Source organism: Pinus tabuliformis, chromosome 5_2 (assembly GCF_031772625.1).
Source record: "Pinus tabuliformis cultivar Carrire ecotype Pingquan chromosome 5_2, CPIR1, whole genome shotgun sequence".
NCBI lineage: Eukaryota > Viridiplantae > Streptophyta > Pinopsida > Pinales > Pinaceae > Pinus > Pinus tabuliformis.
The window spans coordinates 594,157,356-594,229,444 of record NC_142306.1 but is presented as its reverse complement, the minus strand read 5'-3'; the positions used below and the strand labels follow the sequence as shown (position 1 = coordinate 594,229,444).

The 72,089-nt window shown below is 39.4% G+C and overlaps 1 protein-coding gene and 1 pseudogene across 1 annotated transcript; both read left to right on the top strand.

Moving 5' to 3' along the window:
* Positions 1-21,623: 21,623 nt before the first annotated feature.
* On the top strand, positions 21,624-58,649 carry LOC149160393 (L-type lectin-domain containing receptor kinase IV.2-like). The gene is made up of 2 exons (XM_089434608.1): positions 21,624-21,693; positions 58,093-58,649. The coding sequence occupies exons 1-2, from the start codon at positions 21,624-21,626 to the stop codon at positions 58,647-58,649; spliced, it is 627 nt and encodes a 208-aa protein (XP_089290734.1).
* A 318-nt stretch (positions 58,650-58,967) lies between these two features.
* Positions 58,968-59,681, top strand: LOC149160392 (L-type lectin-domain containing receptor kinase IV.2 pseudogene; annotated as a pseudogene).
* The last annotated feature ends 12,408 nt before the right edge of the window (positions 59,682-72,089 follow it).

Genomic DNA, 72,089 nt, shown 5'->3' with positions numbered 1-72,089 from the left:
GAAGTATCTCTATTAGCCAAAACATCTATGCAATGTTGGTAAGTACATCAAATCCTGCACTGCTTTCTCTATTTCCAAACCTACAATCAAGAAGCAAGGCTTGTATACCCCTTTTCCTACTCCTAGCCAAACCTCGGAATCAATCTCCATGGATTGAATTTCAAGCCAACCTTCTACCAAGCATGTAAACAACTTTGTTTTTGTGGTCATCGAAAAATTCTCTAAGATGGTCATTTTGGCGACCTGAAAGTAGAATATCACAACAAACTCCATTGCTAAACTCTTCTTTGAATGAGTATGGGTACACTTTGGGATCCCATAATCCATTATCTCAGATTGGGACAAAAGGTTCCTAAGTGCATTCTAGTCAAGCCTCTGGTTATTGTTAGATACCAAGTTCACTAAGTCCACAACCTTCCACACCCAAACTAATAGCCAGACAAAGGCCGTCAATAGGATGATCATGAACATCCTACGATGTACAACTTGAAGCATCCACACACATGGGACAAAATTATCCCCTATGTCTAGTACAGCTACAATAGAGCTCTCCACAACTCAAGTGGCCACAACCCCTTTTAGGTGGGATTGGGATTCAAACCACTATGTCCCATTGATGTTTCCATACCACTTCTAGCTACTCAAGCATATTCAGCTCATTTCCAGTCTGAAGCTGACCTAACTAAAAACTTCATTGAGCACATTCAACACATCCTCCATCAGGTCCATGATATATTTTACAAAGAAAATTCTAAGTACAAATAACGTCATGGCCAGTATCGGGTACCACACAAATCCTAGGTGGGCGACAAAGTTTGGTTACATTTGCAGAAGGAGTTCCTTGCTTGGGCCTATCGCAAGCTTTTCCCGCTCTAATATGGGCCTTACACCATCACTAAGGTGATTGTGGAGAATTCTTTTGAGCTCAACATTCCACCATTCCTTGGCCTGCACCTAATATTCAATGTGGAACGACTGTGGCCATACTTTCCCCCATTATTGGACAAATCAGATATTGCTGAGCAGCTGAATCCAACAGAGATCAACCCAAGCTACATTGAATAGGCCACAACTGATAGTATCATGGACACACTGATCAAGAACACTCACTAGTAAAGGATCTAGCTATATCGCATTATCAAAGACATCCAAATCCTTCACTGGGGCAAGTGGCTCACCATGGACCAAGCTCAACAAAAATTTCCTCACCTCATGGAAGTTATGCATGCAATTGGAAACATTGCTTCCCATCGGGGAAGGAATGATCTAGGAGGATATCGATGGCCACCCACCTATTCCACCTAGGCCTCCATTTGGTTTCATCAATTTCCTTGATTATAGCAAATTTTACTCTTTTTAGCAATTTTTTGGTTCTTGAACTTCCAAAGTCATTTTGACCTCATAAACGACATTTTTTTAGGTCCAAAGTAGGCCCATTTCCATAGGCATGGGGCTGCCAAAATTCTTATAGTACTCAGAGATATCTTTCTAGTGAGGTATCATACACAACAAACAAAGGTCATATGACCAAGTTATGACCTCGGGAAGTTGGATGCCCAACTAAACCCAATGGGACCTACAAACTCTTGGCGTTCCATCTCCTAGGGTTAGGTTTTTGGGTTTTTATGGTTTCGCTTTGTTCTTCAAAAATAAAAATGTCCTTGACCCTCACTATAACATAGCTAAGAGGCATGTATCCGCCACATTCTTCTCAGAGATAAGCTACCATAACTTGACCCAGTTTATTTCCATTCTGTATGTAATAATATTTCAGTTCTTTGATATTAATGAAATGAATTTTTATTTCTATTGTATCTCTATGTTTATATTTATATATTTATTCTATTGCATTCCTACATAAGTCTAGATCATATTCTTGTAGTGAAAGAAGATGGCGAATAGTGGAGATAGAGAAATTTAATGGTCAGAGTTTTGAGTTGTGGGAGCTCAAGATGGAGGATCTGTTGGTGGACAGAGATCAATGAATTTTTTTAGATCCAGGCACGACACCAACAAGAATGTCAGCATAAGACTAGGCAAAGTTAGATCGAAAGGTGAAGAGCACAATACAATTGTGTCTCTTTGATTGAATATTCTTGAATGTATCAAGGGAAGCTAGGACAAAGGCTTTGTGGGAAAATTTAGGGACTTTATAACCATCTAAGTCTCTGGGAAAAAATTGTTCATGTGGGAAATTTTTTATAACTTGAGGATGAAGGATGGAGACTCAGTGACAGAGCATATTAATGCCTTTAATACTATGGTAATCGAGTTATCACCTATCGATATAAAAATTTTACACAAAGATAAGTTCATCAGTTTGTTGTGGTCTCAACCAGATTCGTGGGATAGTCTGGCTGTTGTTGAAAGAGATGAGATGGAAAAATATGGAGAGCGAGAATGGATATGTCTTGTATGTAAGAGAATGGTCCCAAAATGGAAATAGAAATAAGTCCTCAAGTGGGATATCTAAATCTAGAGGGACATATAAATATCCAGGAAAAGCTATAAAGGTATGTTAGAAATGTGGAAAAGAAGGGCACTAAAAAAAGTATTGTAAATCTAAAACTCCTAAGAAAGGAAATGGATTTGATGGTGCTCCTTATGTAGAGGCAAAAACCACCTCAGATGAAGGCGGGGATGTGAACTTGGCTTCTTCTTGAAGTACACATTTAGATCATGAGGCATGGTTGATTGACTTAGGTGCATCCTTTCAATTCACTCCCCATAGGGAGTGGTTCTACAAGTATGAGAAATATGATGGTGGTTATGTCTTCTTAGGGGATGAAAAGAAGGAAAGAATCATCAAATTGGGAAAAGTCAAGATGAAGTTGCAAGGTGGAAGGATTAGAACACTTCTTGGTGTTTTGTATATATCTGCATTGGCCAAAAATTTGATTTATGTAAGCAAGATGGATGATGTTGGTGTAAAATTAGTGTTCGATAAACATACCTACAAGATCATTCAGGGAGCACTCGCATTGATGTGGGAAGTTCAAATTGGAGCTCTGTACAAGCTTCTGGGTAGCACTATTAATGATGGGTGCAATAGTTTTGTGGTTCCTAAAAGTGGAGCAAAACATCTAGTGGTCTCTTGGGAAAATACCATGTTATGCATAAAATGCTTGAACATATTGGAGAGAAGGGTCTTCGAATACTGCATGGTAATGGTATGGTTGTAATGATGCCTCCACTCATATCCACCCACTTTCACTGGCTTACCTGGGGTAAACATGAGATGAGGGGCTACTGTGATATGACTCAACCTCCTAGATTACCTTAAGGAACTGGAGTCGACACAACTAGACCTTACTTACTTCCCTCGGGTGCCACAGGACCCCTAGGAGTCCAATCCCTAAGATAACTCACATTTTCCTTAACCTAGAGCCCTAGTCACTCCCTTTCCAAGGCCTCCATGTGACTATGGGTTCCTAGTCACTCCCATATGCCTGCATCAATGCGACTATGGCCTTTTTCTTCCAATGTTGTGCCAGTGATTGCGAGAATTAAGGTTATTTTCGAGGGTCAGGGCTTATCCTTTTCCCAGAAAGTATAAGACTTCTAGAAATCATAAAATACATGAAGACAATGCTTGTAAACCAAAAACTGGAACTACGAATTGACATGACCATCCCCAACTGGGACTCGCATTCTGTCAAACACTTGGTAGATATGAAACCTACAGGTAATGGATGCAATTCTAAACATAAGGGACTGATAACTCATCTGAGGTTTACCTATAAGGGTCTCTACATTCTCACATTAGTTTTCATAACATCAATTAGGATTTGCATCCATTATTCATTCAGTTACAAGTAAAAACATGAATAGAGTCATGATTGAGATCTCTCATATAACCATGCTTATAATGAGCATATAACCAGCATATCACAAGATACATAAAAATAAGAGAGCAATCGTTAAAGACATATAATAACCAATACATTTCCTTACCAAAATCAAGATAAACTTAACCTTTTTTAACCATAAGAAATTACCAACTGGGTTCGGGACTTCCATGTTCCACCCGACCATAGATTGGCTTAGCCAAATCAATCTTCAGCCAATCACCCCCGTGCCATATTCCAAGCATAAATGTGGTATCTCATGGGAAAACCAGTCCAAAGAAAACCAAGGAAATCCATCGATTAAACCACATCCACCCTCTCCATACCATGATCACACCTAAACCGATGCCGAGATCACAAAATCGAATCGAGCTTTGATGCCTCAAAATTTCTTCACCATCCTTGAGGAATTTTCTTGTCTCCACCCTAAGGCTTTACCATGTATCCCTCCATTACCATTCAAGGGATTCCTAGGACTTTGGGAATTTTCCTGAGACCTCTTCATCCCTGATTTTGTAACCATCCGACAATACAAATCCCAAGCCGAGAACAATCCCATCACACCATGGCTATAACAAAATGGCAAGGCTAGGCTAAAATCCATTATCAAATCCTGACAAATTCCATGCCAGTGACCAAAAAAGAACCTCATACCAACATGCACATACCATTCATGTCAAAACCAGCTAGGCAATCACACATGCAATCTGTTACGTGCAAGTATTTCCACTGAAGTTTCTTGATCCTTGCCTTCCTTTTCTTTTCTTTTCCTTCTTTGCTTTTCATTTCCTTTCCTTTCCTTGCTTTCTTACTTTCTTTCTCCTCTTGGTTCTTTCTCCTCTTTGTGGTTTCTCCTCTTTGATACAAATTCTAACACTAAAATGATAAAAGGCTACAAGCTGATGCTTTGAGGTATTTTTATTGATGAGGCCTCTAATTTCTTCATTTTCCATTATTTTTTTTTTCATTTTCCTCCTCACATGCAACTTGCAACCTTTCATCATCTTTTTCTCCTAATTTCCATTATTTTCATATATAATGTGCCAAAAATACCTTTTTGCCTTTCCAAAGCCTTAGTAATTTCCTTTTCCAATTTCTCCTTAGTCATAAAACACAACAAGTGATTCCAACTAGGATATTTTGCCCAACATTCAACTTGGAATAAGTATCCCTTAACCATGGTCTTATTTTACCTTTATTAACTTTTATTACATGAAATTTTAACCTGGGGCTATTACAGACCCCTCCCCCTTAAGGGAACACCATCCTCAGTGTTAGACCACAGCTAGACCTAGAAAAACAACTTAACAAAAAAAACATACTACCTATGCTACTTTATAACCTAGCTCATTGTAGTGGTTACAATAACATCCTACTAAAAAAAAAAAACCATCATGAAAAACATGACAACATGACAACCATACTGCTTATTGGAGCTTTATAGCATAGCTAATTGTAGTGTTTACAATGGAAACCATAAATAATATGTATAAATACTAAGACTCATTTTCCTTCACTGGAAAACAATGAAGGATACATAGCCCGCATCTAATCAACCATCTCTCATGTAGCTTCATTAGGCCCAAAGTTCTTCCATTTTACTTTAACCTTCTCGAGTGCTTTGTTCTAAAGCACAAGATGTTTTCGTTGCAATATGAATTGGGGTTCCGGATGGAATTTCCTTCTTGCTACACCTGCAATGCATACCAATCAATAACATTATTAACATCCTTTACATATATTTTAACAGATAAATCATGAAAAACATCATGTACATTCATTGTCAGCGGTAGTATAAGTATGTAGGCCACTCTTCGAATCCTCTCAAAGATATCAAAAGCCCCACAATATCGTAGTGCCAACTTGGCACATGATCAAATCCTTAAGAAGCTCTTCTTGGTATTGAAGCACAAATAAACATGCTTCCCAATCTGAAACTCCTTAATTGCCCTGTGTTGGTCTTCATAATGTTTCTCCTTGTCTTGTGCTATATTTAGATTCTTCTTTATAACTTGCATTTCCAGTTCCATGCTTTCCAAAATTTATGGTCCAATAAGTACCATGTTCACTGGATCACTCCAGTTGATGGGAGTGTTACAACTCTGCCCATACAATGCCTCAAATAGACTCATCCTTAGCGACTCCTGATAACCGTTGTTGTATGCAAACTCAACCAATGGAAGGTACTCCTCCCATATTATATGTTTATGCATGATATACATCCTCAACATATATGTTGGCTTAAGGGCGCCTAACCCAAGTTCAGAGTTATTCTTTCCAACAAACAAAACCCTAACTGCTGGCCCTTTCCGAAACAACCTATGTAGTGCAAGCTACAGTCTCACCCGAAGCAGCATTTGGGGATGCTAGAACCAGGTTTCTGCATCTAGAGACCATATCATGTGTATTATGAAGCCCTTATAGCTCAAATCATCCTTCGTGTAGATCTATACCTTTCTACTCTCCACTATTGCAACTCTATCCAATTGACCTTCAGGTCTTCGCCAAGGCACACGATCGTGCTTATCAGGATTAAAGGAGGCAGATTCATGGCTTTCGCTCAATAAATGAAAACTCTAGATTTGCCTTCGTGTAGATATACCTGTCTCAAATAATTATAATAATAGATCTATCTAATATCTTCACGAAAACAATTCATTACACTTTTTATGCATAGGCATTAAAGATCCCACAGATTCACGTAGTAGAAGACATTAATTTATGGAAAACAACTTACAGAGAGAAGATACATTAACTTAAGAATAATTAAAGAACAAGGCACAGATGCATTCAATTCAACCCAAAACTGTATTTATTAGATTCAGCGATTAAATGACAGACCCTTCTACCCTGTGCACTCAGCTTCAGGGGCCTGCTCACTCAGCTATAGACTTGTCAAGGTCTCCACACACTTAGTTGCAGGAGCCTTCCCCTTTTGCCTAAGTATAGGAAACAAACCTTTCCTATCTTAGCAACTTGCCCTTTAAATAGCTTTGCATCCCAAGTTAAGTTATCCTAGACTCACTATGACTCAAATATTTATAGCCTTTATATTATAATACCATGGCCCGCGACCTATGAGTGTGTCTCAAAAACATCCTATCACTTACCCATACAAGGGGCTAAAGCCCCTTTGACTTTTACTTAACTCCTCTCCACTTCGACATTTCCTTGAGACTTTACATTCTTTACAAAATTATAACCAAATTTTGCTTAAACTGTTAAAAATTGACCCTAGGGACCCTATCCCAACATACCCCCAACACAAATCTAGTGACTTGCCCTTGAGTCACTCAACTAGCTTCTCTACTTTGTGGCGAAGCTCACTAACTCCTACTTCAATGCTTCCAACTCTGCGATGCTCTACACTACAACTTGTTTCACCTCTTCCACTAGTTTTTAAGTAGTTGATCCCTCAACTGCAAGGCGCATGGTACTTTGAGTCTACTGAAAAGATTTCAGCTTTTCCTGAATAGTTAGAGAAATATGGCTTGCCTCATCTCTCCATGGTTAAAGTTGAGCCTTTAACACTGATTCTTTTCACTGTAATTCCTCAACTTGTGCTTGTATTATCTTCCCTTCATGTAAGCGTGTGAAGCACTGGACTGGCACCAAGGTGCGCGTAGTTGCCTTGATCTCATCATATTTCTACTAGGCCTCTTTGATTTTTGTAGTAAATCACCACAGGTTTGGATCCTCCTACGAAGTATTCCACAAATCCATGGCATTGTTAAAAAAAAAGTCACATCCTTTTATTGCATTCTCCAGAGTAGTCATGTGCTCCTTCATGGTTGCACAACACTACTCCCTGACCTATGGTGGAGTAGTCGGTTGCAGTTTCAACTAAAGTTCCAATATCTACATCTGGAAGTCAAAAGTGACTCAGCCTATTTCATCTTTCGATTCATACATTGTAGTAGTAAATTTCCTAATCTTTGTTGCAACTGCTACATCCTTCAGAATATGTAACTCTGGGACTGAATTACACACCTATGTAATTGCTTCTTTCAGGCTCTGACGTCACACTGCTAGATCTTCATTATCTTTCAAGGCTGGAGCCTTCTTAGCAAATATTTGTTCATTGTTCAACTTAACCTCATTGATCACTGCTAGTGCACACTTCTCTCTAATTCAAAGCTTGTACGAGACCCCCTGATGAAGCGCGTGGAGGATATGAATTGGAAGCATAGCTAAGTTCACATCCATGCCTTTATTCTTTCCCCATTGGGCATGGTTTTCCTTTTATTTTTCGTAGACTGTACCTTCTATTAAGGAGATGACTCCAAGGTCCAGATTACTTTCTGTCTCCAACACGCTCTCGCTCGCTTGCTGTAGGCTCACTTGAAGCCCCACTCACTTGTCCAACACTCACCTAAATTCTACCTGTCTAGATCTACAACTCACGCAGATCCTTCTAGACACTCCCTAGTGTTTGCATGTATTGTTGCTCAAACTATTGCCATAGTTGCTTTGTTGTATCATGGACCTTATCCCCAATCTCGTCCAAGTCCCCCTCAGTGAGGATCATGGAGTCGATATTTGTCTATTTATCTGACTTTTTCTTTTTTCTTGGACCTCAGGTTGTTTCCTTATTCCACTTCTTCAATGTGAAGGGAGTTTTTTTCTTGTCCCCTCCATCTCCAACCTACTCGGATAGTTCCTTTTCCTCAGTATGCTGGGAAGCTAATGCTTTGACTTCCATTGTGTCATTTTTTCTAGTGCACTCTTTCTCAGCACGCTCTTTATCAGTGCACTCGCACTCCTCTTCACAAGCTACCTTAGCAGTAGATTCTTTCTTCCTCTCCTCATCCAATGCTTGCGCCGCTTCCTATGCTACTTTTCGTTTCTACAAAGAAGAGGTTTCCCCACCCTGACTGGTACCTAGACCAACATCTGTGGGTTGTCGCCACTCTGTTGGCCAACTCCCCATAATATCCTATACATCTGTCTCTAAAACTAAGTATGGAAACTTGTGCAATATCTTCTTCAGGTCTCGCCTTGCATGGATTGAAACATTAAGAAAGTCGGTCTTGAACTCCACGAAGGCCCTTAACTACTCGAACAAGGTTGGAGACAACCTTGGCTGCTGACTTATTATTGTGCGGAGGTCCATTTCGACCAAGATCCAAAATACCTTTGATTCCATGATCCTCTCTAGATCCTTCGTTACCCATAGTGAAGCAAACTTCACTGCCTCCGGTAAGCCTTCTTCCTACAGAGGGAATTGACTATCCTCCGGTAGTTGTCATGCTACTAATACAATTAGAAATAGGAGCTAGGCATAATGAAATTCCTTGTTGTCCTCCTGTTCTTTGCGGTAGTTTGCTAAGAATTCTTTACACCGGTAATGTGACCAGTCATACTACACCCCCTTCGTGCACTGTGTAGCCAACGAAACAACTAGTGTCGGAACCTCGTCCATGCGACATTTCCTTATGATCTTCCTGGCTAAAATTCTAGCAAAAGACTTCACCGCTTGGTCTTGAATTGAGTGGATAGAATATCTGTGCAACATTTCCTCATGATCTTCTTGGATAAAATTTGAGCAGAAAACTACACTGCTTGGTCTTGAATTGAGCAAATAGAATATCCATGCAACTTCTTGATCAGCCCAAATTCAATTTTCATTCTATTTGCCAGCTCCTTTTCTTTTCTCTTTCCTCAAAATTCCTTAGCTAGGTCTGCCCCTTTATAAGGCAACTTCGTAATTCTATGGATAGGAATATTAGTTATATGGATGGCTTTGACTAGCCACAAGCACCTATCATGCACCAGTGCAAGCAACCAGAGCACATAGACAGTGTTGATAATCAATTGGTGGAAGTGTGGCATGCAAAGAATATGCAGTAATCTAGTCTGCTTGACACCTTTAACCCATTTCATGGGTTCCAGCCTTGTGACCCTAGTTTCCTCATAATAAATCTTGGTCATGTGTTCATTGTTGGCCAAGTGAGGGAATTTCTCGTGCTCGACAAGATCCCAATCTTCCATCTTTAATTTCGGGATGCGCACTAAGAGCGCACCTTCAAAAACTACTTCTTTAGGTAACAGGGGCATAGAGACCATGAATTTTCCTGAATCCGGGTCCATGGTTACTTTCGCTTTCCCTTTCTGCAGATGGATATATGTTGAGAGCCTTGTGATTGATTCGCCCTCCTCAGCATCCAATTCCTCCACTCCAGTGTGGAGCTCTTTGGCTTCCAAATCCACTGGTTCCTTGGGCTACTTTGCCTTGTCTTTCTTTTCTTTCTGTCGAACCTCCGAGTTCTTCATCGGTGATTGTCTCACCAATACAGGTTTCTTCTGCTTCTCCTTAGAAGACGATTGATTTGGCCTAGGCAACATCGGAGTCGTAGGAATAGAGGCATCAACTTCCATGGACACAACTTCAGGGCCTTCCGCTTGAGAAACAGTGGCTTCAGAAGTAACTGGTTTGGACATTTTTTCAAGGATAATCTTCTGGTTCCACTCAGGTAAGTTTGCAAATGTTGGGCTTGAATCTAATTCCTCCCAAACCTATCGATTCATATAGCGGGAACAAGAGGGCTCATACACAATCATTAGAAGGAAAAGTGTTCTTTGGCAGACAAACATGTTAGATTTATAGGTGATTTCTAATTCAAATCCGACCGTTCCATCCATTTTCTTATCATAAATGCCTCTTTGGCAGCAGATATCCAAATAGTTTCACCATAAATGTCATCTACCCGCTCCTCCTAATGGGATTTTTTCCATCCAATCATGAACAGTGACTCCAACGACTATTTTTGGACCCGCCTGCATGACATCACCCTTGTGGCACAGCTCGTCCATCGCATCTTCTTCTGTCACATTGCTTGCATCCATCGCATAACCACCTTATTGTATTTTCCTTCTCTTTGGGCAGTGTAGTTTATAGTCCTATTCTCCCTTGCAACTGCCTAGAGTGCTAAGATTGTCCAACGACCATGTAGTCATTGCATGGGGCCAGGATCCCCTGTATACAACTTCAACTGAATTCCATTCACTCTTCCAGGGAATGGCTCCCCATTCAGCTTCACGAGATGAACTGCGCCACCATCCATGATCTCCTTAACAACATATGGCCCTAACCAGTGAATTTGAAATTTTCCCGGAAACTTTGTGAACTTGCTGTCATATAGTGGGACCAAATCGTCCACCTTGAAAGTGTACAACTTAATATGTCTATCATGCTAGGATTTTTCTCATTCCTTTCTCACTTGCTGGTGAAATCCTGCAAGAAAGCGATCTTCTTCTAGCTCTAGTAACTGCGTGAGCCATTCCTCCAAGGTCTCGCGATCCGCCATCTCTGTCAAAGTTGAAATATGCATGTTGAGAAATGGAAACAAGAAATTCCAATTTAATTTGTCCTTCAATTAAACTATGAATTAAATTTGAATTCTATTCTCATAAAAACTTAAAATAGTTAAATTAAGTTTATTAAACTTGCTTAACTTAGGAAATTCGAGTTGGAAGTATTTTGGAAGTCATGTATATGTTCTCCGTACTTTGTAGGAATCAAGTGTGAGTTAATTGTGAGTTGTAAAATAGAAGACTCAGTCTCATGAGTCAGTTCAGTTAAATTAGTTCTAAAAATGATTGAGAGAACTAATAGTGAGTTAATAGTCAGTGGTGACACTAATGAACTCCACCAATGCTACTTTAGTTAACTGAATATTTACTCATCAGAAACTCATGCATGTCAATTCTGAGAAAGACCCAGTTGAGACTAGAGTGCAGGGTTAGTGTACTATTTGTTATAGATTTTTCTGAGTTGCACTAATAGTGCATACAATCAGGAACTGATCCTTAAGGGATTGCACAATTTTTAGAGGCTTTATTTCCCTTTAAATACAAGCTATCCTTCATAGGAATTACACATTTGAATAAAGACTTGGGGATCTTGCGAAGAGGTTAAGATTTGGCCTTAAGCTTTCTTATGAGCTGGAGATTGAATTTTCTTAGTGCTGGGATTGTTCTAGAGAGAACAAACATTTTAACTTCATCTTGATTTTCTGGATTAATACAAAACAAATATTGGGGTTTTGAGCTGTGGCTTTCCCCAGATATTTATTGTGTTACATGCCTTTGATTCTCTTCCATTGTAAAGAGTAGAAGTAGATTCTTGTCTCTTGCTTTAGTAAATTGCATTAGCTTGTAAATCTAAAGGATTTCCTACAATGTAGGCTTGGCACAATATACTCCATAGGCATTACGGTCTCAATCCCATAGACCAACCTAAAGAGAGTTTGGCCTGTCAACTTCTTGGTCATTCGATATTCCCATTGAACAATTGGTACACGCACACCTCAATCATTCTGTTGTGCGTTGCAAATATTTGTCAACATGTTCTCCAAAATCTCATTGAATGCTTCCACATTACCATTGGCTTGGGGATGATAGGGTGTACTCTTTTGATGGTATGCCTGGAATTCTTCAAGCATTGCGTTGATTGTTTTATTCAGAAAATGTGTACCCCTATCACTCATCAATACCTTAGGGCACCCAAACCGTGTCAAGACATACTCAAACAAGAACTTTGCGACAGTGGTAGCAGAAAAATCCTTCACTAGTTGTGCTTTTTCCCATCTTGTTAAGTATTATGTTGTAGTAATAATATACCGCACGCCTGTCTTCTTTCCTTGTGCCTGTATCGGTCCTATAAAATCAATAGCCCACTTATCAAATACTTGTAATGACACTTGAGGGTTTAGGGGAAATTCATCTCTTCGTGAAGGGTTTCCCATCCTTTGGCAAGCATCACACGCCTTGCAGTACACCTTAGAATCCTTATGTAATGTCAACCACCATAAACTAGCGTGCAAAATCTTCTGCTCAGTCACTTTTCCTCCATAATGTCCTCCCGCTGCTCCTCCTTGTGCTTTGGTGAGGATACTAGCATGATCAAACTCTGGAACATATCTTCGTAGTATTTCATCTATTCCCATCTTATACCAGTGACCCAAAATTACCGAAAAAATTGCAGAGATGACCACTAATTCCTTCTTTTACTGAGTGGAATAACCTTTTGAAGCTATACCCGTGGTTAAAAACTAAATGATATCAGCAAAATGGTCATATGTAATGCACAAAGCAAAGAATTGTGCATCAGACAATCCTTCCTCCAAACTGTTTGGTTCTTCACTCGTTTCAATCCTTGACAGGTGGTTTGGTCCTACATTCAGCCTTCCAGGTTTCACAATTACTTCAAAGTCATACTCCTGAAACAATATTAACCATCGGTAAATCCCCCCCCCAACACAAGATTATTGACCAGGTACTTTAGCGCGGAGTGATCTATATACATTTTAAAATGTGTGCCCAACAAATAATGTTGAAACTTTTGCAGTGTGTAGACCATTGCTAGCCCTTCGCGCTCTATAGTGGAATAATTCTTCTTAGCCTTTGATAACTTTCTGCTCACAAAAGCTATCGGATGATCAATTTCTCCTTCTCCTACCTGGGTCAATACCACACCAAGCACAATGCAAGAGGCATCCACATGCACATGGAATTCTTTCTTCCAATCCAGGAACATCAAGATCAGCACAGTCACCATCTTCTCCTTCAATACATCTAGACTGCATTGGGATTCTTCATCCCAACAAAACATCGCGTCTTTCTTCAGTAAATTTTCCATCAGCGCAGTTATCTGAGCATAAGCCTTGATAAACGTTCTATAATACCCAGTGTGCCCCAATGTCATGCATAGCTGCTTTACATTCCCTAGAGCTTCCAAATCCACAATCATAGCGATATTCGCAGGGTCCACAATCAATCCCTACTTACATACTACATGACCAAGCAATATTCTAAAGGGAACACAGAATATGCACTTCTTCAAGTTTAGCATGATCTGATATCTGTGGCATGTATCCAGCATAAGGCACAAACTTGCAACATGGTGCTTCACCAACCCGAAGACAGTCCAATCATCAAAACAAACCTCCAAACATTTATGAATAAATTCCTTAAATGCCAAGATTACTACCTTGGAGAAGATTGTGGGTGTGTTCTTTAATTTGAATGGCATTATTGTATACTAAAAGCAACCCCACTCTGTCATGAAGGTTGTCTTGTTGTGATCCTCTGGCGTGATCTTAATCTAATGTTATCCTGAGAACCCATCAGTGAATGAATAAGCCTCCTATCCTCCAACATTCTCTAACACTGCATCTATAAATTTTGTTGGAAACGGATCATGCACACATGCATTATTTAGCTTTCTTAGGTCTACACATATCCTAATTTCTCCTTTTTTATTCTTTTCATGGACAACCATTGGGCTCACCCAATTGGATTCCTCTATAGGTTCAATAATTCTAGCATCCAACATCTTATCAAGCTCTTGGCGCACCTTTTCTTTATACTTCGGATTGAGCTGATAAGGTCTCTATTTGACGGGCTTCACATCAAATTTCAAAGTGATTTTCATTATGCTCAAATCTCCTATGATCCCCTTCAAATCCGAGAACATTTTTGGGAGTAGATCTTGGTATTCACGCAATAGTTCGGCCACCTTATCGACTATATCTTCATCCCAATAGTCTCCTATCTTTGCGAACTTAGGCTCTACTTTAGATCCAATATTTACTTGTTTAGTTTTCAAAGGCTCCAATATATCTGGGTTCTCAGCTTTCAGTCCTTCAACTTCACGCTATCATTTTATCTCTGGAATGTTAATATTCTGTAGGTCTTCTTCGTCCTCTTCAGTAGTCACATTGTAACATTCTAGTGCATGGTGTAGCTGTGTACTCCAATCCGACTAAGTCCATTCTACCTATTCCTTAGGCGTTCAGAATATAGCTTCTTTTATGTCCTGGAGCACTTCATCAATGCATTCAAACCCATCCTCAAAGCTAAAAGTCAATAAGAAACTCTCTCTTAAGATGTCCCATTCAGTTGTTCCATGATGAAGCTCCGTTTCAAAATACCAATTCATTGGGATTGTATCTAAGGTATGACAGAAAATGTACACCCATTCTGGTTGCAGCTCCATTCCCCAGGCCTTAGTCCACCATGCCAAATGATCGTGAGGAGCATCCTTCCCACTGTACTTCTCAATCATCCTGGTATTATCATATCCAAATCTCAATTTCATCATCCTTCTATATTCCTTCCAACTAGCGACGTTCTCCTTGTACGTACCCCACCAACTGGCACGTGTAGCACATAGGGCCAATTCAAGAACTTGGAAGCAATGTTCTTCAGGTACTTCCCTTTCAAATTCATCCAGAAATAGATCAACATCAGTCAATCCATCATAATGTGGAATCTTCCTTACCTAAGTTGAGACACACCACAGTGATTTGGTCATCATATTGCAAAGAAGCATAGATACTTCATGCAACTGATTCTACCAGTGTTCAAGCTCTTCACCTGAATATGAGGTGCAGGAGTTGTCCCTATCCCATGCAATTCATCCATCAGTCGTAGGATTGGTCCAATCATCATTTCGCACTGTAATCTTATATATATGATCTAGATCATCATCATCCTCCACAAAGGCATCCCCTTGCCATTCGGTCCTTCAACTTCACGTTGTCCTTCTGCCTCTGGAATGTTAGTATTTTTACAGGCCTTCTTCTTCTTCAGCAGTCGCATTGTAACATTCCAGCGCATGGTGCCATTGTGTACTCCAATCTCACTGAGTCCATTCTACTGGTTCCGTAGGCATTCTAAATATAGCTTCTTTTATCTCCTAGAGCACTTCATCGATGCATTCAAACCCATCCTCAAAGCTAAAAGTCAATAAGAAACTCTCTCTTAAGATGTCCCATTCAGTTGTCCCATGGCAAAGCTCCGTTTCCAAATACCAATTCATTGGGATTGTATCTAAGGTATGATAGAAAATGTGCGCCCATTCTGGTTGCGACTCCGTTCCCCATGCCTTAGTCCACCACACCAAATGATCGTGAGGAGCATCCTTCCCAATGTAATTCTCAATCATCCTAGTATTAACATAATCAAATCTTAATTTCATCATCCTTCTATATTCCTTCCAACCAGGGACATTCTCCTTGTGCGTACCCCACCAAGTGGCAGGAGTAGCACGTAGGGCCAATTCAAACACTTAGAAGTGATGTTCTTCAGGTACTTCCCTTTCAAATTCATCTAGAAAAAGATCAACATCAGTCAAACCATCATAATGTGGAAGCCTCCTTACCTAAGTTGAGACACACTGCAGTGATTTGGTCATCATATTGAAATGAAGTGTAGATACTTCATGCAACTGATTCTACTAGTGTTCAAGCTCTTCATCTGAATCTGAGGTGCAGGAGTTGTCCCTATCCCACGCAATTCGTCCATCGGCCATAGGATTGATCCAATATTCATTTCGCGCTATAATCTTGTATATCTAATCTAGATCATCATCATCCTCCACAAATTCGTGAACAAGTTTAGTATAGCGCACTCCCTCAGCAGGGTCTAGTGACACTACAACCCTAAGTGCCTTCCTTTCAAAAATCATCTTCCACTTCTTCAAGTTGATTACCGCGTCCATATCAAAAGCCCAGTCAATTCCCAATAGCGCGGGGTACGGGTTACTATCATCCACTATTTCAATGACCTCAAAGTCAGCCAGCATGCTTTCACCCTCAATATCTACCATTACACCATATAAGCGCCCCATCAGAATAATATTTTGTTGATTAGCCATCCGCAGCTGAATAGGAGACTACTGCAACGCATGTCTCCCCATCCTCTCCCATGTCTTCTTAGGCAAGACATTTGCATGAGACTACATATCCAAGATTACTTAGTCCATTTCATATTCACCTATCTGCGCAGTCAGCCTCATCTCATGTCCCTTTCACTTCTTATGCTTACCAAGCTTCCTCACAGTGCGTTGTTCAGTAAGGGTCTTATCTTTATTTGCACACTTGTCAATTAGCTCTTGTAGCCCTTCTACTACTTTCTTATCGCGCATAAAATTCATACATGTTTTTGTAGAAACCACTGCATATATGTGCCCTACAAAAAATGGAGTGTCAATATGGCAGTCCACTAAATAAACAAAGCAGATTACAATCATGCTAGTTAATAAAAATTAATAAAATATCCATCGAACTTGGTTGTGCAAGATCTAAGATGTGATGATAATCTACTGAAATATTTGATTTTTCCTCCTCCAAATGTGATACTTCTATAGTTATGCATTGACTAATGGAGAGAAATACATTATCCCAACCATCTACCCAATCTATGGGATCACAATTTTCCCATTCACTACTACCACATATGACATAGAAGAAAGAGAATTTTCTCATCCATATTTCAAGAATAGCACTTTCCGGTGATCAAATTGATGAAATCAATGAGTTCTATTGACTGTTTTCCATTCATATAGATGAGAGTGACATACATCGATCACCTCACAAAAAGGTCTGTGTACTTGTGATTTCTTGGTTGATTGGTATTCTCATGTTCTTGATCCCTCCCCCATAACTAAAGAATAACAATTAGCGACAAATTTTGCATCCTGAATGACAAAATTAGTAGTGAACTATTGGATAATTTACACAAATGGCCCCTAAATAAACTTTTGGGGTTCGGGGTATCTTCCCAGGAAAACAAATTCTGGGCATTTTGTGAATGGTTTTTGCACATGGTTTTGGGCATGATGGCTTTTTTCCCATGGTATTTTGTAGATCCGATCAAGGGAACTACAATTATGTTCTAATATAGGGTTAGTGGATTGGGCTTTATGAATTCTTTTATATATATATATATATATATATATATATATATATATATATATATATATATATATATATATATATATAACATTGAAAGGAATATAATGAAAAAACAATACAGTAGTCGTAGTATTGGGATCTAGGGGAAGATATCTATGTATATTTGTTTTATGTTCTCACCAGTATATATTTTTCTATTTGAAGAATTAGTTTGTAGGTAATTTATGTATAGGCTTAAAACCTACATTTGGTATCAAAGAAGTTTTGTCTTCAAGGGGATGCCTTTTCTACTAAGGGTTTTGCTCGGGCCTGTCGTAAACCTTGTTCATGGGGAGATCTACATGATTGATACTAATCTAGGTGGATATTAGTTGCCACCCAATTATTACACCTAGAACTCCAGTCGATTTCATTAGTTTCCTTGATTATAGCACAATTTACTATTTTTAGTAGTTTTTCGGGGCTTGAACTTCTGGACTTGCTTTGACCCCCTAAACGGTGCTTTTTTTTAGGTTTGCATAAGGCTTGTAGCCATAGACAAGGTTAGGCTTCTACAATTCTTGTATTAATTGAACAGATATTTCTAATGACATATCGTACGTCCCAAACATATAACATATGACCAAGTTACGACCTCGGGAAGTTTGTTGCCTGACTAACCCCAATGAGGCCCAAAAACTCTTGGCGTTCCATCTCCTGAGGTTAGGTTTTTGGTTGTTTATGGTTTCCCTTTATTTTTAAATAATAATAAGGCCCTTCAGCCTTATTGTAACACAATTCAGAGGCATGTAGACACCACCTATATTCTCATCGGTAAGCTACCATCACTTGAGCTAGTTTATTTCCATTATATATGTAAGAATATTTCAATTCTTTGATATTAATCAAATGAATTTTTATTTCTATTGTATCTCTTTGTTTATGTTTATATATGTATTCCATTGTGTTCCTCCATAAGTCTGGATTAGTGGTATTTGAGTGGCCTTCTCTTTCTCTATTTTTCTTTTCATGTCCCCAACAAGGTCAAGGTATAAGGAGTTAGGGCTTGAACTGGTTGAACCTTTGCAAGCCCAGCCTCGCAAACCCCGACGACCTCCCATGGAGGAAGAAAAGAAAGATGAGGGAGAAGGAGATCCTTTCAAATTATTTATCAAAGATATCCTCGAGCGACAAAAGAATGTGATGATGGACAACTTCACCTAGGTATTTTGACGTCTACCCACAAGAGATGTCACTCCCTTTAAGGTACAATTCAACTTTGAAATCCCCATATTTGAAGGCCAGATAGATGTAGATGTCATAGATAAATGGTTAAATATGTTGGAAGGATATTTTTTGTTTCATGATTTTTCCAATCGGGAAAATATTACTTTTTCACTCCTCAAAGTCACCCCCCATGTCAAGGACTAGTGGGAAACCTACTATGTTCATAAGGACGAGAAGAAACCATCACTATTTTTAATTGCATCCACTTGGAATACTTTCTGAGACACCATCAAGGAGCAGTATTACCCTGTCAATAGATATGACGATAAATACATAAAGTGGGCCACATGGTAGTAGGGAAGGGACCAAGATGTGCCAGTGTTCACAAATATTTTTCACACCTTTTGCGCAAAGTTGGGTATCAAGGATTCTGAGTGGAACTTGGTATTCAACTACCATGACTATCTACACAAGTACATGCAAGATAAGGTTGAGTTCCTAGACATCTCCTCTTTCAGTGCCTCCTATCGATATGCTATCAAGATCGAGTAGAAATTTAAATAGAAGAAGCGAGATTTTGGATCTACGAATCTAAAGTAAGGGAAAGACACCCTCAAACTGCAAAACGAAGGACAAATCCAAGGTGCGGGAGCCTAGGACAACCTGCCAAAGCTGCAAGCAAAGAAAAACACCACAAAGAAAAAGAAGGACATAGGAAAATGGTGTGAGTTCCATAAGAGCCCCACTCGCAACATAAGTGAGTGTCGAGCCAAATAGTCCTTAGTGGCCGAGCTGAAGGCTTCTGAATTAGATGCATGTTTCAACTCTGAGTGAGAACCTGATAAGGGGAATGAAAAAAGGAAACATATTATTGATGTGGAGCCCAGTGTCACTATTTCCACCACCAAGATCTAGAACGCTGAGCCCAAAGATCTAGAGGAGGGGGAGCATCTCTTCCAGTCATAGATCTGTGTGAAGGGTTCTCCGCTACAATTCATTGTCGATAGTGGGAGCCAAAATAAAATATTTTCAGTAGATGTCATGCATTATTTGTGCCTACCAAAGACACCAAACCTGCATTCATAAACCATCACGTGGCTTCACTAAGGACGAGATCTCCATGTTAGCCAACAGTTCCACCTTCCCTAGATCATCAAGCCCTTCAAAGATGAGGTACTGTGTGATGTTTCTCCTCTTAAATTTTGTGATGTATTATTAGGCCAACCATACTTGTGGAAGCTTCATGTTGTGTGTGAGTCTAGGCCTTGTATTGTTATTAATTTGGGAAAAAATTTATATAGGATACTAGAGGTAGAACCATCTACCATCGTCTCTTTTATCTCTGTGAAGGAATGCAGTAAGATCATTTCCCAAACAGAGAAATTTGTCTTCCTTATGATTCACCCTCAGGGAAAGAAGAATATTGTGGCCACATCCACGGCCTTTAGACAGGGCTCCTGTGCACGACAATAATAGATGGACAAGGTTGTGGAGGACTATAGTGGCATATTCACCTAACCTAAAGGGTACCCTTATACTGTCAAGTTAAGCACTCCATTTAAAAGACCCCAGGTGCGTCGCTACCTAATTGATTGATGTATCAACACACTATTATGGGGAATGATGAAATCAAGAGGTAGATTCAGGAGTTTTTGTAGAAAGGGCACATTAAGCCATGTTCATCGGCTTGTGGGAGCCCGATTGTGTTGGTATAGAAGAAGGACAGGACTTGGAGACTCTATATTAACTATCAGGAACTGAATAATATCACTGTTTGGAATAGGTATTTAATCCCATGGATTGATGACCTTATGGACCATTTCAAAGGGGGCCAAATATTTTAGCAAGAATGACTTGAAGTCCGGATATCACCAAGTAGCAATCGAACCCTCTGATGTGTGGAAGACTTCCTTCAAATCTGAGGAGAGCCTTTTTGAATGGTTGGTCATGCATTTCGGGTTAACAAATGTACCCACAACCTTCATGAGGCTAATGGATGACATCTTGTTTCCCTTCACCAACTCATCTGTGGTAGTGTATTTGGATGACATCGTGATCTTCAACTAGAGTTGGGAAGAGCACCTTCGCCATATTCAACAGGTCCTCCAAACCCCGAGTAAAAATAAATTGTGTGCCAATTTGGAGAAATGCACTTTTGGTATGACCCAAGTTCAATATTTGGGGCATATCCTTAATGAGCGAGGTGTGCACGTGGACTCACCCAAGATACACGTTATTCAAGACTGGCCATCCCCAACCACTCTAATAGAATCTGCAACTTTTTGGGTTTTGCTAATTTCTACCGCAGGTTTGTGTTTGGTTTCTCTCATATCACTTAGCCTTTGAGTCAAGGCACTAAGGGCGGAGCAAAAGTAAAGTTCTTTTGGTCCAAATCCCAACAAAAGGAATTTTTCGAGTTGAAGCACCGCCTCTAATATACACCAGTTCTCACATTACCAAACCTGCAACAACCATTTGAGATTGAGCATATGCCTCTAAATATGCTATTGGTGCATGTATTACTCAGTAAGGGCATCCGGTAGCATATCACAGTGAGACACTATCAAACATAGTCTAAAAGTATCCCACTTATGAAAAATAGATGTATTTCATTATGCAAGCTTGTCGACAATGGAAACATTACAATATGGGGAAGGAATAGGTAATCCACATAGACCACCAACCCATGTAGTTCATACAGACAAAAGGAAAGTTGCAGAATGATCGCCATCAGAAATGGTCCACATACCTGCAACATTTCCATTTGAACAATAAGTACAAGAAGGGAAACACCAATAATGTTGTAGGTTTCCTTAGCTAGCTACCGATAGGGGTAATAACCATTGTGCTTGACTCTTGTGGATACGAGATGTCGGAATGGACAAATATTTACAAGAGTGATGTAAAATTTGGCACCACATACCAGATGCTCTTGGAAGGTAAGTAGGTTCTATAATTTCACCTCCATGACACTCTATTATGCCACATGGGATACCTCTGTATAACTTCAAGTGAGTGTGAGAAGATGATTTGGGAGGCACACTATAGTCGATTCACTGCACATTATGAGGTGGAAAAGATAATGGAAGTACTGAAGAAGTCTCTTTATTGGCCAAAACTTCGAAGTGATGATGGTAAGTACATCAAATCCTACACTACTTGCGTCATTTCCAAACCTACAATCAAGAAGCAAGGCTTGTATACCCCTCTGCCTACTCCTATCCGAACTTGGGAATCCATCTCCATGGATTGAATTTCGAGCCTTCCTTCTACCAAGCATGGAACCAACTTTGTTTTTGTGGTCATATACAAATTCTCTATGATGGTCATTTTGGCAGCCTGCAAGAAGAGTATCATAGCCAAATCCACTCCCGAAATATTCTTTGATTGAGTATGGGTAAACTTTGGGATCCCATAATCCATTATTTCAAATCAGAACAATAGGTTCCTAAGTGCATTATGGTCAAGCCTCTATTCATTGTTAGATACCCAACTCACTAAGTCCACAACCTTCCACACCCAAACTGATGGCTAGACAGAGGCTGTCTACAGGATGATTGTGAACATCCTACGATGTACAACTTGAAGCATCCACACACATGGGACAAAATTATCCCCTATGTCTAGCACAACTACAATAGAGCTCTCCACAACTCAAAGGGAAACAACCCCTTTCAGGTGGGATTGGGATTCCAACCACTATGTCTTATTGATGTTTCCATATCACTTCTAGCTACTCAAGCAGATTTGGATCATGTCCAGTCTGAAGTCGACCGAGCTAATAACTTCATTGAGCACATTCAACGAATCCTCCATCAGGTCCACAACATATTGGACAAAGAAAATTCTAAGTACAAATAACGTCATGACCAGTATCGGGTACCACACAAGTTCTAGGTGGGCGACAAATTTTGGTTAAATTTGCAGAAAGAGTTCCTCGCTAGGGCCTACCGCAAGCTTCGCCCACTCCGATATGGGCCTTAAACCATCACTATGGTAGCCGGGGACAATTGTTTTGAGCTCAAAATTCCACCATTCCTTGGCCTGCACCCAATATTCAATGTGGAACGGTTGTGATCATACTTCCCCCATTATTGGACACATCCGATATTGATGAGCAACTGAATCCAACAGAGATCAACCTAAGCTACATTGAACAGGACACAATTGATAGTATCATGGACACATAGATCAAGAAAATTTCTAGTAAAGGATCTAGCTATATCGTGTTGTCAAAGCCATCCAAATCCTTCACAAGGGCAAGTGGCTCATCAGGCGCCAAGTTCAACAGAAATTTCCTCACCTCATGGAGGCTCTGCACAAAATGGGAACCATTTCTTCCCAAGGGGGAAAGAATGGTCTAGGTTGATATCGATGGCCACCCTCCTATTCCACTTAGACCTCCATTTGGTTTCATCAATTTCCTTGATCATATCAAAATTTACTCTTTTTAGCAGTTTTTCGGGTCCTAGACTTCCAAAGTTGTTTTGACCTCCTAAATGAATTTTTTTTAAGGTCCGTTGCAAGACCATTTCCATAGGCATGGGACTATCTCAATTTTTGTATTACTCACAAATATATTTCTAATGAGGCATCTTATGCGCCAAACAGAGATCATATGACCAAGTTACGACCCCAGGAAGTTGGCTGCCCAACTAACCCCAATGAGGCCCACAAACTCCTGGCATTCCATATCCTAGCGTTAGTGTTTTGGTTGTTTATGGTTTTCATTTGTTGCTCAATAATAAAAATTTCCTTGACCTTCATTGTAACATAGCTCAGAGGCATGTACCTGCCACATTCTTCTCAAAGATAAGCTACCATAGCTCGACCTAGTTTATTCCCATTCTGTATCTAAGAATATTTCAGTTCATTGATATTAATGAAATGAAGTTTTATTTCTATCGTATCTCTTTGTTTATGATTATATCTTTAGTCTGTTTCATTACTGCATAATTCGAGATCAGATTCTTGTAGTGAAAGAAGATGGCGAACAATGGAAAGATAGAGATTGAGAAATTTAATGGTGAGAGTTTTGAGTTATGGAAGCTCAAGGTGGAGGATATGTTGGTGGACTGAGATCAATGGATTGTTGTAGATCCATGCATGACACCAACAATAATTTCAACAGAAGACTGGGTGAAATTAGATCGGAAGGTGAAGAGCACAATACAATTGTGTCTCTCTGATAGAGTATTGTTGAATGTATCAAGGGAAGCTACGATGAAGGATTTGTGGGAAAATTTAGGGACTTTATCACAATCTAAGTCTTTGGTGAACAAATTTTTCATGTGGAAAAAGTTGTATAAATTGAGGATGAAGGATGGAGACTTGGTGACAGAGCCTATGAATGCCTTTAATACTGTGCTAATCGAGTTGTTATCTATCGATATAAAATTTTTAGACAAAGATAAGTTCATCAGTTTGTTGTGGTCTCTACCAGATTCATGGGATAGTCTTGTTGTTGTTGAAAGATATGAGATGGAAAAATATGGAGAGCAAGAATGGAGATGTCTTGTGTGTAAGAGAATGGTCCCAAAATGGAAATAGAAATAAGTCCTCAAGTGGGATATCTAAATCTAGAGAGATATATAAATATCCAGGAAAAATTGTAAAGGTATGCTAGAAATGTGGAAAAGAAGGGCACTAAAAAAAGGATTGTAAATATAAAACTCCTAAGAAATGAAAGAGATTTAATGATGCTCCTTCTATAGAGGAAAAAACCACCTCAGATGAAGGTGGGGATGTGTACTTGACTTCTTCTTAAAGTAAACATGTAGATTATGAAGCATGGTTGATTGACTTAGGTGCATCCTTTCACTTCACTCTACATAGGGAGTGGTTCTACAAGTATGAGAAATATGATGGTGGTGATGTATTATTAGGGGATGAAATGAAGGCAAGAATCATCAAATGGGGAAAAGTCAAGCTGAAGTTGCAGGGTGGAAGGATTAGAACACTTCCTGGTGTTCTATATATATCTTCTTTGGCCAAAAATTTGATTTATGTAAGCAAGATGGATGATGCAGGTGTAAAAATAGTGTTCGAGAAAGATACCTACAAGATCATTTAGGGAGCACTGGTATTGATGTGGGAAGTTCAGATTGGAACACTATACAAGCTTCTTGGTAGCACTATTATTGATGGGTGCAATAGTTTTGTGGTTCCTAAAAGTGGAGCAAAATATCTAGTGGTCTCTTGAGAAAATACCATGCTATGGCATCAAAGGCTTGAACATATTGGAGAGAAGGGCCTTCGAATGCTGCATGGTAATGGTATGGTTGTAATGATGCCTCCTTTTATATCTACCCACTTTCACTAGCTTACCTGGGGTAAACATGAGATGAGGGGCTACTATGATATGAATCAACCTCCTAGATTACCTTAAGGAAATGGAGTCGACACAACTAGACCTTACTAACTTCCCTCATGTGCCACAAGACCCCCAGGAGTAACCCAACCCCTCCAGGAGTCCAACCCCTAAGACAACTCACCTTTTCCCTGACCTAGAGCCCTAGTCACTCCCTTTCCAAGGCCTCCGTGCGAATATGGGTTCCCAATCACTCCCATATGCCTGCATCAGTGCGAATATGCCCTTTTATTTCCAATGTTGTGCTAGCGACAGCGAGAATTAAGGTTATTTTCCATGGTCGGGGCTTATCCTATGCCCGGAAAGCTATGAAAATTCTAGAAATCATAAAATGCATCAAGACAATGCTTGTAAACCAAAAACTGGAACCATGACTTAACATGACCATCCCCAACTGGGACTGACATTCTATCAAACAATTGGTAGATATGAAACCTACAGGTAATGGATGCAAGTCTAAACATAAGGGACTAATAACTCATCTGAGGTTTAACAAGAAGGTCTCTATGTTCTCAGATTAGTTGTCATAACATCAATTAGGACTTGCATCCATTATTCATTTAGCTACAAGTAAAAACATGAATAGAGTCATGACTAAGATCTGTCATATAACCATTTTTATAACCAAAATATAACCATCATATCACCATATACATAACAATAATAGCACAACCGTTAAAGCCACATAATAGCCAATATATTTCCTTACAAAAATCAAGATAAACTTAACTTTTTTTTAACAATAAGCAATTACCAACCGGGTTCGGGACTTCCATGTTCCACCCGACCATAGATTGGCTGAGCCAAATCAATCTTCATCCAATCACCACCATGACATATTCCAAGCATAAATGTGGTATCTCATGGGATAAACCAATCCAAAGACAACCAAGAGAATCCATAGGTTAAACCACCTCCACACTCTCCATACTGTGATCACACCTAAACTAGTTTTGAGATCACAGAATTGAATCGAGCTTGGATCCCTCAGAATTTCTTCACCATCCTTGAGGAATTTTCTTGTCTCCACCCTCGAGATTTACCATGTCTCCCTCCATTAATAGTCAAGGGATTCCTAGGCCTTTGGGAATTTTCCTGAGACCTCCTCACCCCCCAATTCTGAAACCATCCGGAAATCCAAACATCAGATCGAGAACAATCCCATCACACCATGCATATCCCAAAATGGCAAGGCTAGGCTAAAATCCACTATCAAATCCCAACAAAATCCATGCCAATGACAAAAAAAGAACCACATACCAACATGCACATATCATTCATGTCAAAACCAGATAGGAAATCACACATGCAATCTGTTACCTACAAGTATTCCTGCTGAAGATGCTTGATCCTTGCCTTCCTTTTCATTTCTTGTCCTTATTTGCTTTTGATTTCCTTTCCTTTCCTTGTTTGTTTACTTTCTTTCTCCTCTTGGTGCTTTCTCCTCTTTGAGACAAATTCTAACACTAAAATGACAAAAGGCTACCAATTGATGCTCTAAGGTATTTTTATTGATGGTGCCTCTAATTTCTTCAATTTCCATTATTTTTCTTTCGTTTTCCTCCTCACATGCAACTTGCAACCTTTCACCTTCTTTTTCTTCTAATTTCCATTATTTTCATAAATAATGTGTGAAATATACCCTTTTTCCTTTCCAAAGCCTTAGTAATTGGCTTTGCCAATTTCCCCTTAGCCATAAAACGCAACAAGTGTTTCCCACTAGGATACTTTGCCCAGCATTCAACTTGGAGTAAGTATCCCTTACCTGTGGTCTTATTTTAACTTTATTAACTTTTATTACATGAAATTTTAACCCCGGGTTGTTACATACCCCTCCCCCTTAGGGGAACACTGTCTTCGATGTTAGACCACACCTAGACCCTGAAAAACCACTAAACAACAAAAACATACTACCTATGGCGCTTTATAACCCATCTCGTTGCAGTTTTTACAATAACATCCTACTCAAAAGAAAAACCATCATGTAAAATTTGAAAACATGACAACCATACCACTTATTGGAGCTTTATAACTTAGCTCATTGCGGTGTTTAGAATAGAAACCATAATAAATATCTATAAATACTAAGACTCATTTTCCTTCACCAGAAAACAATGAAGGATACATAGCTAGCATCTGATCAACCATCTCCCATGTAGCTTTGTTGGGCCCAAAATTCTTCCATTGTACTTTAACCTGCTCGAGTGCTTTGTTCTAAAGCATGAGATGTTTTTATTGCAATATGTATTGTGGTTTCGGATGGAATTATCCTTCTTGCTCCACTTGCAATACATACCAATCAATAAAATTATCAACATCCTTTACATATCTTTTAAGAGATGAATCATGAAAAACATCATGTACTTTCACTGTCAAAGGTAGTGCAAGTCTATAGGCCACTCGTCAAATCCTCTCAGGGATATCAGAAGGCCCACAATACCATGGTGCCAACTTGGCACATGATCCAATCCTTAAGGACATTATCTTTGGATTGTTGCGTAGATACACATGCTCCCCAACCTGAAACTCCTTAATTTCCCCGTGTTGTTCTTCATAACGTTTCTCCTAGTCTTGTGATGCATTTAGATTCTTCTTTATAACATGCATTTCCTGTTCCATGTTTTCCAACACGTATGGTCCAATAAGTACCATGTTCACTAGATCACTCTAGTTGATGACAGTGTTACAACTCTGCCCATACAGTGCCTCAAACGAACTCATCCTCAGTGACTCCTGATAAACGTTGTTGTATTCAAACTCAACCAATGGAAGGTACTCCTCCCATCTTCTTTGTTTATGCATGATATACATCTTCAACATCTATGTTGGCTTAAGGGGGCCTGACCTAGGTTAAAAGTTAATCGTGCCAACCAATAAAACCCTAACTGCTGGCCCTTTTGGAAACAACCTACATAGCACAGACTGTAGTCTCACCCGAAGTAGTATTTTGGGATGGCAGAACCAGGTTTCTGCATCCAAAGACTGTGTGATGTGTATTCTGAAGCCCTTGTAGCTCAGATTTGCCTTCACGTAGATCTAAAACCTTCTACTGTCCACTACAGCAACTCTATCCAATTGACCTTTAGGTCTTCATGAAGGTATACGATCGTGCTTATCAGGCATAAAAGAAGCAGATTCATGACTTTCGCTCAATAAATGACAACTCTAGATCTACCTTCGTGTAGATCTACCCATCGCAAATAGTTATACTAACAGATCTATCTAATATCTTCGTGAAATCAATTCATTATACTTTCTATGCATAGGCATTAAAGATCCAACAAATTCGTGCAGTAGAACACATTAATTTATGGAAAACAACTTACAGAGAGAGGATACATTAACTTAAGCATAATTAAAGAACAAGGCACATATGCATTCAATTCAACCCAAAAATGTCTTTATTAGATTCAACGTTCAAATTATAAACTCTTCTACCCTGCGCACTCAGCTTCAGGGGCCCGCGCACTCAGCTGCGGACTTGCCAAGGTCTCCGCTTACTTAGCTGCAAGAGCCTTCCCCTTTCACCTAAGTATAGGAAACAGACCTTCCTGTCTTAGCACCTTTCCTTTTCAATAGATCTTCATCCCAGGTTACGTTATCGTAGACTTGCTATGACTCAAATATTTATAGCCTTTCTATTACAATATCATGGCCCGTGACCTAGGGGTGAGTCTCAAAACATCCTATCACTTACCCATACAAGGGGATAAAGCCCCTTTGACTTTTACTTAACTACACGCTCTGCTTCCACATTTCGCAGAGAATTTACATTCTTTACAAAATTATAACCAAAATTTGCTTAAACTATCAAAATTTGACCCTAGGGTCCCTATCCCAACAATATCCTATATTATCCTATTGACCCTCTCTGTTTGTGGATCATAAGTTATGTTGAAGGACAACGTTGTCCCCAGTCCTGCAAACAACGCCTTCCAAACATTGGAAGTGAATTTGGCATCCCTATCTGACATAATCTTCTTCGAAACACCATGCAATCTCACGATCTCTGTGATGAAGACCTATGTTACCCCACTAGATGAACAAGTACTCTTCACTGGAATGAAGTGAGCTACCTTGCTCAACCATTCTACCACAACCATGATAGAATCATGATTCCTTAATGTCCGCGAAAGACGTGTAATGAAATCCATGGAAATGACCTCCCATTTCCACTATGTAATTAGAGTAGACTGAAGAAACCCACTTGGATGATGACACTCCACTTTGACCTGTTGACAGTCCAAACATCTCACCACAAACTCTGCCACTTCCTTCTTCAAAGTCGGCCAGTAGTAGAACTTCTTTACTTTTTTCAATGTCTTCTGATATCCTGGGTGACCTGAATATGGTTTTACATGAAACTCCCTCAGGATAAGCTTCTTGATATCACTATCATCCGACACATAGATCCTGTCCCTAAATATCACCAAGCCATCTGCTGTAAGATGATAATCCACATCTTGATAACCTTTACCCTACTGTAACGTGAGCATAAGATCCTTATATCTGTCATCCTATTGTCCTGCCTATAATATTTGATCCTATAAATCTGTCCCATATGAGCTCACTATTGCAACATGGTTCAACTGCACTTTCCTAATGAGAGAATACACAACCATGTTCTCCTTTCCCTTAATGTTCATGATCTCAAAGTCAAACTCACTAAGGGTATCCAACCATCGAGCTTGTCTAACATTCAAATTCAACTGGTTAAACTTATATGTTAGTCCACTATGATTGCTCATCAACACAAACCTCCTGCCAAGAAGATAATGTCTCCACATCTTCAAGGCATGAATAATAGTTTGCTAGCTCAAGATCATGAGTCACGTAGTTCTTCTCATGCTCATTTAGTTTCCTAGGCTCATATCATATCACTTGTCCCTCCTGCATAAGGACTCCACCAAGCCCTCTCTTCCAAGGATTTGTACATACTACAAACTCTTTAACCAAACCTGCAATCTTTAAGACTAGAGCATTTGCCAACAACTTCTTCAACTGCTCAAAGTTGGCTGCACACTCCTTTGTCCATTCAAACTTCTTACCTTTCCTCTGCAATGATGTAATAGGATATGCAATGCATGAGAAGTTCTTGATGAACCTCCTATAGTAACCTCCTAAGCCCATGAATGATCTGACTTCCTCCAAATATCTAGGATCTGCCCACTCCATGATAGACTTTATCTTCTTTGGATCTACTACTATGCCATTCTTGGAAACAACATGTCCCAAGTAGTGTACTTATGTCTGAAAGAAACTACACTTGCTAAGCTTAGCATACAATTGATGCTCTCTTAGCAATCTCAACACTACTGTTAAATGTTCAACATGATTTCCCTCATTCTTAGAATATGTTAAGATGTCATCAATGAATATAATAACAAACTTGTCTAGATAAGGATGCAACACATTATCCATCAAACACATAAAATTAGTTGGAGCATTAGACAAATCGAATGGAACTACAACAAACTCATAATTCCCATACATGTTCCTGAAGGAAGTCTTGGAGATGTCCTCTTCATTGATGCATACCTGATGGTATCCTGATCGTAGATATATCTTTGAGAACAATGTTTCTCCCTTCAACTGATCAAACAAGTCATCAATCCTCGATAATGGATACATGTGCTTGATCGTCACCTTATGGAGATAACTGTAATCAATGCACATTCTAAGAGTACCATCATTCTTCTTCGCGAACAATACTGGTGCACCCTAATGCGATGCACTTGGCCTAATGTACCACTCATCAAGAATTTCCTTCCACTACAACTTCAAATCTACTAAATCTGGAGTGCTCATCCTATAAGGTGCTCCACCAACTGAATAGAAAATTCTACTTCCCTGTGTGGAGGAAAATTTGGAATGTCTGTTGAAAACACATCCTAAAACTATTGCAATAGGAGGTACCTCTTGAATATTTCTACATCCTCAACATCCTTACCCTTGTCACTGGAAACATGAAATGCAAACATAACACACCCTTTTCTGCAATTTCTCTTAGCTTACATAGATGTGACCATCCTCACTGATGTAGGATTATTCTTCCCTTAGAAGTTTCTCTTCTCTCCATTATCATCCAGGCACTCAATAGCCTTTTCATGGCAATCTACCTTGGTTTAGTGAATATACAACCAATTCATACCTAAAAGCATACTATACGATCCCAATGGAAGTACATTCAAATGTGTTGTTGTAGGCATACCATTCAACTCAAATGCACAAGCTCTTACCCAATGATGAACTACCTTCTTCGTACATGTAGCCAACTGCACCAACCAAGACTTTGTATGCACTTCTTTTCTCAAGCCACACTTATCCATCAGTCAACATTAACATAACTATAATTAGATCCAAGATCAATCAAAATAGAAATAACTTGATCACAAAACTTACCATCCATCTCAATGATAGATGCCTAATGATCTAGCTTCCTATTGTCCACAACTGCATAAATGCGAGGAATACTATGACCAACATCCCCAACTGTCTGTGCCTCCTGAACACTATAGATCCAAGGCTTACCTCTTTGGTACAATTTACAATACTTCTTATGACGATCTTTGCCACATATCCAACACTACAACAAAGCTCCACTATCACCTCTAGTCTGTTGCTCTCCAGGCTATGACACATGTCCCTTTTTAACTGCACTAAACTTCTTGTAAGGAGAAACATTTTCTTTCTCACCCAAATCTTGAGGTCTTCCCTGCTTCAGTGGCCATTTTGCTTTTACTTTCTCATTTCCCTTCAAGTCACGTTTAGGCTCAAATTTTCGCTTTGACTGCTCATAACAATGCTTCAATTTAAGGATGGATTCCTCTAACGATCTAGGCCCATCAAACTCAATCCGGTCTCTATATGTTGTTGGCATCCCATTGATGAATCTCTAAATCTTAGCCTTCTCATCCTTGAGATATGTCACATAGCTCAAAAACTCCAAGAATTTGCTACTATACTTCTCATTTGTCATAGAAACCATCTTTAGCTCATAAAAATCCTTAGCTCTATCACCATAATACCTCTCCGGCAAGTGCTTCTTCTTGAAGAGCCTCTCAACCTCATCCCAAATCAAGTCATCCTCCCAAATACCCTTTAAATTCTTTACATCCTCCCACCAGATATCTTCTTTCCCTTTAAGGCTGAAAGTGGTTATCTTAGCTTTCATTTTCTCTAAATAGCTATGCAATCTAAAGAATTTCTTCATCCCAAGCAACCATGCCTATGCATCTTCTGGCTTCTTCATCTCTCCATCAAATGTAGGAGGCTTCACCTTCTTGAACTCCTCATGTAAATACTCCCTCCTCCTATAAGGATGATGGTGGTGATGACTGTAATGATGTCTCCTATATGAGGAACTAGAATGATTCCCATACATACCAGTCTTCCTATCAGGTGTATCCAGTGATCTACCACCTCTGACTATGTCCCCTCTATCCAATTTGTATCCGGACCAAGATCCTCTACCATGGGGTCCATTATTTTTCTATTCCTACCCTTAACTGATTCTCATTTTTCCTTGTTTCTGGAACTTTAACAAGATTTGAAGGATTGTTGCATTAACCTCTACCTGCTTCTCCTGAGCCATTGCAAGTATTTCCTTAGCCTCAACCAACTTGTCATCATCTTCTTTGAAACTTCTAATCTCTACCCTCAAGCTCCCTAATGTATCTGCTGTACCAGGAGAATACTCTTCTCCTCGTTGCCAAACTGATCTGTAGGAAGTGTCACATGAAATGTAGTCTACCATTTTTCTTGTCATCTTGAATTCTCTTCTTCTTACAATATACCATGTCAGATAACCAAATCCATACCTTAGTGATGTTCAGGGGAGGCTTATCTCATTTGCAATATCATTCCACATTAGCATGTACATGTATAATCATAAGCATATACATATAACAACATAACAACATCATGCATGAACATATCAACTGTATACCATAACCTCATGCATGACAACCATAACCTTGACAACATCATACTTACCCCAAGAGAGTGAAACCACACTCTGATACCACCTTGTGGTATCAGATATGACCCAAAGAGAGCACAGCCCGTTATGATACCCCTATATAATGATGTCACCTCTCACATCTACCCACTTTTCACTGGCTTACTCGGGGTAAACATGAGATGAAGGGCTACTGTGATAAGACTCAACCTCCTAGATGACCATAAAGAAATGGAGTCGACACAACTAGACCCTACAAACTTCCCTTAGGTGCCACAGGACCCCCAGGAGTAACCCAACCCCTCCAGGTGTTCAATCCCATAGACAACTCACCTTTTCCCTAACCTAGAGCCTCAATCACTCCCTTTCCAAGGCCTCCATGTGACTATGGGTTCCCAGTTTCTCCCATAGGCTTGCATCAGTGTGCATGTGGCCTTTTTCTGCCAGTGTTGAGTTAATGACTACGAAAATTAACGCTATTTTCCAGGGTTGGGGCTTAGCCTCTTTCCATAAAGCTATGAAAATTCCAGAACTCATAAAATACATGAAGAAAATGCTTGTAAAACAAAAACTGGAACCAGGACTTGACCTAGCCATCCCCAACTGAGACTGACATTATGTCAAACACTTGGTAAATATGAAACCTACAGATAATGAATGCAAGTCTGAACATAAGGGTCTAAAAACTCATATGAGGTTTAACAAGAAGGGTCTCTACCTTCTCACATTAGCTATCATAAAATCAATTAGGTCTTGCATTCATTATTCATTCAGTTACAAGTAAAAACATGAATAGAGCCATGACTAAGATTTGTTATATAACCATGCTTATAACCATCATATAACTAGATAAATAACAATAAGAGAACAACCATTAAAGCCACATAATAACCAATACAGTTCCTTACCAAAAGCAAGAGAAACTTAGGTTTTATTAACCATAGGCAATTACCAACTGGTTTCGAGACTTCCACGTTCCACTTGATCATAGATTGGCTGAGCCAAATCTATCTTCAACTAATCACCCCCATGCCATATTCCAAGCATGAATGTGGGTTCTCATGGGATAAACCAATCAAAGGATAGCCAAGGTAATCTAGAGGTTAAACGACCTCCACCCTCTCCATATCGTGATCACACCTAAACTGGTGTTGAAATCACAAAACCAAACCGAGCTTGGATGCCTCATAATTTATTCACCATCTTTGAGGAATTTCCCTATCTCCACCCTCAGGATTTACCGTGTATCCAACCATTACTAGTCAAGGGATTCCTAGGCCTTTGGTAATTTTCCTGAGACCACCTCACCCAGGATTCTAAAACCATATCGCAATCCAAAGCTCAAACTAAGAACAATACCATCACACCATGGCTAATTAGAAATGGAAAGGTGAGGCTAAAATCCACTGCCAAATCCTGGCAAAATTCATGCCAATGAAAACAAAATAACCACATACCAACATGCACATCCCATGCATGTCAAAACCCGCTAGGAAATTGTACATGTAATCTGTTACCTGCAAGTATTCCCGTTGAATATGCTTGATCCCTGCCTTCCTTTTCTTTCCTTGCCATTCCTTTCTTTTCCTTTCCCTTTCTTTCTTTTCCTTTCCTTTCCTTGCTTGCTTACTTTCTTTATCCTCTTGGTGCTTTCTCCTCTTTGAGAAAAATTCTAACACTAAACTGACAAAAGGCGACCAACTGATGCTTTGAGGTCTTTTTGTTGATGAGGACTCTAAATCCTTGGATAAAGAAATATTCTACCAAAATAGAGCCCTTCAAAGGTCCCACAAGAAATGCTCTACGAAAATATAGATCTTCAAAGCTCCTACTTGGCCACAACCCCAGCTTCGGCTCTGAGATCATTTATCCACCCATCGACCACACCTGTGCAATTTTTAAATAAGATGTCAAAAAATGCATGGCACCTCTTGTAAAGTGTTGCTCTGCGATGTCTATTAGGAGAAAGAAACAAGTATTGTTGAGATGTGGCGAGGGAGACCAGGATGGTGTATTGTGATCCATAAATAATCAATTTGCATGATGATCACCATTGTAGATGACAAGTGACCGATTTAGAAGATAGTATGAATAACGTCCACTTAAATCAATCTCTACGTTAGAGGGACAAATTAGACAATGCATAAAATAGTCTTGAGGAATTTATAGAACGACGAGAGTAAGTGCAAGTAATGCATGCGCCCTTGTTAAGACATTCAATTAGAGATCTTATTGTACTTTCTTTGGAGATAATATTGATATAAGGAAATGTAAACACTTAGTTTTTCTGAGTCTAATAAAGGGCAGTACTATATTTGAAAAGCGTATGGTCCTGGAGAGTAGAAAACACTTAGTTTTGTAGAGTTTAGGACAAAGTCGCTCTATATTTAAAACGCACTTGAGTTTAGCTTGGCAAAATTTATAACCCAATTTTGAATAAGAGGCATTCAGAGAAAATAAAAATGGATTATGCAAAGATGAGGGAGAACTACATGCGGGGTAATAATAATTTTTATATTGTTAATGACGATATAATGGTGAGGAGGAGGTAGCCATTTGTGACACATTTTACAGGGTGTTAGTCCTGCAGTAGGGAATTTTTGGAAGGAGATGGAGAGGGCCTTGAACTTTGTAGATGATGAGGTCCTAAAAACCTGTGGCTTCGGACATGATAATATCTAGTCTTCCCACGTAAACCTTGTTCAATCATATTATTTCCCATGGCCCAAAATCTGTAATTTTTTCTGCTTTATTTTTATAGTTTTGGAGGTAATATGATAGTCCCCATCATTTTATAGGGAATGAATACTATATTATATAAGAAATGATGCACATCAATGAAATATATGATTGTATGCGCCGATTTATCTAAGGTCAAGGCTGTTTTTATTTTTGAATAATTGTCTTTGCGTTCTACCCCTGTGCTGGTTATGTTTATTTTGATGAGTGTATGCCCAAAATCAATTATTATGGATGATGTTACATTGATGGATGTATGGCATAATTCAAACATTATGAATGATTTTCTAGTAGTCAGGATTATCTATCCTTGGAATCAATCTCCAACTACCTTCTTGATCGACTGCCCCACCTCATTACCCACCATCCCCCTACCTTTCATCATTCGAATGTCAACCCGACAACCTCGAACCATTTCTCTAAGAACCTCCTCCGCCTTCCCTGGCACTTCGGTTCCTTGATCGAAGGCTTATCAGTTTATTGAAGAAAAGCCAAAGTTATAAAGACAAAACGCATTGTATCACCAATTTGGACATCCGTTCGATAGATTCCCCATTTTTGAGTGCCCATAGCTGGTTACAATAGGAATTATTTCAATAGCCTAACGTTAAAATCGAGCTAGAATATCGGTAATTAGCATTCTTGGAGATTTTCAACATGTTAGAATGTCTCAACATGGTAGTGAGTCTGTTGTACAAACATATTTTAACTTGCTAGACTGGCTTCACAATCACAATAATAAATTTATGAGTTTGTTGTACACAAATTTTTGGTCAGAGTATTCTAGTTATTTTATTTTTTGGATCTATATTTTATCAAAATCAGTGAGTCACAATGGAAATCAATGAATATAACTAGTATAGATTCATTTTAAGTAGGGATATAATTTTAAAACATATTTTATTTTTTTAAATAATGTATATTTAGAACAAGTGTCAACTGAACTGAAGGATGGAAAAACTTACATTTCACCCATACTGGGCTGTAGATTAAGCCTATAGGCGCAAAAATAATAAAAAAAAGATAAATAAATGAAAGATTCAAAAAATTCTTTTGAACTTGTTAGCCTTTAGAATACTAGATTTGACAGAAATACTCATAATTTATGATTTTTTCAATAATATTTGATTTGTAAGAAATACTTCTTAACTTATCATATCGTCTCTCTCCTTCCAAGTTATCTGATGGATACTGTATTTCCTTCCAAGTTATGTGATGGATACTGTATTTTGAAACATATATTTGCTGATTTAAATTGTACAATCACTATCAAACAAAAGATCAGAGTGCATAGTATATAAGCATCCATTATCGAAATCACATTTGGCGATCATTACTTATGATATTTAGTCGGTCATTCGAACATGAAACATGAAGCATGCATCGTAATATCCACATACATTATTGTGTGTTTCCCTTTGAAGAATTACTTGTTATTTAATAAAAACATATCATTGTTTTGTCTAATAAAATCATTTTCTCATTGCATTGGTTAGTCAATAGACTTTGAAAGGGTTGCTTTGAATTTGAAACTAAGATATAAGAGCAATCAGACTTACCGATTTAATAAATTTAAAAGCCTTTTGAAACTTCAGGAAAGGAAAATAGCGGAGATGATGTTCTGATATCCAATTCATAGATCTATCTATCCCTTTTATAGATCATAGAGTTCGAGCAGATATCACTCTCCCTATGATTGTGGTTTGGTAATAAGCATAGTTAGAACTCACATATAACATATTCATTAAAACCAATTTTGATTAGTTGGTAACAAGCTACCAACTTTTTTGATCTTCTTCCATTCTGGTCAATATGATATTAGAAGCTAGTGAAATCTATTTTGGAAAACAGAAAGCTTGACATGGGCTTGTGGATCTCAAATTTGTTGCAGAGAATGAGATTGGACAAGATGATACTAAATTTGGATCTAGTACCAGATCTGGTTGAGTTTATCGAAACCAAACCTAAGGATTCCCAATGCATAAGATTTCCTCCATTTGTACTTGCCACATACTAATTGCAAGTAAGTCTTTGGATTCCTGCTGGAAGTGCCGATCAACAATGGATTTTTTCTCTGTCGATTCCTGGTTGAGGCATCTAAGAGTTATGCATCTAAATTTTGATTTTTTTGTATTTTACAATGTTTGAATGCATGTTAATACCATTAATTCCAATTTCACAAATCGAAGTTTCAAAGACATATTTCTTCGGTGTAACAAAATCTCATATGTTGAGAGATGTTGTTTTATTGTTTGCAAATTATGTAGAATATCTTCAGAAAATTAAGATGCTTTAGATGATAAGTACCTTTATTAATAGAATGGACTATGCCTTAATACATTAAATGCAATAAGTGGGATCTATTCAATCTAACTTTACCTAGATTTGCACATAGCATCATCTATTCAGAAAATTAAGATGCTTTAGATGATAAGTACCTTTATTAATAGAATGGACTATGCCTTAATACATTGTTGGATCAGGTGCACAGTAAAATTAAATAAACACAGAATTAACACAGCAGAAGATCAAACACATAGAACACAGCTTTTTACGTGGTTCACCCAACCACTCTGGGCTACGTCCACCAAACAGGCATCGGCAATGCTCATTAATCAAATTTGGAGATTACATCAATGAAATTCTCACACTCACACCCAGCTATACGTATGACAACCTATTTTATAGCAGAGAGAACCTAACTGCTCTCACATCAAATTTAGGATGCATTAATTTGCTCCCAACAACCTGGAGATAATCCAGCAACAGATTTTCTATTGATGTCACACACTGGGATTTTGTCTATTTTCTCTAAAACAGAAAAATCTCAACAATCTCCACCTTGACAACAATTCGCCTGATGCCCTGTTATTATTATTTTATCTTTTCTGCAAGCCAAGAGAAGCCAAACACCAGCGTAGCTTCTCCAACAAAACTGGTTTCGTGAACATGTCTGCACAGTTCTCCTTTGTATGCACCTTTTCAAGAGAAACTCCCCTTTCAGTGATAACCTGTCTTACAAAATGATACTTGATTGGAATATGCTTTGATTTACTATGATAGGCCGGATTCTTAGCCAAATGTATTGCACTTTGACTGTCACAAAGTAACCTGATGTTATCCTGTAACCTACCAAACTCACCAAGCAAACCTTTCAACCAAACCGCCTCTTTGCAGGCATGCGAAGCAGCAATGTATTCTGCTTCAGTAGTAGACAAAGCAACAATGTTCTGTAGCTTTGACATCCAGCTTATAGCTCCACCTGCAAGAGTAAAGACGTACCCTGAAGTTGATCTTCTCTTATCCAAATCACCTGCAAAATCGGAATCAACATATCCGCAAACAAATTCACTACTCTTATTGTAAGAAATACAATAACTACTTGTGCCTCTCAAGTACCGAAACACCCATTTCACTGCTGACCAGTGCTCTTTACCCGGATTTGCCATGTACCTGCTGACAACCCCAACTGCATGAGAAATATCTGGTCGCGTACACACCATCGCATACATCAAACATCCTACTACATTGGCATAAGGAATTTGAGACATATAATCCTTTTCTTCATCGGTATTAGGACATAAACTCGAAGAAAGCTTAAAATGGGAAGCTAAAGGGATCGACACAGGCTTCACATTGTTCATACCAAACCTCAAAAGTATTTTCTCAACATACTTCTGTTGTGATAGCCAGAGCTTACCATTACTCCTGTCTCTGAAAATCTCCATGCCCAAAATCTGTCTTGCGGCTCCTAGATCTTTCATATCAAACGTCCTTGCCATCTGAGTCTTCAACCTGTTGATTTCTTCAATGCTTTTGCTTGCTAAAAGCATATCATCAACATATAACACTAAGATAATGAACATGCCATTATTTAACTGCTTAAAGTAAACACAATGATCATATTCACTTCTTACATATTTCTGACTCAACATGAAAGAATCAAACTTCTTATACCACTGCCGAGGCGACTGCTTCAGGCCATATAATGACTTCTTGAGCCTGCAGACAAATTTCGCATTCCGATGCTGAACAAACCCTTCCGGTTGTTCCATATATATTTCCTCATCTAAATCACCATGTAGAAATGCAGTCTTAACATCTAACTGCTGCAACTCCAAATCAAACAAAGCCACTAATGCTAACACAATTCTAATTGAAACAATTTTAACCACTGGTGAAAATATCTCATGAAAGTCTATGCCAGCCTTCTGAGAAAACCCTTTTGCAACCAGCCGAGCTTTGTACCTGTCTTCCGTATCATTCACACCTCGTTTCAGCTTGAAGACCCACTTGCATCCCACAGTTTTCCTGCCTTTGGGAAGTTCAACCAGATCCCACGTACCATTCTTACCTAAGGCCATCATTTCTTCCTTCATGGCTGCTTTCCATTTGTCACTATTTGAACCTTCTACAGCTTCCTGATAACATAAAGGTTCATCATCATTAGCGATCAAAGCAACTGAATCATCATACCTTCTCGGACGGCGTTTGATTCTTGTAGATCTCCTTAAGAATGTTTCTGGTGCTTCCACAACTGGCTGTCTATCAACTGTAGGAATTTCTTCATGATCGCCATCTGAGACCTGTTCATGTCCTCCATCTGAACCCTGTTCATAATCTGATTCTGAAACCTGTTCATGACTAGAATTTGAACTATGGTCGTTATGACTATCATTAGAAATGCTGTCAAACTGAATATGCTGGAAATCAGATACATCATCCTGTTTCAATCTTCTATCTACATCTAACTGTACAAGAGAGGATTCATTAAACCTTACATCTCTGTTGATGATGATTTTGCGGGTAGTAGGATCCCACAATCTAAATCCCTTTGTTCCATCACCATACCCAACAAAGATATACCTTTTAGACTTTGGATCTAATTTAGTTCGCTGATGTTTAGGCACTAGAGCATATGCATCACAACCAAACACTCTGAGTTTAGAATAGTCACAAGGGTGTCCTGTCCATACCTCTTGCGGAACCTTGCAGTCTATTGCCGTTGATGGAGATCGGTTTATCACATAACAAGCAGTTGCCACTACTTCCGTCCACAACTCCTTCGGCAACCCGGCGTTACTCAGCATACACCTTGCTCTCTCTAGAAGAGTCCTGTTCATGTGTTCAGCAACTCCATTCTGCTGAGGAGTATAAACCGTGGTCTTATGTCTCTCGATCCCTACATCCTTGCAATAGCTGTCAAACTCCTTGGAGGAAAACTCACCACCATTGTCAGTTCTTAAACATTTTATAGTTCTACCAGTGCTGTTTTCTACCAATGCTCTAAACTGCTTGAAAACTGTAAAAACATCAAACTTCTTTTTCAACATGAAGACCCAAACTTTCCGAGAAAAGTCATCAATGAATGATACAAAATAAGATGAACCACCATATGACGCTGTAGGGGCTGGACCCCAAACATCTGAATGGATATAATCAAGTATCCCTTTACTAGTATGCTTGCCTGTTTTAAACTTTTGTTTACTTTGTTTACCAAACAGACAATGTTTACAGAAATCCAATTTTCCAAATCTTAGATTAGGAAGTAACTTTCGGTCAGCCAAGATTTTCAATCCTCTTTCACTCATATGCCCCAATCTTTGATGCCATAAGTGAATGGAACTACTGTCATGTTCAGACACAGACACATGATCTGACCCAGTTCTACCTTCTAACTGAAATAGATTTCCTACTTTCTTAGCTTTCATCACTAGTAAGATACCTTTATAGATTTTCATTACTCCACCTTGAATTACAGTTTTATATCCATTTGAATCAAGTGCTCCTAATGAAATCAAATTTTTTCTTAAATCTGGTACATGCCTCACATCAGTTAATATTCTAGTTGTCCCATCAAACATTTGTAGTTGTATGCTCCCAATCCCAACAATATTACATGTTACATCATTACCCATGTACACAACACCATCATTAATTGATTTATATTCCTTAAACCATTCTTTATGGATACACATGTGGTTTGATGCCCCGGAATCTAACAACCAATGTTGACCATGATTTGACACATTAACTGATAATACTTCATCACTCATACCTGAACCAGATACTGAACCTGTATCTGTGGTGTTGGCTTCCTTCTTTTCTGTCGAAGAGCCTTCTTTAACAGTCTGCTTTCGCTTCCAACAATCCTTTTTCAGATGTCCAGCCTTGCCACAATGCCAGCACTTCACCTTTGGCTTCTTTCCTTTGGACTTCGAGCGAGAGTCGCTATGCTTTCCCCCGGAGTATCTCTCTCGTGAGCAACCTCTGGCCATCATTACCTCTGATGTAGAGGTGTCTGCATTCGACCTTTTCCTCGTTTCCTCAGCCAACAAGGCTCCAACAACATCGTCAAACTCAAGGATATCTGAGTTAAATTTCTCAATCTCAAAACGGGCACTTTGTGTTTTGGCCATCTTGTCAAAGAATCTCCAATTTCAATTTGAAATACCAGCAATTTAAAAAACAAAAAATTGCCTATGCCTTTAAAGCAAAAAATATTTTCCCTTCACAAAAAATTTCTGCCTATGCCTTTGTTTTAAAACAAAAAACTGCCTTAAAAAACACTGCCCTTTTCCAATCACTTTACACACAAAAAAAAATATATATATATTTCTTTGCACTTGTGCCCTTATTTAAAAAACTGCCCTTTGCCACTTTGCCATATGCACTTCTTTAAAAAAAAAAACAATATCCGTCCTTTTCAAAAAAGGCTTCAATATCCCTTATAACTCCTTTTTGGTTTAATGGCATTTCTTAAAAAAAAATTATGTATTCCACCACTTACACTTTCCATTATGTGAACATGGTTTATATAATGTGTACCATATGGTTTATAACATATGCGTTTCAATCTTTTATGTTTTTAAACACAACGCATTATGTTCAAAGCCATCCACGCCAGCATAAAAGAATACCACAGGAAAAATAAAGCCACTCGGCTTTGCAGTGGTCCGTGATGAATACCGACTCCACAATTGACAGCAAATTCTTGGGCAGACAGTAAAAGAAAATTAGTTTGAAAAGCGCACACAAAACCAACGCTGGATCCTCCAAAAACCGCCAAAACAAACCAGCTTTCAACCGGTTACATTAATTTCCAACAGCGTATCAAATGCAGGAAAAATCCCACATCTATATCTAAAACAGCAGGATGTTCATTCGGTTGACATTTGTTTTGGAAAACACGCATGTTCTATCTCGAAAACACGCTTATTATAATATATGTGTCTGTTTTGCAGGTTCGAATAATAGGTGTCTATTTTTTTTGCAGGTTCGAATGGAAATCCAAATCGACCGTAAGACTTTGGTGGAGAACACAAACCAATTCGAAAGCACAACTTACAGCCATTGAAAGTAAATGTAGGCAGTCACTGCTGGAACCTTTTGATGTTGACCAATCATCCAGGTATAGCAGCGCTCCACTGCTCCAATCCGTGCCAGGGCTGCCCAGCAAACGCAGCAGCATTCACCTCAGCGGCTGCTCCTTACCACGCACAGCAAAGACACCAGCAGCGCAGTCCGCACGCATCAACAGTCACGCAAAGCGCCTCCAGTCAGCTTCTCCAGCACCTCACCTCCAACGAGCTCTGATACCAATTGTTGGATCAGGTGCACAGTAAAATTAAATAAACACAGAATTAACACAGCAGAAGATCAAACACATAGAACACAGCTTTTTACGTCACTCTGGGCTAGTCCACCAAACAGGCATCGGCAATGCTCATTAATCAAATTTGGAGATTACATCAATGAAATTCTCACACTCACACCCAGCTATACGTATGACAACCTATTTTATAGCAGAGAGAACCTAACTGCTCTCACATCAAATTTAGGATGCATTAATTTGCTCCCAACAACCTGGAGATAATCCAGCAACAGATTTTCTATTGTTGTCACACACTGGGATTTTGTCTATTTTGTCTAAAACAGAAAAATCTCAACATACATTAAATGCAATAAGTGGGATCTATTCAATCTAACTTTACCTAGATTTGCACATAGCATCATCTATTGAGATTTTGAGATATGAGACATCACTGTGCGCAAATTATTTGTAATGTTTGATTTACAAAACTTGGGTTTAATGATATGAATTTCAATTAAGAAGGCATGGAGGGGTTTGATTTTTTCAATTTCAATTTTATGGACATAATACCTGTTTTGCAGGCGAGAAAATTTGGATATTGTGTTATTATTTTTCAATTTTTTGGATGATAATTATTGTATCGGTTTGTAGCGAAATGATATCTAGCAAGCCCTTCTTTTTCAGCGTACATTTTATTATAATTGTATCAAATGAAGCTATCATAGGACACAATATGATAAGACTATGTTATTTTTGACGTGGTTTAATATTTGAGCAATTTACAGTATGTGCCTATCAGAGAAATGGACATGTTAGATTCTAATCATCTGCATTTGTACATTTGGTTTTATATTTTTCGTCATTGCATACAAAATTTAGAACAAACTAGTAGCGAAATACCTCGCATCAATAATTATAAAAGTGTGGTGAATCACCAAGGAAGAGAAGACTGCAACAGTTTTCATAGGAGAGTCCTTTGGAATTTTTAATCATTTAGTCTCCATTTGTGAACTAACATGTAGAAAAACCTCTTGTTGATGGCCATTACACAGAGGGAAGGAAATCAATAAACATTTGACTCAGCTCATAGAATGGAGAATCATTGAACAAAGTGTATCTGATTCATTTCAAATAGGATTTTAAAAGCATAACGTTCAAATAGGATTTTAAAAGCATAACGTAAATGAATGGATTGTTATTTTTAAATTGTGATATTTTAATTTTTATTCATGATGTTAGAATATTAATCAACTATTTGATTTTATTTGAAATTCAAATTTTAAAAGTGAACCTGGAAGAGGTGTACTGTTTAACTTTACTCGTATCCTTCATATTCCAAAATCAACAATCTACCCTCACTCAAATTTACATGAATAATCCCATCTCTTCAAACTGATGAAAACCCACCTCTTACTAACAACTACCATGAGTGCCAATGGAAAATCTAGTAGGAAACACACCATCCTATCTCTTAACTCAGAATGGTCCCCTTATGTTAGGAACTTGCTTGATAAGATATAAATGGTTTCTAGTATTTGCAATTTACAAATGTATTGTGTGTTGTATGAGTTATAGTTGATTTGTCGTACTAGTTATAGTTGAGATTGTAGATCCTAGCAATAGTGATGATGGAAAAGAGGAAAATAAAGACAAAGCCATTGATATATGCACATCAGGATAATATTGTTGTTTCTAATGGTGATAATGATGTGTTGAGTGTGCCGGGAGTGGTTACGGAAAATTTGTTGAAGTTACCAATGGAGATGATATAGAAAATAAAAGTGTTGTCTGATCTTGTTGAAGACCAACTTTCATGAGGGCTCCTTCCAAGGTTTAATTTGGATATAGTAGTGTATATTGTGAAAGCCCCCCTCACTAAATTGTTTAACTTCAATTTTTTGAGAATTATCTTATGCCTTTGTAAAATTTATGATCAAGGTCCTCGTATGGAATATTAACTATAAAATTACATTCTTCCTTTTATTGCGAAATTCATATGAAGCCAAAATACATTTGTAAGAACCACTCAAGTTTTCTCTAAATTGATTTTCTATGGCAGTGAGCCATTAAGAGAATTCATTGAAGAACATGCAATAAGTAATAATAATTAATTTCCAATATTATCTAGTAAAGTATCATTAGAATTCCATTAAGGATAGTGGAATATTGAATTTATCTTTCAGGGATGTAAGAATACATTTTAATAAGTTGCAATGAGAAGCATTCTCGTTGTTCATTCTTGTTGTTATCGGAAGAAGTGAATGTGTGGTTATGTTGTTTATTAGAGGTAGTTGTCTAATTTTAACATTTCAGTTCTAGTAAGGAATAAAAGTATATTTGTGGCTATTTTGTTTATTTGTGAGTAGTTGGCTATTTTTGACATCTAAATTCTCTTAGGAATTAATATAAAACATTATTTTATCATTTGTTGTGGAAAATTTCTCATAATTTTGTCTAAAGATGACTTCACCATTATGTATTTTTACATGAACATTTAATTATCCACTAAGATAATATTTTGAGATTTTTTTTAAAGATATGACAAAGCCATTTTGCATTCTTGTGTAAAGATTCATTGATTCTCTCCCTTTTTTTAATAAAATGTATACTTCAGAATTTTTCAATATATATTTTTTTCTAGAAAAAACCTAAATGAAAACTAATAGCTCGAACACTATAAACAAATGAATGCATATGTAAATTTTAATATACCAATTAGCAATTGATTGTCCATTAAAAGTTGGGCTCTATGTCCTACAAGAGGAAATTAAGAGTCTCATGGAATTGGAGATTGGAAGCTTAATTTTGATGGGGCCTCAAAAAATAGAAACAGGGAAAGCAGGTACTGGTGCAACAATGGGGGGGGACACTAAGACATTGTAAAAGTTTTCCACTCTGAAGGATCTCATTTAGCATCTAAAACTTTAATCTTGAATTTGATGGACTGACTACCAAATAATATCAAAGTTGGATTTGATGGATTGACTAGGGGATTTTATTCTTGCAAAACTCTAAGACTTCCAAAACATTGTAACAGAGGGTACTCAAATCAGAACAATCAGGATGGATAGAAAAGATAGATCAACGACTTCAAAATCAGCCTCTTCGAGAGGGCAACCTCCTTTACATTACTCAAATGAAAAATTCTTGGATGATACAAATGACAAAACCTCCTTCCTATATATAGGAGTATAAGGGGTCACAATATAATCAAAGGTGACATAACAATAATAATATAAGGGCACAACAATGGGTCAAATGGTTGCCTCTGGCTGAATGGTGGTACAACACTTCCTTCCATACTACAGCAAAAATGACCCCATTTATGGAAATTTATGAATATCACCCACCGTCCATCACATCATATTTAAAAGAAATTTTAATGTTCAAGCAGTGGAAGATCACATCGAGCATCAACAACAAGTTCTCCAACTCTTAAAGGATAACCTAACTTTGGCACAAAATATAATGAAACAACAAGCAAATAAACATCGCAGTGAAATTTAATTTTGATGTAGGTGACTGGGTATTTCTACAACTATAACCATATAAACAAATGTCCCTCAAGAAAGCTAAGAAGGATAATAAATTATCACCAAAGTATCATGGTCTGTACAAGGTGTTGCAAAAGATTGGTAATATGGCATACAAATTGGAGCTTCCTACAACTTCCCAAGTGCTCCCAATTTTCCATGTTTCATGCTTAAATAAGTTTATTGGTGACAAGCTACCAATTCAAACAATATTGCCAAAACTTGATGAGGAAGAAAAAATCATATTGGAACCTGAAGCAGTCACAGAAACAAAAACTTGACAACTACGAAATCAATCAATTTCGGAGTATCTCGTCAAGTGGAAGAACTTATGTTAGCATCCAACCCTAACCCCCTTATTTATGTAATAGGGTCGAGTTATAGTTATAGTTAATTAAAGAGTCAATAAAGCCCATATTAATAATTGTAAATGGTTCACCCGCATTTAAAGATGGGGCCACAGTTAGTTGCAAATGGGCCATGGTATTAGATAGATGGTATTAATAAGAACCATGGTACTGACCCATGGTATTGCATGTATGAATCCTATATAAAGGATAGAGACTCCCCTTAAGGAGCATCATGTCTTATTTTGTAATTGAGCCTAGCTCTATTGGAGGTTTCCCCCTCGAAGAGGCAAGTGAACATTGCTTTCCTTTCTAAATAATAAAATACATGTTGTTATTTCTTATTGTTCTATGTTTTGGGTATATTTCTTCGCATATTTGGTATTTTGGTATCTTCTCACAGGTCAAGAGCATAACAAGTGGTATCAGAGCACTTTCCAGGGTTGATGGGATCTCCATTTTAGCAGAATTTTTTTTTTGCTAGAGACGTGTTCCAGCGTCTTTAAACCACTGGATCTGTCGTTGAGCGCATAAACCCGCAGATTTGGGGAGGCATGCACGCAAGAAATAAAAGAGGTGGTCACGCTTATTGGACTCCCTTGTAATTGCTGTGGGTACCCCTTCTAGTAGTAGCGCATTAGACAGAACTGTGCATGGACTGTCTTCCAAGAAACCTCTGGGTATATCGAAAGCCCCCTATGCTCTCTTGAAACCTTGCCATAGATAAACCATCAGTTGTCTTGCTGCCACAGTACACCGAGAACAGTACTCAGGGAGATTACTTGTGCATACGATAGGGCAGTTGGGTTTTACGGCTAAGGGTACAGTTGATCCTCCTTGGTTAGTGCCCTGAAAGATTGGGTTGAGTACTACTATTGGACCCTTATGTATATTGCGATCTGTAACACCTGACACTCCTTGAGACCATAGTTCCCTTGTCTCTCTCTAGATCACGCATCATCTTTTCCAAATCAGATTTAGCAGGTTGGGTTTTGTCACGGCCGCAACAATCAATTCCGCCATTCAAATCTATCATATATGCCATTCAGATCTATCAAATCTGCCAATCAGATCTATCAGATTCGTCATTCAGATCTAACAGTTTGGGTTCTGTAGCAATCGCAACAATCAGATCCGCCATTCAGATCTAGCAGCAAGGGTTCGATCATTGCCACATTCCTACTCATACTCTACAGTCAAGGGTTTTGCCAATAGATCTGACTATTTGTGTGGCTCCTATACCTGGGCATGATTCTCACAGGACATTGGGTAGAATTAACTTTTCTGGGACGCTTATAGGAGACTTAGCCCATAAGAATCAGGTCAACAGGCTGAGCAAGGTGCTACCATTCACTTGTCAGCATCAAAATTTTGGGTGGTCCCAAAAATTTTTTCACAGTAATGACAAGTGCATCAGATCTATGCATGGTACAAACCAAAGCTCAAGCTATGGCCAATGAGAAGATTGACGGCCTTGAACAAAAGTTGGAGGCATTAACGAAGCAGATTCAGACCTTAACTGACATAATTACAAAGGGCAAGTCGGGGGAACAATCAGAGGCATATGATTTTAATGAAAACCTTAAGGGTGAGTCTAGCCATTCTCTTCACTTCTATCGAAACCACCAATAGTCCCAAGCTTGACCACCCAAGCTGGACATGTATAAATTTGATGGCTCTCATCTAGCCATATGGCCAGCACAAATGGAGCAATATTTCACATTGAATCACATCTGAGATGATGCGACTAAGCGAAGTGTGGAAAGCCTGTACTTGGACCAAGAAAGATAGTAATGGTGGTAGTGGCATCAACGTTGCTATGCAATGCCAATGACTTGGAAAATGTTCTCAAAAGCCCTTTCTGATCGCTTTAAGCATGAATCTAACTTTTCGGTCGTCTTACTAAGCTCCAACAGACAGGCATAGTGCAAAAATATATTAAAGCCTTTAAATCATTATCTTTCTGCACAAGAGGTATAGCAGATGAATTCTAATTGGAATGTTTTATCAGTGGTCTCACAGATGCCATACAAGCCCACGTCCGAATGCAACACCCAGTCTCATGGCTGGCAGCTTGCAAGATAGCTCGTGAAGTAGAACACGCATTAGAGGCCTAGTCGACTCGTCCAAATTTCATAGCCAAGGGACGCCCCACCTAGACTCTGAGCACTACCCAAACACTTAAGGTTCAAAAGGTGTCACCAGCAGAAATGGTGGAAAGAAAAAAGCAAGGATTTTGTTACTACTGTGATGAGAAATACTCCCCGGGGCATAAATGAAAGGAACCCAAATTCTTTCAAATTGATGCTACTGATCACGGTTCATCTGAGGAAGCCCCACCATTTGAGGGACCAGAGGAGGAAGATGAGGACAACCAGATGAACAATGAGCTCCCAGCTACACTTGAAGAACCAGTTATCTCGCTTCATGCTTTGGCAGGAATTTCTTCTCCCCAAACTCTCAAAATCAGAGGTTTTATTAAGCATCGCCCTGTAGTAGTCTTGATTGATAGTGGCAGTATGCATAACTTTATCCATCAAAGAGTCGCTGAAGTAGTGTATTATTTTGTTAGAGTAGTCTCTAATTTCTAGGTCCAGATTGTTGATGGGGGGACAATGAAATGTGAAGGCCGCTATGAAAATGTCAAACTTCAAATGGGGGATTATCACCTAAAGAACCACATGTTTGCCATCAACATGGGTGGGTGTGACATTGTCTTGGGTACTGAATGGCTCTGCACACTTAGCCCAATCACAATGTATTTCTAGGAGTTATATATGAACTTTAAGCAGAATAACCACACACATAACCTTCACAGACTCCAAGCAAGTTATCCTTCTATCATCAGCTTGCATAGGATGGAAAAATTATTAAAAAAGGGCCACCATGGAGTTATAGCCCAATTTAATGCCATCCAGGCCTTCAAACGAACTTCTCTTCATATTCATCCTGAGATGCAACAGGTCTTAAACAACCATGTGCAGGTCTTTGACAAGCCTCATGAGCTTCCACCCTCGAGAGGGGAACATGATCATAAAATTACTTTGGTCCCAGGGGCACAGCCACCAAATGTGTGCCCATATAGATATCCTTTCACCCAAAAGAATGAAATTGAAAAAATCATCAAGGAACTCCTGGAAGCCGGTGTCATTCTCCCTAGCATTAGTCCTTATTCATCGCCTGTGGTCATGGTGCTCAAGAAAGATGGGGAATGGCGTATGTGTTTAGACTTCAGGGCCCTCAACAAGTTGATGGTCAAAGATAAATTTACCATCCCAATTGTTGATGATTTGCTGGATGAACTAAATGGGCCTCAATTCTTTACTAAGCTCAACCTTCGCTCGATCGAGCTATCACCAAATTCGCATGAAAGAAGTAGACATTCCAAAGACTACTTTCCGAACTTGTGAAGGCCATTATGAATTCCTGGTCATGCCATTTGGTCTTTGTAATGCCCCATCTACTTTTCATAGCCTCATGAATCACCTACTCAAACCATATCTCATAAAATTTGTCCTTGTTTTCTTTGATGACATCCTCATCTACAGCCTCATCTGGGAAAAACATCTTCAGCATGTAGATCTACTCTTGCACCTGCTCTGGAAGCATAAATTATTTGTCAAATTGTCCAAGTTCTCTTTTGGCATGGAAGAAGTTAAGTCTTTGGGCCACATTGTGGGGCGTGAAGGTGTCAGGGTGGATCCCAAAAAGATCCAGGCAATGCAGGATTAGCCTCAACCAAATACCTTGAAGAGTTTGAGAGCATTTTCGGGTCTCACTGGCTACTATCGCAAATTTTTCCGCAATTATGGTCGCATTGCTAGACCCCTCACTCACCTTCTCAAGAAAAATTCATTCCTCTGTAATGATGAAGCGCAATAGGCATTTATAGCTCTCAAACTTGCCATGTGTTCCACTCCTATATTGGCACTACTTGGCTTCACCAAATCTTTTGTGATTGAATGTGATGCTTTAGGTACGGGTATTGGGGTTGTCTTAATGCAGGAAGGTTGAACCTTGGCCTTCACTAGCCAACAACTAAGTGAGACAAACCTGGGACAATCTACCTATGATAAGGAGATGATGGCCATCTTACATACAGTGGATGCCTGGCAACCATACTTATTGGGGTGACGTTTCCAAATCTGCACAGACCATCAAAGCCTTAAATATTGTTTGGAGCAACGCCTATCCTCGCCACAACAAAATAAATGGCTAGCCAAAATGTTGGGATATGATTATGAGATAATTTAAAAGAAAGGGAACAAAAATGTCGTAGCGGATGCTTTATCACACCAATTTGAGGAGGAAAGCACCCTGCTAGCAATCTCTCTTCCCATTCCAGAGTGGATTGAAGAGGCTCGCAAGGAATGGTTTTCACATCCTTCACTCTTCCGACTCATTAATAAATTGCAGGCAGATCCAAATTCCACAGCAGGCTACTCTTGGCAAGATGAGATTCTTCACTACAAGGACAAAGTAGTGATATCACCAACATCCACCCTTAAAAGTCACATTTTGGCAAAGTTTCACTCATCTCCCACTGTAGGCCATTCAGGCTTTCAGAAAACTTATGCTTGCACTCAACGTTCATTCTTTTGGACAGGCATGAAAAAGGACATTCTTACTTTTGTAGCTGACTGTGATGTGTGCCAGCGCCACAAAAGAGAAATAGTCAAATCCCTAGGCACATTAGAGCCATTGCCCATCGCTGCCTCAATCTGGACGGAGGTTTCTATGGATTTCATTACTAGTCTTCCAAAGTCAGGCAACAAGAAGGTCATCATGGTGGTTGTGGATAGACTTTCTAAGTATGCTCATTTTTGTGCCCTACCCCACCCTTTTACACCATCTTTGGTGGCTCAATCTTTCATGGACCAGATCTTCAGATTGCATGGCATGCCCACTTCCATTGTGTCTGATCGTGACCTGATCTTCACCACTAACTTTTGGCAGGAACTCGTCAGGCTACAAGGTACCCAACTACAACTCAGTACTTCCTATCATCCCCAAACTGATGGCCAAACTAAAGCATTCAACAAATGTCTGGAGACCTACCTCACGTGTTTCACTTCAGAAAAGAAACATCTATGGGTCTAGTGGTTACCTCTAGCCGAATGGTGCTATAATACTAACTATCATGCCACCACCAAAATGACTCCATATGAAGTTGTTTATGGTCAACTCCCTCCTTCACATACTTCTTATATCCAGGGATGCTCGAAGGTACAAGCAGTGGATCAACTCCTATAGAATCGTGCAACCATGTTGGCCCACCTCAAAGAGAATCTCCATCAAGCTCAAAATTGCATGAAGCAATAGGCAGACCAACATCATTCAGAGCACAAATTTCAAGAAGGGGATTAGGTATTCTTGAGGCTGCAACCATATTAGCAAACATCACTCAAAGACAAGGGTTGTCAGAAACTATCTCCAAAATTCTACGAACTATATCAAATACTTTAGCACATTGGAGAAGTAGCCTACAAGATAGCCTTGCCACCCACTGCAAAAATCCATCGCGTCTTCCATGTCTCATGCCTCAAGAAAGTGGTTGGGAACCATTCCAGAATTCAAACCAATCTACCAGAATTGGATGAAGAAGGTTCAATTTGGCTCCAACCTGAATAGGTTCTTGACACGCGAGAATGGCACTTGCACAGCCACACGATCAAGGAATTCCTCATCAAGTGGAAAGACACCTCTCCAGAAGATGCGACCTGGGAACCAGCCACTGTTCTTCAGTAGTTTCCGCAGCTTTAGCCTTGAGGACAAGGCTATTTTTATGGGGGAGGGCATGTTAGGGTCCAACCCTAACCGCCTTATTTATGTAATAGGGTCGAGTCATACTTATAGTTAGTTAAAGAGTCAATAAAGTTCATATTAATAATTGTAAGTGGTTGACCCACATTTAAAGAAGGGAGCATAGCTAGTTGCAAATGGGCCATGGTATTAGATAGATGGTACTAATAAAACCATGGTACTGACCCATGGTATTGCATGTATGAATCCTATAGAAAGGATAGAGACTCCCCTTGAGGAGCATCGTGTCTTATTTTGTAATTGAGCCTAGCTCTATTGGAGGTTTCCCCCTCGAAGAGGCAAGTGAACATTGCCTTCCTTTCTGAATAATAAAATACATTACAGAATTCAAACCAGTCTACTGGAATTGGATGAAGAAGGTTCAATTTGGCTCCAACCTGAATAGATTCGTGACACGCAAGAATGACACCTTCATAGCCACACGATCAAGGAATTCCTCATCAAGTGGAAAGACACCTTTCCAAAAGGTGTGACCTGGGAACCAACCATTGTTCTTCAGTAGTTTCCGCAGCTTTAGCCTTCAGGACAAGGCTATTTTTATGGGGGATGGCATGTTAGGGTCCAACCCTAACCCCCTTATTTATGTAATAGGGCTGAGTCATAGTTATAGTTAGTTAAAGAGTCAATAAAGCCCATATTAATAATTGTAAGTGGTTGACTCGAATTTAATGAAGGGACCACAGTTAATTGCAAATGGGCCATGGTATTAGATATATGGTATTAATAAGAACCATGGTACTGACCCATGGTATTGCATGTATGAATCCTATATAAAGGATAGAGACTCCCCTTGAGGAGCGTCATGTCTTATTTTGTAATTGAGCCCAGCTCTATTGGAGGTTTCCCCCTCGAAGAGGTAAGTGAACATTGCTTTCCTTTCTGAATAATAAAATACATGTTGTTATTTCTTATTGTTTTGTGTTCTGGGTATATTTCTTTGCATATTTGGTATTCTGGTATCTTCTCATAGGTCAAGAGCATAACAACTTACCTACTAAATATTCCACATGGGAGGATGGGAATTTTATACAAAAGCATCCAAAACTACTCAAGCGTTGAGGAAAACACTTTTTTGAAGGAGAGGGGCATGTTAGGTTCGTATAATACTAGTGATTCCCTCATTACTATTGACATTGTAGCCCTTATTGTTATTGTTGTGCCCCTATTGTCCCCATATTGTTATTATTGCGCCCCATAGAAGCCCACTATTGTCATTGTTGTGCCCTTATATTATTATTGTTATGTTGGTTTTGATTATATTATGATCCCTTAGACTCCTATATATAGAAAGGAGGTTTTGTCATTTGTATCATCCAAGAATTGTTCATTTGTGTAATGTAAAGGAGGTTGCCCCCTCGAAGAGGCTGATTCTGAAGTCGTTGATCTATCTTTTCTATCTTTTTGTGAGTTGGTTTGTTAACACTCTATGCAAACTCCCCACAATTGAGGAGAGAAACTGTGACAATTCCATCTTCTGAGATATGGAGAAGGTTGAAGGCCTCCCTCCCGACCGAAGTCGATGTTGGATCTCTAGTCAGGCCTATGTCAATGGAAAGAAATTGGAATGTTCTAAGCGAGAGGACGAAAAACATTTTCAATGTTTAGTGCAGAGTTTCAATAAGTTCATTTTAAGCTACAATGTCACCTATTAAGTGCAACGGAGCTGAGGAATATGGTTGAGGAGGGTTTTCACTGGGCCGACTTTTTACCATGGCTCCAAGGTGTCGTATGTGTCATCGGCGTCGCTATGAGAGACTCAGCCTGCAGACAAGAACTCTGCAACGCTGCATATAGAACCTCTGCAGAGCTGCATATAGAAGGAGGCAGCGTTGCAGGGCTAGCCACTGTCATTTCCCTCCACAGGATCGACCTTAAGAGCCAAGTGCTTTAGCTCACTAATTCTCTTCGAACCACTGGGCTGCGAGGAAATGGAGAGTGTTGAGCGTGGTTGGATCAACATTTGTGACAGACCACTGAAAGGAAATCAACTAGAGATAAACAAAAAGGAAACTGGCATGAAAAAGCGATGTAATTGGTGGGTCGTTCTGCTCGAATTCTAGGCATATTGCTTCCAGGAGCCAATTATTGGTCAGTGGAGCCACATTTTTTGCTGGTGTGTTGACTGTAGGATCAACACATTCTCCACTAAGTGTAGCCTTCGTTTATTGTTGCACAGGAGCTGTGAAGCGCCGAGCTTGTAGCTACTTGGAATTGATTCCTATGGTATTTTTGGATTGTTTAGCCAAATTTGCTCTATTTTTTGCTCTGCTTGTCATTAAAATTTTATTCTTTGAAAAACCATGGCATGAGAAAGTTGACCTTCATTTTTGTGGTGGGACATTTTGGTTATAATTATGTTTGGTCAAAATCAAGGGTTGGAGTGTATCAAGTCATGTAAAATTGTATTGATATATGTTTGGTGGAAAAGATTAGATGTTGACAATTAGTCTGGCCACCTATTGTCATGAGTTTGAGTCTCTTTGTTGGAATTGGCCATTCCAACAATAGACAGATTTATTTACAAGAATGATTAACAACCAGATATGATGAAGACATGACAGTGAAGATGGCATCAGAGGATAATGATTGGAGTTGCATAAAAGATTAAAGGATGATGGACAACTAGGTGAAAGTTTGTGTGAGTTTGTGGAATAGACTCACTAGCATGATGTATTATGAGTCACACATATTAATTGTAAGCAAGTCTAGGATGTTTTGATAGTGGTATTTGTAAAGTATGTACTTGGTAACTCCAGAGTTGGAGTTTGTAATGTAAGCCTGATGAGGCATGTGTACCCCCATAAAGTTTGTGGTAATCTTAAAACCACTTTGTAATTGCAAATTTGTGGTTAGCCAGAAACCATTGTGTAGTGTTGGTTTGTGGTAAGCCAAAAACCACATGTGTAAGTGAAGTAGATAGGGATTCTTGTAGGCATGGTTTAGGGTCAGCCAAGAAAACCCTTGGCATGGTTGAGGGTGAGCCGAGAAAACCTTGGGCTTGGTTAAGTCGAGTCTCTCATGAGCCTTAGTGGCTGGAGTGCCTTAGTGGCATATTTGTGGCCCATAGTGGCTAGAATGCCTTAGTGGCATATTTGAGGCCCTTGGTGGCTGAGTTGAGCCTTTGTAGCTGAGTTGAGCCTTGGTGGTTGTGTTGAGCCTTGGTGGTTTAGAACCCTTGTTGGCATAGTTATGGGTAATCATATAAAACCTATGATGATGATGGAGGGGGATTACAAGGACTGGTACAGGTACATGTGTGCAGTTATAGTGGCTGAAATAACCATGTACGGAAGGACATCCTAGTAGACTGGCGATTGCAGCGGTTGGCAACCATTCATTCTGGTGGATGGTTGCTCCTTTATATGGACATCAACATATTCTTTTGTTATGTTTGACCACAACTAGACTTTGCAAATTGATATCGAGACATGTAGTCACTAATGGGGAGTGCTAGAAAATGTAATTCTTACTTGTCTCAGTTGTAACTTTCTATGTAAAGAAGTTTGTTCCTATTCTATAAGTGTGGTTATATATATGTCCCTAGTTTGATGTGTGGTTAAGATATTCTTTCAACTAAGTGATTGTACATCCAAGATCATTTCTCTATCTCAAAACAACACTTCTTGTATAAATATAATATCTTAATTCATCAATAAATACAATTTTCACAATCAAATTTTATCTTGCTACTCTACTACATTATAAAATAAAAAATGTATTAGGTAGTACACTTTATTATTTACTCGTATTATATAATTGTAAGGATTATTATTGTGATAGCAGAATCATTTACGGGAGAAAACTTGGAAATTGATGCGATATATTCGCTTTTCTTGTTCTTCCAAGCTGATATTACTCATAATTTCACTATCATATACTTTGATGCGATGCATTAACTTCACTTAACTTTCGTGATTGTTGATATACTCATAGTACTCGTAATTTCATAGTTATATATTTCGACGCGTGATTATTATTTCTTAATTTAATTATTTTATTGTATGTTTTTTTTTATATTTATAAATAAAATTTAATAATATTTATCAAAATGAGAAACATAATATATATAAATAGCCTTTTCGGAGCTGAATTAAAAAATAATAATAATAATAATAAAAAGAGAAATCTCACATTATAGCTAAAAAAAGTTGATTATTAGGATAGGATTCATAATTATAGCTAAAAAAGCTGATTATTAGGATAGGAGTCATAATTTTGTTGTCAAAGTTTTGTCGGTGATTACTTAACTGTGCGATTCGATAACGTTGAATACTCAATTCATTATTAATGGTGTTATTGTGGATTAGGCTGCTCGGTCAAGGAAATATGGACGACGATCAATATGATTTGGTAGACGACAGGGACATTACCAGCAAGGAATGGTATGGTGACTAGTCGTCGTCCCGATACGAATTTAGAACGGCCCTATAGAAAACCCATGTATTTGGATCCAAGTTCCAACAGCCAGATATTTCAACATCTGCGCCATTATTCCAGAGAGAACATTAGCTTAGGCAAAGTAATCGGTCAGTAATGATTCCATGGCGCAGACTGCATGTTCTAGCCTTCAGCTACATCGTCATAACACTTCTACCTACACGGGCCATGGGGGAGGATCTTCGACGCACCAGTTTCGTGCTCAACGGATTCAAAGGAACCAAGTTCATTTTCGAGGTGGATGCTTCACTCATCCGCTCCAGGATCGTGCTCTCCCTTACAAATCACACTCATTTCAGACTTGGCCGCACGCTGTATCCAATTCCCATGAAGATGAAAAGGAACGAGACGCTTTCCTCCTTCAGCGCTACCTTCGTTTTCTGCATGGTGCATCCCCACTCTGACGCAGACGGGGAAGGAATGGCTTTCATCGTCACGCCGGCCAGCAGATCTCCAGTGCAAGCTGTGTCATCTGAGTATCTAGGCTCGCTGAACGTCACCAGCAACACGTAGCCATACAATCACTTGTTGGCAGTGGAGTTCGATACGATCCAGAGTGTGGAATTCGATGACCCCAACGACAACCACGTGGGTTTGGACATCAACAACCTCACCTCGGTGGAGACAAAGCCTGCTGGCTATTGGAATGGGAAGAACTTCCATGGATTTAGTCTGAAGAGCGGACGCAACATACAGGCCTGGATTGATTACGACCATCTTCAAAGCCGGCTCAACGTTGCCTTAACATTTGCCGGTTCGCTTGGACCACAGAAGCCCCTCATATCTCAGAAAATCAATATACAAAACGTCCTGCAAGAGAGGATGTTTGTTGGTTTTTCAGCGGCTACAAGGAATTTCGGCGAAGATCATTTAGTTCTCGCGTGGAGCTTTACCACAGAAGGCACAGCGCCTCCCCTCGATACTTCTCGTCTCCCTTCGTTCGCTAACCTCTATTCCAAGCGTCCGAGTCAAGTATTCATAGTCAGCGTTACAATAGCCACTCTGATATTCTTCTTGCTGGTCGTTGCGGCCTTGTTTCTCAGAAAAGGCAAGCACAAGGAAACGATCAAAGAATGGGAGTGGGAGTTCTAGTCCCATAGATTCACTTACAAGGAACTCAGCCTTGCCACGGGCAGGTTTCTGGACGAAAACGTTTTGGGGCAAGGGGGTTTCGGCAAGGTTTACAAGGGGGTTCTCCCCAGCAGCGGCGAGGAAATCGCAGTGAAATGCTTAACTAAGGAGTTCACAGAAGGAATGAAAGGGTTCGTGGTAGAGATCTCGACAATGGGGTGCATGCAACACCAAAACCTGGTTCAACTCCGGGGGTGGTGCAGGAGGAACACGCAGCTCTTCATCGTTTAGGACTACATGCCCAATGGTAGCCTGGATAAACTCATATTCGGGAACTCGATGACGGTCCTACCGTGGCCACGGCGTTACGCGGTCCTGAAGGACGTGGCATTGGGATTGGTCTATCTACACGAGGAATGGGAGAAGAGGGTTATCCACAGAGACATAAAGTCTAGCAACATATTGCTGGATTCGGAGTTCAATGGGTGGCTGGGTGACTTCGGCCTTGCCCGACTGTATGATCATAATGAGAACCCGGGGACGACTATTGTTATGGGAATGCTGGGGTACATAGTGTCGGAACTCGTACAAACAGGGAAGGCCATGCCCAGCTCGGATGTGTTCAGCTTTGGGGTTCTGCTGTTGGAGGTGGCATGCGGGAGGAGGCCCATGGATATGTTTAAGGACGCGGAACAAACAATTTTGGTGGAGTGGGCGTGTGAGTTGTACATGGAAAGAAATCTGTTGGAGGCAGCGGTTCCAAAACTTGGGAATGGAGGATACACTGTTGGCGAGATGGAGAAGGTGCTGAAATTGGGGTTGTTGTGTTCTCACCCAGAGCCGGCGAGCAGGCAGGGAATTCGCCATGTCTGCCAAATACTAGAAGGCGAAGCTCCTCTTCCGGAAATCTGCAAGTCTTCATTAAACATGAGTATTATAAGTTGTTATCCCCGAAGGAACCTAACAGGTGATAATTATCTGGAGGAAACGTCGACCAGAAGCCTGTCAGAAAAAAGGTTCAATTTGGCTTCCGATAATTCTGTATCCTGCTAGCACGGTTATGTGACTAACGTTAGAATCCTGCAGAGAGCATTAAATGCAATACATGGTGATCCGAAGCATTTTTGTATATCTATATATATATATATATATATATATATATATATATATATATATATATTATACTTAATGCTGCCATTCGAAATGCTCATCGATCACCAGGCCTTCGTGGGAGCAACAGGTTACAAGGCAATAATAAAATTTTGGAAGGCGCCTTGTCATTGCTAACCTTTTTTGTCAGTACGAAAAAAAGCATAATATTGTATTAATTCATAATATAGGTTGTACATAATCATCTTATATATCATCATAAGTCGATATCATATGCAAACGCAAGTTTGGTAATGACTGTAAACAAAACATATGATGACCATATTAGCAGAAAGTAGGGAGGTCCCTCTATTCTCGGACGTGATTGAAAGTCGAACATTGTCCATATACAAAATAGTATAAACAAAGCTGTGGATATTAGTATCTACAAACACCCAACAAAGCTGTGGATATTAGTATCTAAAAACACCCAACAACTGAATGATAAGTTGTTGGGAATTTTTCTGCTAAAATTCCAAAAACAAAAGCTGAATAGAGAATGACGCTCTATTTTTCAGCACAGGGTCTTTAACACAGCGGAAACTTAAAATTTATTTGCAGCGGACAGAGTTTTCACACACCAAAGATTTCTATTCATTAATAAAAGCAACTGCTGTTACAAAATATGATCTTCCTCTCTCACAGAGGGATTTACAAAACAAAAGATTCAGACTGTTGTGCCTGTTGTATATTCTATTTCGTTGTTGTGGCTTTCTTTTACATTCACGCACTGCTGCGTGTTACAAATGCGCTGTTGTGCTTTTCACGTTCCTTTTTAACTCTCTCTGTCTCTACTGCTTACTGAAAAAGAAAAAAAAAACTAAAACTATATATATCTTCCAGGTTATGCGTGAAGGGGTCAAAAATGGCCACCAACCGCATTTGCAAAATGTTATGGACCTCTGATACTGTCTGCTGACAAAACTGGCCTTTTCTGGCACTCTGTTGACCTACAGGAGTTGGATGCAGTGGAATATGCAAGAAACCATACTCCTTTTAATGTACTTATCTGCTCGAGGCACGTCCTTCTTATTCTCGGCCATTCTTCTTCTTTAATGCAGCTAGTGAGTAGCAATGGCGCAAAGCCTTCTTTCTTCCTTAGAAACACAAAGGTAGGTTAAAACATAAATAAGGCATGGTGAAGGTGTACACAAAGCTAGAACAAATCATAGCCGTCGGATCTGCAAATGAACGACAGGATCGCATCGCAAAAGAAGACATTACTAGGGAATGAAGCAGAGTGAAAAACAACGATGTGCGATGTGCGATGATATCATATCGCAGTATCACAATCGGCAGATACAAAGGCGGAGGGCTTAACGCGCAATGGGAGAAAGTTGCAATGTGCAATCTGCGATCGCATCACATCGTGAGATCGCAATAACGGAAAACAAAGAGAAACAAAATGAGGCAAGGGGTAAAGGGATGCGATTTGCGATATGATCGCATCGTAGAGAGAAAACTGCATGTTTTTTCTGAAGTAAAGTATGCCGCTGCTATTCAACTGTCGCTGCAGTTGAAATTACAATTTCAACACTCCCCTTTAATTTCAACTGCTGGGTTATCTATCATACCCAGACATTTCCTCAAATACTCAAAACTTTTCTGCCCCAAAGGCTTGGTCAAAATGTCTGCTACCTGTTCCTGAGTTCTGCAATGTTGTAAAACGATTTCTCCATTGTTCACCAATTCTCTGATGTAATGGAACTTTGTATCAATGTGTTTCGTTCGCTTGTGAAACACAAAATTCTTGGACAACGCAATAGCTAAACTATTGTTGCAAAAAGTAACCGTTGCTTTTGCTTGCTCTTGGCATAGGCTCCTTAGCATCCTTCTCATCCAAACCGCTTGACACGCTCCTGCTGTAGCTGCCACGTATTCTGCCTCTACTGTAGACAACGCCACAATTGGTTGTTTCTTGGAAGCCCATGAAATGGCTCCTCAACCCATGTGAAAGAGGTAACTGGATGTGCTTTTCCGATCATTCACACTTCCAGCCCAATCGCTATTGGTGTAGCCAACTAAATCTAAACTTTCTGAAAAGGTATATAAAATGCCAAATCTTTTTGTACCTTTGACATACCTTAGTATTCTTTTTGCTGCCTACCAATGTGCTTCTTTTGGCCTCTCCATGAATCTAGAAATTAAACTAACAGCAAACATTATATCCAGCCTAGTTGCAGTCAAATACATTAGGCTGCCAACTATGCTCTTATACAAGCTAGGATCAAAGTCCTTGCTACTGTCCTCTTTGCTGAGTTTTAATCCCATTACTGTGGGATTGATTGCTACCTTGCACTCTTGCATATTAAATCTGCCCAACACATCATTTACATATTTTGCCTGTGAAATAAAAATTCCATTTTCATTTTGATTTACTTCTATTCCTAAGAAGTATTTCAGCAAACCCATGTCAGTCATTTCAAATTCTTCTTTCATGACTGATTTGAAATTTTCAATGAGGTAGTCATCATTACCTGTAAAGATTACATCATCAACATACAACACAACAATTAAGATTTTACCATACTTTTCTTTGATGTAGACGGTGGGTTCTCCCTCACACTTTTCAAATCCATTTTCCAGTAGATAGGAATCTATCCTACTGTACCATGCTCTTGGTGCTTGCTTCAGCCCATAAAGGGCTTTCTTCAATCTGCACACTTTGTGCTCTTAGCCTTTCTTTTCATAGCCTGGAGGTTGTTCAATGTAAACCTCTTCCATTAACGCTCCATTTAGGAACGCTGACTTCACGTCCATTTGGTAAACTTTCCACTTGTTTTATGTTGCTATGGACAGCACTGCTCTCACGGTTTCCATTCTTGCAACCGGTGCGAAAGTTTCTTCATAGTCTCTCCCATACTGCTACTTGTATCCCTTGACAACAAGTCTTGCCTTGTGTCTTTCTATCTTACCTTCAGCATTACTCTTGGTCTTATAGACCCATTTAACTCCAATGACTTATTTACCTTTTGGTAGCTCAACCAAATCTCATGTCTTGTTTCTTTCTATGGCATTGATCTCCTCATCCATAGCTTCTATCCATTTCTTATCTTTAATTGCATCTTCGAAATGAATAGGGTCATCAACATGACAATACAAAGCAAACAAGGAATTCATTCCTTCATCATAAATATCACTTAAATTTCTGAATTTCTTACCTCTTTCATTTGGTGTGCAAGTGCTTGAGGACGCACTTGAATTTCCTCCTTGTGGTGTGCTTGGAGAAGCACTTTCATTTCTCCTCAAGGGTGTCCCTTGCTGTCCTTATGTTGGTGCTACTGTTTGGGGATGTATTTCAGCCATCTCTTCATCATCTTCATCATGAGACAAACAGTTTTTAACATTCACTATTTTCTCTATGCTTCCATCCCAAGCTTCCTCCTCAATGAATTGAACATCTCTACTCACAAAAAACTTCTTGGTAGATGGAATATACAACCTGTAAGCTTTGGATTCCTCACTGTATCCAATGAAAATACATTTCTCCCCTTTGCTGTCTAACTTCCTCCTTTGCTGATCTGGAATGTGTGCATAAGCCACACACCCAAAAACTTTCATGTGGGTGACTCCTTGCTTCCTCCCACTCCATGCTTCTTCTGGCACTTTGTTCATCATAGCTTTTGTAGGACATCTATTCAAAATATATACTGCACAGTGTACAGCTTTAGCCCAATAATCATTTGGCAAATGTTTTGCCTTTAGCATAGTCCTTGCCATATCCATGATTGTTCTATTCTTCCTTTCAGCAACTCCATTTTGCTGCGGAGTGTACCTTGCTGTAAACTGCTTGTGAATTCCATTTTCTCTACAAAACCATAGGAATTCTTTGGAGATGTACTCACCTCCTCTATTAGTTCTCAAAACTTTGATACGCAGCCCACTTTGATTTTCCACAAGTGCTTTGAAATTTTGAAATTTTTCAAACACTTCACTTTTGTTCTTCAAGAAATAAACACAAGTCTTTCTGGTAAAATCATCAATGAATGTTAGAAAATATTGGCTGCCTGCAAGTGATGGAGCTTCCATTGGTCCACATAAATCTGAGTGGACAATCTCTAAGGGTGCTTTTTCCCTTATGCTTTTCCCTGATGGAAAACTTTCTCTATGTTGTTTCCCCAAAATACAACCTTCACAAACGCTGTCCGGTTTCTCTATTAATGGTAATCCTCTTACCATTCCTCTTCTGCTCAGCAAGTTAAGACCTCCAAAGTTGAGATGTCCAAATCTCAAGTGCCACAACCAATTTTCATCCTTTGGTACGCTTTGGAAAGCCTCTTGGGTAACTGTTGCAATTACTTCTTTGTTTTTCAAATCTGCCCTTATTTTGAGAGGGAACATTCTGTTCCTTGTCATCTTCACTTCAGCAATGCAACGTTTGCTGGGTTTTTTGTCCATGATGGTGCATACAACATTCTCAAAGAAAACATTGTAACCCTTTTGAACAAGCTGTCCAATACTCAAGAGGTTACACTTCATTCCAGGAACATAATAGACATCTGCTATGGTTTTCTTTTCACCTTTCTTTGTAAATATTTTTACTTCTCCTTTTCCCATAACAGAAATTTTACTATCAGTCCCAAGTGTGACTTGTGACTTCACACTTTGATCTAAAGCAGAAAACAGGGCTATGTTTCCTATCATATGGTTGCTACAACCGGAGTCTAGGAACCATATTTCTTCATTCTTTGTTTCAGCCATATTACATGCAAATAACAAATTATTTTGACTGATATTTTCTCTACTGGAATCTGCACTAGATCTACTACTCATATCATGCTGCTTCTTCTTACATTCATTTGCATACTGCCCATATTTTTTACAATAATAACATTGGACATTGGATTTTTCATACCTTTGTCCTTGAGCATGATGTTGTCCACTTTGTTGGCTACTGCCTTGGCCTTGGTTCTGATTTGGATTGTTGCCTCTTCCTTGAGCATTTGCTGGACTGTTCTTTCCACCTCTATTTTGGCTTCTGCCTCTTCCTTTCTTATTTCCTTTGCCTTGACCTCTTCCTCTTCCAAAGGGCATCTAGGTCTTGAAGGCTTGCTCTAGAGATGAGTTTTCATTTCTACTCAACCTCTGCTCATGTGTTATCAGTGATGCATGAAGTTCATCAACTGGAAAGTTTGAGAGATCCTTTGTCTCTTCTATGGTGGTGACAATCACATGGAACTTTGAGGGTAGGCTCCTCAATAGTTTCTCCACAATCCTCCTTTCTTCAAGAACTTCTCCATGAGTTCTTATTTGTGTGACCAAACCAATCACATGTGTGAAGAATGAATCAATATTGTCTGACTCCTTCATGCACAGATTCTCAAAATCTCTTCTCAGCAACTGTAGTTTAGCTGTCTTCACTTTCTCCATACCTTGATAGGTTGTTTTAAGAGTTTTCCATGCTTCTTTAGATGTATTGGCTGCTTCTATCCTTGGAAACACACTCTCATGCATTGCTTGATACAAAAATACGAGGGCTTTTGAATCCTTCTTCTTGTAGCTCTTTAACAGATCTTTCTCTGCCTGAGTTAGATTATTAAACTCATTTTCATCTGTTGGTTCTTTAAAACCATCTTCAACTATTTCCCATAAGTCTTATGAAGCAAACAGGGCTCTCATAGTTATTGCCCAATAGTCATAGTTTTTCCCATTAAACTGTGGGAGCTGAGTATTAAAAATACCCATGCTAGTGCTGGTACTGGTGCTGGCCATTCTTGCACTCCAAACTATGTTTCAAATATACAATCAGGTATTTAAATAACTGGCTTGAGAAATACCTTGGATCCTTTTGCTGAGTCTTCACGCTGCTGGAGAAGCTGCTGCAACAAGAAATCCTTCCTTCAGCTTCTTTGACGTCTTCAAAGAGCCTGGACTAGCTCCAATACCACTGTTGGGAATTTTTCTTCTAAAATTCCAAAAACAAAAGCTGAACAGAGAACGACGCTCTGTTTTTCAGCACAGGATCTTTAACACAGCGGAAACTTAAAATTTATTTGCAGTGGACAGAGTTTTCACACACCAAAGATTTCTATTCATTAATAAAAGCAACTGTTGTTACAAAATATGATCTTCCTCTCTCACAGAGGGATTTACAAAACAAAAGATTCAGACTGCTGTGTCTGCTGTATATTCTATTTCGTTGCTGCGGCTTTCTTTTACATTCACGCGCTGCTGCGTGTTACAGATGCACTGTTGTGCTTTTCACATTCCTTTCTAACTCTCTCTATCTCTACTGCTTACTGAAAAAGAAAAAAAAAACTAAAACTATATACATCTTCCAGGTTATGCATGAAGGGGTCAAAAATGGCCACCAACCACATTTACAAAATGTTATGGACCTCTGATACTGTCTGCTAACAAAACTGGCCTTTTCTGGTACTCTGTTGACCTGCAGGAGTTGGACGCAGTGGAATACGCAAGAAACCATACTCCTTTTAATGCACTTACCTGCTCGAGGCGCGTCCTTCTTGTTCTCGGCCATTCTTCTTCTTTAATGCAGCTGGTGAGCAGCAATGGCGCAAAGCCTTCTTTCTTCCTTGGGAACACAAAGGTAGGTTAAAACATAAATAAGGCATGGTGAAGGTGTACACAAAGCCAGAACAAATCACAGTCGTCGGATCTACAGATGAACGGCGGGATCGCATCACAAAAGAAGACGTTACGAGGGAATGAGGCGGGGTGAAAAACGACGATGTGCGATGTGCGATGATATCGTATCGCAGTACCACAATCGGAAAATACAAGGGCGGAGGGCTTAACGCGCAATGGGAGAAAGTTGCGATGTGCGATCTACGATCGCATCACATCGCGAGATCGCAATCGCGGAAAACAAAGAGAAACAAAATGAGGCAAGGGGTAAAGGGATGCGATTTGCGATATGATCGCGTTGCAGAGAGAAAACTGCATGGTTTTCCGGAAGTAAAGTATGCCGCTACTGTTCAACTGTCACTGCAGTTGAAATTACAATTTCAACATAAGTTATAATTAGAGACATTCTAGTACCAAAAAGTGCTCCACAGAAATGTGCGAGATATCATAATTACAAAATATAATATTGTATATGCATGGAGGAAAGATCGCTTGTAGGGTCTGCAGGGGTCTAGTATGTAATCACCATCTATCAGTTGGAGAGGCCAGCTTCGTAGAGGACATTGTTTAGAGCCCAATGGCCAGGCATCTAGTGGGTGCAGCTCTGTAAAAGTTAAACAGTCATCCAATATTATCTTAAGAAACTATATTCACATTATAAACCTGCAATGTCATTAAGGGAAAAACATAAGTTAGCGGGGAGGATTTATTTAACCAGGGAGGAGAAAATCTTCTATAAATATGTTCTTTTGGTTGATAGTAATAGTAATGTGCATCATGCCAATAGAACCAGTTAGTCCCCTCTTTGATAGCTCATTTGAAGTCATATTTTGTTCTCTATGGACATGTTCTAAGGAAGAATTATTAAGAGGGTCCATAAATTTTCAATTCTTGTTAACCATCCAAGAATTAGGGGGTTGGTGATTCTAGCAGTCCCCAATATGTGTTGAATTATTACTTTGGAGTCCCCATGGATGTGGATTAGGGGAATATCTAGAAAATGGGTGAGCCATAAGAGACCCCATAGGGCCATGGCCTCAGCTTTTGTGTTGGTGCGCCTACCTCCTTGCCAGAAGACACTATAGCTCGGATCTATACATATGGCCAACCAGATACCACAGCCACAAACCTGTTGTTGGGCAATGCCATCAAAGAACCCCATCGGTTATCTCGGTTGAAATTCCTTATTACTTTGACATGATATTGCCTTGGATATTTTTTGTTTAGGGGAATATAGGGAGTGATAGGTAAGAATGTTGTCAAAAACACTGTGAAAGTTCCGAGCAAAGTTTTGAAAAATGTATTTGTTCCGCCACTTCCATATTTCCCAAAAAAGGATTAGCGGAAGTATTCTCCATTCAACCCTTTGGGATCTCCACCATTGAAGGCAGTCCTTAATGCAGACATATTGTAGGAAAGGAAAACCAAAATGAGAAGAGAGACATTTCCAGATATGTGTGGTGTGGGGGCATGTGAGGAAAATGTGATTGTTATTTTTAGTATCCATTTTGCAAATGGGGCAGATTCCAGGGCCATGCCAAGACCGTTTTTGCAGATTATCCGAGGTTAGATTCTTGTTATGGAAAACAAGCCAGGAAAAGAGAATAATTTTGTTGGGGATGTTGGTTTTCCAAAAAGTAAAGAAAGTATGTACCTCAGTAAGGTTTGTGGTCTCGGAGCAGAGAGAGATATATATCAGCAACATTAATATTATCATGTTTCATCTTCCCCATCCAGATAATCTTATCCTGGTTACCCTCATGACATAAGCCCAGTTGATTCATTCCAGTCACAATGTGTTTCCATTCCCATTCCCACATATGTGACAAACCCAGGTCTATAGCAGATTTCCAGATAGGATGCGGACCCCTCCAAGTGGAAATGACTTATCCCGAATAAAAGATAACTCTGTTGTTAAGTGATGTGATGAGATGTTCAAGGATATTGTCAGCATCCCCATATCCCAGGATCCGGTCAGATCCAATAAGAATTTGGTGTCCCGTGCAAAACACCAAGCTAGGTGTTGCATAAAAATCTTGGAGACCGTTTGGAAGCTGAGCCAGATGGCAGATCCCGATTTTGTCCCAATAGTTCCATTTCGGAACCAGTATGTGAAATCATGGTTTTTGAGATATTTTTGTTTAATGAGTAAGCTCCAAGTGTCGGTACAAAAAATACCTCTCCAAAGAGATTTGATAAGTAGTGCTTGTCCAAAACGATGAAGGTCCAGGATACCCCATCCCCCCAAGGCTTTTGGCAGAGTAATCAAAGGAATTTTGGCGAGATGGTATTTTTTTGTATATGGCTGCTTCCCGAGATGAAATTGGCCATGACCCGATTTAAAGAAAGGATGGTAGCAGTAGGGATATTGAAAATGTGGGCCCAATAGATAGATAATTGATTTAGTACAACTTGTGAGAGGATTACCCGCCCCCCAGAGAAAGGTTTCTATGCTCCCATCTAGAGATTCTTTTATAATATCTGTCAACTAGTGAGTTCCAATTGGCATTTCTGTAATTCCCAGGTTTAATATGGAAGCCCAAATATTTAATGCCCTATCCCATCGATTTGGCTTCAATCTCAAACAAATTCTTAATATAGACAATAATGTCTAGGTCACAGATATCATGGTATATGATAGATTTATGTATATTCATGTAAAGTCCAGTTGCGTTGGAAAATTTTCTGAAGATATGAAAGAGACATAACCAGGAGGAGTGGAGCAACATACCCATAATCGGTTCATCGTCTGCAAAAAATCCATGTGAGATGTTGATCTGATTGACCATCTTGAGCGCCTGAAAATCATCTCGTTCCACAGCCTTTGAGATGTGTAGGCTGAGCCCGTCCATTGCAAGAATGAATAATAATGGCAAAAGCGAGAAGCCCTGCCTGAGTCCCCGTCCAGCTTGGAAGAACTTTGAGGGATAGCCATTTATGATCACCAAATAATCAACATTGATAACACATACCATGATCCAGTCTACACATTTTGCATGCAGTCCAATTTTAAAAAGAACGAGCTTGAGGTATCCCTAATCCAGGCAGTCAAAAGCTTTTTTCAGATCAACTTGCAGGATTGCAACATTTGTGTTTTTTTTGTGAATGGAATGTAGACATTCCTATGCATTTGCAACCGCATCTTGTATTTGCTGGCCTTTCAAAAAACCATGTTGTTGTGGAGAAATATGGCGAGAGAGAGAGTCTCTCAGGTGCCCAACAATGGTTTTGGAGATAATTTTATATATAAGATTGCAAAGCGAGATGGGTCTGTAATCTCCAAACCTTTTTGGAGGATCGCACTTTGGAATAAGATGAATGTAGGTTGACTTGATATGGTGGTGTATATACCTAGTTTCTCTAGATTCCTCCACCATATTAATAAGGTCCTGCTTAAAGAGATCAAAAAATGTGTGAATATCTCCACGGTCCACCCATCCGGACCAGGGCTTTTATCTCCATGAAAAGATTTAAGGATGCAGAGAATTTCATCTTCCGAGTTGCATCTGAAAAATCCTTTGTTCGAGTCATGATCGAACATAACCGGGTAGTGCTCGATCCCCCAGATGAGATCCTCTGCTACAATGTTGTTAGATTTGAAATATGTTGTGGCAGCTTTTATGATATTAGCCTGTGATTGGAAGTGTGTGCCCATTTCATCATATATACCCCATATAGAGTTTATCTGGTAGCGGTGATTTGAAAATTGATGAAAAAATTTGGTGTTCCTGTCTCCCGCCTTGATCCAGATGGCTCGACTTTTTAGTGCCATGAGGCTTCCTCAATATCTAAAATGCGGTCTCTTTTAGCCTCAAGTTCTCGAATGTGCTTTCTGATGGGAGCAAGGTCAATATCAGAGGCCAGTAGTGGGAGGAGATTATTGAGTTCACTTTGAACATCCCTGATATCTTTAGACATAGTCAATTTTTTATTTTTCTGCTAGAATTTCACCACTCCACGAAGAGATTTCAACTTCTGGAGGATAAGTTCCATGGGAGTGGTATCAGGAACATTCTAATAATTCCAGGATTCATGAACGAGAGTATTGAAATCTAAATCTTCTAACCAAGTCCTGTTACATTTGAATGGCATACCAGGGCGTACAGTCGGCTTCTTCCAGGCCAGAGTGATAGGCCTGTGGTCAAATATAAATTTGCCAATAATGTTTGTCTAGACCTCCCCTAGACGGTCTATTAAAAGTTCATGAATTATGAAGCGGTCAAATCTTTTGGTGACGTATGCTTCACCTTCACGCCCATTGTCCCAAGTAGGTGCCATATCCCCCGGACAAATATCAACAAAATTATGTGTAAGAAGCACATCCTAAAACATACCCGCCAGGGGATCGAGTCTTTTGGTCTGACCCCAAGTTTCCTCTAGAGAGATGGTATAGTTCAGATCTCCCGCAATGATAAGGGAGGCTAGTTCCATAAGCCTAGAAGAGAAAAATCGATTCCAGAATGTGGCCCGGTCCCGATAGGGAGCGTATGTGTTTAGAATGTGAATGCGTCCATCTAGACCTCGGATGTGTCCCTCAAGTAAGATACTCGCAAAGCAACTGTAAGCTTTGAGGCAGACCCATGTAGGGTCCCAGATTGCCACCAGTCCACCTGAGAGTCCAATAGCGGCGGTGGCAGATATATGCCAAGTAGGGAACATTTTTCTGAAGTAAGAAATAACCTGAGGGACAACATGCATAGATTCCTGTAGCAAAATGATAGAAGGACAGAGCGAGACAAAAAGACTCTTTAGGACCCGGAATTTCGGGGCAGCCCCCAATCCCCGTATGTTTAGGGAAAGGATGAAAGTCATGGGGACTCCAATTCGGGTTGTCGTGCTCTAAGGCCCCATGAGGGAGTGACGTCAGAAATAGGAACATCTACTAAGAATCTGTCCATAGGGGAGGCTAGGGGGTTGGGTCTAGTTTTAGGTCGACCCATAAAATGTCTGCTACCCCGGTTTTGAGTGCGTCTGACAGTGATGTTTTTTGCTGATGTAGGGCTAATGTGGGGGGTGGGGGAGCCAGTAGGTTTGTGGATAGTGAGGGTATGCAAATCCAATGATTTTCTATTGAGTAGAAAATCGAGGTCACTGCCTATAGAGTTTGTTGGTGAGTTAGGTGGGGTGGTGCTGGTCGCAGGGCCTTTACCATGGTTGGTAAATAATGAAGGTGATGAGGATGGGATGTACGTGAAATGTGAGGTGGAAGGTTGCTCATGAGTCGGCTGAGGTGGCGGGTTGCCCAGAGGTGGTGGTGAGGTTTTTGGAGACGATTTTCTTGGCTGAACTGCAGGACTGGATAATACATGAGAATCCGTCTTTTGTGAGGATGGAGATGACGAAACCAAAACATGTGTTGTTCCATTTAACGATGAATTCAGAGCATATGAATGTTGAGGAAAAAAATTATGAGGATTACCTATATGTTGTCCTCGAGGGGAGATGGCATTTTGATAATTCGGTGATGGACCGCTTCCCCCATCCCATCCCTTTTGGTGACCAATGAAGGATCTGCCATGGAGTTTTCTACCCAGCCTGCAAGGGCATTGTGCCATTAAGTGCCCCGTATGATGACATCGAGAGCATCGAAAAGGTACTCCCCAGAAGTCTAGGCGCTGAGACAAGTGTGTTTCTCCCCAGAATAAATCAATGTGGTCCAGGAAACCACCACAGTATTCTTTTTCAATAAGGATCCAGGCAACCCTTTTGTCCTGTGCACCCAAA

Bases quoted from the DNA above. Each gene is read 5' to 3' on its own strand.
- LOC149160393 (XM_089434608.1), top strand. From the start codon at position 21,624: ATGTCGGAATGGACAAATATTTACAAGAGTGATGTAAAATTTGGCACC. The intron at 21,694-58,092 runs GTAAGTAGGTTC...ACTTGTTGGCAG, and splicing joins ATACCAGATGCTCTTGGAAG to TGGAGTTCGATACGATCCAG.